This window comes from Antechinus flavipes, chromosome 2, assembly GCF_016432865.1.
Source record: "Antechinus flavipes isolate AdamAnt ecotype Samford, QLD, Australia chromosome 2, AdamAnt_v2, whole genome shotgun sequence".
NCBI lineage: Eukaryota > Metazoa > Chordata > Mammalia > Dasyuromorphia > Dasyuridae > Antechinus > Antechinus flavipes.
Window position 1 is genome coordinate 275123089 of NC_067399.1, and position 53322 is coordinate 275176410.

Below are 53322 nucleotides of genomic sequence, written 5' to 3' on the forward strand. Positions count from 1 at the left end.
GGAATATTTAAAAGATTTTTTGAATCAGGAACCTCTGTACTCAATGTAGGACTTATTCTATTTTTATAATTATTCTTCTGTGGAAATCATCTACTTAAATTTGAGTCCTGAAAACATTGTTTTCCAAGGAAACATTGTTTGTCTCTATGTATAATTAAAGGTAAGTGGAGGGAACTGGGAAATAGTCCCTAGTTGGTCAATTCTAGAGAGGTATCACTGATAAAGATATGCCCCCAGACCATCTTTGCCTCTTGCTGGAGAGTATAACTCTAAGGTATTTGCTGTCTCCCCTCAAACTGTATAAATATCCAAAGAAATGAGTATATAAGTATATGAAGATATACTATATAATGTAAGTCATTTGTGTCTAGGTTTGTGATCAGAGTAGAGAGCTCCTAGTGAGGAAACTCCCCCATCAGTGTCGATCTCCAATTGCTAGTACTAGAGAATTACCTAGAGCACTGTGATACTAAGAAATTTGCCCAAAGTCCTGAAATCCATCTATATCTAAGATGGTCCTAGAGTCCAGGTCTTCTTGATTTAGAGGCTGGTTCTCAAGTCATTATTCCATGCTGCCTCCTATTATAAGCTATAGCTAGATAATAGTGCAACTGGATAATAGTGAACAAGGAATGATCAAAGAAACCATTTCTAATTCTAGAAAACCATATTCACAGTTCTTTGGCATTTGGGTATTTGGGGAATAACCATCGCTTCTTGTATTACTCAGCATGAAAGGATTAAGCTTTGAAGTGAAAAAGCAACCAAAAGGATAAACTCCTTGCCCTCAATTGTGGTTATTATTGTTAGAAATGGGGAACTTTTCTGATATTTGAGGGAGGAACTGATTCCCATCAATCTTGGCTTCCTTTGGGAGCCCCACAGGTATTTAAGGCACAACTGAATTTTTTTTTCTTTCCTTTTGAAGTAAATCTGCTTATATTATCATCATATGACTTCAGAACTTCCATTCAACTTATCCTATGCATCGGCAGAGATCCCTATGATTGTGGAAGATTTGGGTGTCCTATGTTCTGTAGGGACCCCTGGAGACATGTTGTCTGAACATCTATCTGCATGGCACTTTGTATTGGCAGGGATCCACTAGGGAAATCTTTGGTTTGTCTTGTGTGCTGAAAGGACCCAGGAGCATTTGCATCCAACCTATTTCAGTTCCTCCCCTGAGCATGAACAGGTAAACTCCAGTCAATCCCAAGGCCCTATATAGGGGAGACTCCTTAATATTCTGGGAGCTCAATGGAGATTAGAGTTTCATTTTGAGAGGGGAAGCTCAGTTGTTCCTTTTTCTTCTCTCTCTTTTTTTTTTTTAACTTTCATTAAGTTTATTTTATTCTAATTTTATGTATTTTTTTTCTTTTTCTCTGTTTTCTTGGGTTAGCACAGGCCCTCTATAAATACTAAACAGGTAATTGTTTCTGATAATCTTTGAAAAGTGTTGTTTGTTCGATTTGCATAACTTTGTATTTGGGGATGATTGAGATCTTCACACTCTCCTTACAGATTGTCAAGTTTGAGATTGATTAGGGACTTAACTAAATGGGCTGTAGAGACCCTTTACCTGATCCTTAAGTAAGAGGCAATTATAAATTGTACCACACGATCTCACGGAAACTCTTTAACACAAGGAACTGTAAAGTTAATCTAGATTTAGAATTTGCATTCAACAGGCACAGACTTAAAGAGGATGGGTACAAGTTTATTACAGCTCAGAACCTTGATTTAAACAAGACATAAGGGAAGAGGAAATTTATAGCATCAAAGTAAATACACAGTCAACAAACACAGTGATCAATAAAGACGTAAGAAATAAACAAACAAACAAGATACACCATACAGCATCACCATTCTAAGAAAGTACCAACCCCTGAGTTGCTTGTCTGGGAGAATCCCAAGGCACAGCCATTCAGGTCTCAGAATGGGAGGGTCCCAAGCAAGGTATACGTTCTCTCCTGGTTGAGATTCTCAAAACCCCTTTCCCACTAACGGGTTTTTAATAGGCTGAGAACAAAGAAGACACTACGATAAGCATTCTCATTTGATATGTGATTCTTGAAGCAGCTTTCCAAGTGCTTCATTTCAAAGGATCCACCAAGGAGAATATTTGTCCATTCCTTTGGGATGATTGCATTTACTCAGGGAACTGGCCAGGTTTCCAAGGCAAACATAGGTTACCAATAAAGGAAACTTAATAATTGATGCATAGAGAGGATGGTCTTCCCTTCCTGTGCTTCCTGGCATCCCATTAGACAACTACAATCTTCTCAGCAAAAAGTTAAAACATGGGACATGGCCAAGATTCCCTACTCACTCGGATTCTTTACAGGGAACTGCGAGAAAGCTTTTGGAAGAACAATGATACAGCCTTCCTGTGATCCCAGATAACTTTCCAGAATTGGGGATGTGAACCACTGCCAAATCACCCTGATTCATTGGCTAAGGCAGCAAATAGCTAATAGTGAGAAACGGTGTAAATGGGAACTGAATAGGAAATGTGCTGTTACCCTTCCTGGCTAACCAGCAATGCATTAGCTCAGCATTTGAAAACCTTGGAAAATATTCCAAACCAAAAATGATTTTAAGCAAGGCTTGAAAGTTGAAATGACAAGTCCTTTACTGGCTGCTGTGGACAAAGAGTCAAAGATTCAGAAGTGAATGACTCTGCCTTGGCTAATTTTCCTTCAAGACCTTGAATTAAGGAGCTCTATTAATAACTGATTAATTCATTAAGAAGCTCTATTTTTTTTTACTAGACTTCCCTTTTTTGGGGGGAGAAGAGTGAAACACTCCCCTCTCTCCCTCTGCTCAACCCTGGGCATCGTTGCACTGTTCCCATATGCTAGCTAGAATTGGGGAGATGTAAGTAGATGAGCTTGTACGAGGCCCTGAGCTGCACAGTGTTTCAGAGTGTTACTGAGCATCCTGGGGCAGAATTCCCTTTTAGACACCTTTTAGCCTTCCTTCTACCTTAACCCATCATATATCCTATGGTCTGGCCACTTATAACTTTTTTATTTAACCAGATATTAAGGCTACTTTGACTTTTGCTGTCAATAAAGATTTTGAGAGTCAAAACAATTCTCTGTCTCCTTTTCTGAAAAAATGACTGAACATCATACTTGTGATAGTTGTGTCCAGATTTGGAGGTGACCTTGTGAATTTAAGAAGTCCAGAGATCTCAAATCAATCTGGTGGAGTTGACTGGTGGTAAAGGAAGTTTCTGCTTCAGAGAAGTTGACCACTGGTAAGGGAAAGAGGCTAAGCCCTACTGTCAATTTAGCCATCTCACAAGCTATTTTATGTTCCAATGTTTATAACAGCTATAGAGGAAAAGTTATTGATAATGTACATTATGAGGCTCTTGTGTCTTTTAGCATTTCTTTTATGTGTAGGAAATAAATACCTGTCCCATAATTGATTCATATTGTACATTGAGTACCTTTCCACTTCCTCTTTTTGGGAGATAAAACCCAAGCTTTGAGCAATTCCTCTATCTCTTCTTGGTACCAAAGTTAGGGATAACCAAAGATTGTGAGGAAAAGTCTGTTCTTCCTTCCAAGTGGTTAACTCCTCACAAGGACTCCATTCAGATGGTGTGTGAGATAGAGGGAAAGTGATGGGAGAGGTCCAGAGTAGAGGAGTCCTTTAGTGGAGGAAGGAAAGGGAGTGAATGCTCTAGATAGCCCCTCAAGATTCTTCTTATTGCTAGGATAGTCTAGTGCCCAACTTCTTAAACTGTGGTTCACACTCCCATATAGGGTCTCATAACTGAATGTGAAGTTGATTTATTGTCAGTAAATGTTTGATTTGTAAATAGGTATATATACCTATACTTAGGGTCACATAAAAATTTCTCAGGCAAAAAGGGACATGAGTGGGAAAAGTTGAAGAAGTGCTGGCTGGTGTGCTTACTCAAAAAGGAAATGAAGTAAATTTGGAATGACTTATTCTAGTGAATCCATGCTAGGTCCCAGTGGTCATTGCCTACATGCCTAAGTGTTCAAAAAGCATATAACTTAATAATCTGTTACACGATTTTATAAGGAACCAACACTGTTTTCATGATGTCACTTTTTCCTTATTTTTTTAAAGAAAAGAAAGACATTTGTTTATTTTCTGTTCATGGTAAGCCTTTTATTCCACAAATTTCCTGAAAGATTACAAATAGCTCTGAAGTAACACCTGTAATTTTTGCAAAATATAGCAAGAGTATCTTTCATTTAGGACAAAACTATTTATTAGGGGCTGCTTAGTGTATAAGTAAAACACTGAAATTCAGCATGTCTAAAAATGAACTTGCCTGCTGATCCCATGTTGGCATTCTTTCCCAACTGTTCGATTCTTATGAAATGGGTACTTACCATTTTCCCATTCTCCTAGGCTAACAATCTAAGAGTCTTCCCTAGTGCCTAACACAGTCTTCTGTACACAATAGTCACTTGCAGATGTTTTAGCCTATTGAATAGATCCCTGATTCTTTCCTGTTCTTTTTCCCTTCAATTCAAACTGTCCCCAACTCTTTCAATTTTTCCCCTTCAAAATGTCTTTCAGATTTACCTTTTCCTCTTTCAACTTTCACAGCAGACAGCGAAGCTGGTGACTTTGCACAGCTCTTCTTCACTTAAATTCACTTGCATCACATCCTTAATGCCATTGTCCTCTTCAAGAATGAAGGACAAACAACAATAACACCAGTTTAGTTAAGGCTGTCACCACATTATTGCTGAATTAAAGGATAATGGTCTCTTGCTCCAGCAAAGATCTCATAATTTTGCTATCATCCTCAAGAACTCACAATGGCTCCCTTTTGCTTCACACAAATCCAAGATGCTCTACCTGGCTTTTTCCTCCCATAATCTGGCACTAATATTCTTATCTTGTCTCATGACCCACTACTTCCCAGCACCCAGTTTTCTTTACTCATATCAAGTCCTTTATGCAGATTATGCTCATCTCCACCTTTGGGCCTTTACTTATGCTGTTCCATCTGCCTGATATGCCCTCTTTTCTCTCCTACCTATACATATATAAATCCAAACTAATTTTTAAACTCAGTTTCCACTACCTCCATGAAGCTTTTTCTGATCATTTGAACCTACACTGATCTCCTTTCTCTGAATTCCTAATAGCTTTAAAGTTTCTCTACATGAAATAATGTGGGATAGTGAAGAGAGCACTGCATTTAGAATTTAGAGACGCCGTGAAGGGTTTCAGAGGGAAGAGGGTCAGATGGTCATAAGACATGGTCCAAGACATTACTGAACTTTTATTCTAGCTGGGATAGAATAAAAATTTCTGAAACAATTAGAAGTAAGTACTAAACTGTGTGATAATCCTTTAAAGATGTTAGGAATTCAGAAAAAAGAGATTAGTGTAGATTCAACTGCTACTTGTTTCTATGATCTTGGGCAAGTCACTTTCCCTATTGGAACCTCAGTTTCCTCATCTGTAAAACAGGGAGGCTACACTAGCTGATCTGTAAAATTCCTTCCAGCTCCAAAATCCTATAATAACCAATTAATCAATAATCAATCAAAAAATTATTAAGTACCTATCATGTGCCAGAACATAATAGTGCTCAATAAATCCTTGATGGATTGATGGTCTATTTGAGCTGGCACAGCAGGGTCAACCAGAAAACACAGCACCTGTTCACCCAGAGGTGGTGGTAGAGGTACTGCTCATCCATCTATCCACACCAGGAAGTAATGTGGGCAAGAGGCTGAGAGCCAGATCAGCCTGCCACGAAGGGTTGACCAACCTGTTGGGGCCCCTTCTGTCTCTGCCATAATTATAACTGTTCTAGTTAACTCTGGGCCCCACAGCTGCAGGAAGTATCTTATGTAATCATCTTCAATTCCCCTTAGGGGAGGGCAGGCTCAGCTTGGGACACAGAATAGCAGTCTTCACACTGAACAGAGTAAGGTTTGCAACATTTCACACCCTTCAGTGTAGTTGGGTGGATCTAGGGTGTTTCAGTCAATAGGCTGAAGAAAGAGCCAAGAAACAGAAGTTGGGGGAGTTGGGAAGTGAAGAGAAAGCCCAGAAAAAAAAAAAAGACCAAGGATCTTTAGTGGATACCGAAAGACAAAAGACAACGCACCAGATTCGGCCCAGAAACTTTCTCTAGAAAGATCTCTCCAATAACACACCCTCTCTGGAAGTCACTCACCTTTAATGTCAGTCTTGACTCACCTGCCCAGAGCCAGCTTTGTTTAGGAGAGGCCTTTAGCCTCAGGCATTGTTCTAAGGGCCCAACCCAAGACTGGGGGCAGTCAAGAACTCCCCCTCCCTGACATAACTATAAACACTAGAGATTAGAGATTTTTTTTCTTCATACTTCTTTGATCTCTTACCTTCAGCTTACGAAACTCATAATATGGGGCAAATAAGAAACCTATACCTACAGAAAGAGAAGTTTAAGATGGGAGGAGAACAGGATATTAAAAAACAGAAACCAAAGGCAAAGGAAAGAAAGACCAAATTTAAAAGAAACCTAGACCCCAACTAACTCTGTTGAAGATGAAAAAAATGCTAATGGACAGCTAAATGGTGCAGCAGATAGAGCACCAGCAAAACAAATTCCTGTATTAACCATGTCAAAAAATATATATATATATGCTTCAATTTGCACTCTGACCTCATCATCCGGATATCTGGAAATGAGTAACATGGTTCATCATGAGTTTTCTGGAATTGTGGTTGATCAATGCATAGATAGATCCTGCTTGCTTTAATATGCAAATATTTTGTTATTTCTGATTTATGTATGTTACACACACACACAACACTATACAACACATACACACAAATGTATGCTTCTTGAGGACAAGGATTATTTAATTCTTCTCTTTTCTTTTCTTTCTTTTTTCTTTTCTTTTCTTTTTTTTGGTTGTTTTTGTCTTTGTATCTCTAATCCTTAAAACAATGTCTGGCATATAGTAGGCACTTAATAAATGCTTGCTACTTGCTTGGCCACAATAATTAAGAAGTTTTTCTTTGAGTTAAATTGAAATATGCTTCTTTTCTCTATGTATTTGTCCCTCCCCTATTAAAATGTAAGCTCATTAGGATTGTTTTATTTCTTACACATATATTGCCAGCACCTATCCCTAAAACTAGTACATAGTAGATGATTAACAAATGATTTTTATTTGATTGATTAATAGGATCTTCAGGAAAGCCCTGGTGCCTGTCCAACTAGTGTCTCTGACTCAGAGCCATAATAAGGAATTTTTGCAGCTGGGGCTAGTATGAACAATGAATAATCACAAAATATACCCTATGGACAAGAAGAACAAAATGTATTCATGAATGAGAACCAGTATATTGTTCCACTGTGGGGAGAAAAAGTCCAGAGGTAAAAAAGGAAGAAGGGTTCCTATCAGTATACCTCCAGGTAGCTTCCTATTTTAATTAATTAGTCTAAGTAGTTCTTAAACTCTAGTTTTCACACAGCGGTGGAGAGCCTCTAAATTTAGCACCTTCTAAATTTGTTGCCCTGGAGCAAAGCGCTGATCTCCTTTCCCTACTTATACGTCTTCTCCAACCAATACTCCAATTTTATAGCCCCACACTCATACCAGGTCCAGCTTCTGTCTGTCTGTATATAAAATTCATTCCGCACATGGATGGAAATGGCCAGATAGAAACCTGTGAGGACAACAAACTATATTTTTGTCAGCTGCCTCCCATGCCAGGTCTGGCTAAGAAAGACTGGTTTGGATCCAAGTAGAGATGTCTTTCTGTTCAATGGACCAGCTGCAGAGCTGACGATGACTCCCTGGACATAGGAGCCTCCTGGCAAGGCGAGATGGAGGATTTGAGTGTATCCAGCCTGTTGGAACTGGAGGGGATGAGATGGAGTCTGAAGGCCTTGGGTGCTTTCTGACCTCCTGGGAATGTCCCCGTCAGGGGCGGCGCTGTCTGCGATGCGTCAGGGAAGCCTTCAGGGCCCTTAGGATCTCCCCGTGGTTGTTCTGAACATTGTAAGCATTGAGGTAAAGCAGCCGGTCAAAATCATCCCCACTGTAAGTCATGTTGGCCAGGGAATACGGAGACAGGAAACTCGTGAGGTCGACTTGGCCTCCTGTAAGCTCCTCCGGTGTGCGCTTGACACCTGTGCACAGGAGAGAGATGGGTAGGGAGATTTCCCAAAGCCTGACGATGCTGGGAAGCTGGTTAGGATAAGACCCCTGAGAATCCAATTAGGGAAATCCAATTAGAACTAATTAGGATAAGAGCTCTGGGAATTCAATTAGGGAACCCCTAAGGAGCAGAGAGAGAAATAAGATTTCTAGGCACCGGGACTAATACGGTGGCCATGCACAATAAACCCCTTGCATTCTTTCCAGTTTTCTTTGTCCATGAAAATAATGATTCCATATGCTGCTAATAGATCACTAGGTGACACAGCGCATAGAGCACCGGTTAGGGGGACTTGAATTTAAATCCAGACTCAGACACTTGAGACTTATTAACTGTGTGAGCCTTGCCTCCCCCTCCCTCCAAAAAAAAAAAAAAATAGATCACTATCTCATCAATTTCCTTCTATTTGCAGATGGAATCCATCCTTCACATAAATGCCAAAATGATTTTCCTAAAGGACACATCTGACCGTCTCATTTTATTCCTCAGTTAAATCTCAGTGGTACCCTGTTATTTCTAGATTCAAATACAACCTCTTCTGTTTGCCACTGACAATTCTGAAAAATGAGAGAGTTAGGCTCCATGGCCTTCAAGGTCCTTTCTAGCTCTAAATTTCTCCTATGCTCTAGTGCTCTACCTCCCCAAATCCCAAATGATCTCATACTGATTTTGTGAATATTTCATTTGTTTATGTGTATGTAAACATACATACATGTATATAAATATATATATATATATATGCATGGCATATTATAGGTGCTTAATAAATGCTAATTGATTGATCCACTGCACTCAAACTGCTTACCTAACCACCCAGGAAAAACCAGCATCTTCCAGAAGGGACAGCCCCTCTGCCCAGAGTAGGATATTATAGTTCTAACCCTTGTTTCCGAACCAAAATTTTCTGTTCAGCTCAGAAAATCCTAGATTTAGAGTTAGCAGTAATTGATCCAATCCTTTCATTTCAGTTGAGGAAAGGGAAACCTAGAAAGCTCATTCCACTGCTAGTATCAAAGGCGATGTTCAAATCCAGGGCTTCCTGACCCCAGGCCAGTATTCTCTCTATTAGGGCAGGCTGCCTCCTCTGCTTCTTATGGAAGAATAGCTTACTCAGGGACAGGGACAGAGGCCTTCCTGGTCAAGGGGAAGGCAAGGCTGGGGTCGACGGACGGGAGAGAGGTTGGGGTTTCCTTACCGGGGGCCGAGTGTTCTCTGAAGGAAAGGTTGACCAAGGGGAAATGCAGCACCGTGGGGGCTTCGGGGCAGTCAGGGTCGGAGAAGATGTGGCACTCCTTAGGCTGCAGGCGTTCCTCCGGGCTCAACTCCACTCTAGGGAAAGGGATGCCCTGCCCTCGGCAATAAATCTCCATCTGCTCCAGCGTCTGGGGAGAGAGGGGTGTTGGGGCAGGGACCGGCTCAGGATTGTAGCACTAGAGCTAACAGGGACCGCAGAGACCATCCGGTCCAAACTTCTCATTTTACAAATAAAGGAACAGTAGGCCCAGAGAGATGGGGTCATTTGCCCAAAGTAACACAGAGTATAAGGTAGGACTCGAACCCAGTTCCTCTGACTTCAGAGTCAGTACTCTTTCCATTATACCACAGAAAATCTAGCCTAATTTCTTTATTGTACCAATAAGGAAACTGAGGTCCAAGAGGAACAGTGGCCTCTCCAAGGTTATAAAAATAGTTACGAATTATGATAATAAATTATTATATATCAATAACTATAACAATTATTATATATTACAATAAACTGTTATATGTTATATCTATATTACATGATACAAAATATATAATATAAATATGTATGTAATAATATATAATTGTATTATACTAAATCAATATATTACATAGTATAATCATATATTATAATTCCAACATATAATACTATATATGATCATATATTATCTTTTTATATATTACATATATTACAATATAAGTTATATTTATTTTTATATAATTTTATACATTTTATATTATATATAATTTATATAATAAATTTATATCTATGACTATAGATAATATATAATTTATATAATAAATAATAATTTATTACATAATAATTGTAATATTTAACTATAATTCATTACATCAATAGATTATTCTATATAATAATTAGAACATAACTTATATTATAATAATAAAGTATATAATAATTACAGTATATAATTACTATTATATATCATAATAATAAATAAATAAAATTAGGAAATAAAAGACAGAGCCAGAGTTCCTGATTCACATCAGAACTATGAGCCCCATTTTAGATTGGATTTAGCTACTACTTTAAGAAGGACAAACAATTAGTTCAACAATTTTAGAAAATGCCTAGTTTACATTTCAGCTCAAATTGGTTCTCTTGGTTTACAAACAAAAATTATTTCGGTTTGATCCAAGAGTTGCAGTGGGAAAGGAGTGTGAGATTTGCACTCAGAAGACCTCAAATTCTGTCTCATTTACTAGTTCTTTAGGACCCCAAGTATATAGGTATATTAAATAGATATACAAACATTTACCAATATTAAATCATAATTTCTTAACTCCCATAATCAGTTATAGGGTCAAGTTTAGGAAGCTTTGCTTTAGCAGAGAGTGTGTCATTTGCTCTCTCTGAAGCCCTAAAGCCTCTGGATATGTAACAAGCATTACCATGTGCATTATCTAATTCCAGAGTTATGGTGAAGATTAAATGAGATGAAATTATAGTTAGCTTTATAAACCCTAAATCCCTCTGTATGTAAAAACAGATACTGTCATCAAACAGGGCCCAATTTAAAACAGTGTTGGGGTCTGATCCATTACTCACTCTGATGGATTACTTCAGCTTGATTGATTAGTGTAATCCATTTCCTGCTTTGGTTAATCTAGCAGTAGTTAATAATAACTCACATTTTTTTTTTAATAGACTTGAAGTTTTGTAAAGAGCTTTCTTCATAGCATACTTCCCTGGGAGGGAAGTATTGTGACTACTATTATCTCTGTTTTATGGATAAGACCTGGAGTGGTTTAAAAACCTGCCCAGTGACAAGTTGCAACCATTCCCAATAAGATCAGGAGTGAAACAAGGTTGCCCACTATCATTGTTACTATTTAATATTGTATTAGAAATGCTAGCTTTGGCAATAAGAATTGAGAAAGAGATTAAAGGAATAAGAATAGGCAATTAGGACACCAAATTATCACTCTTTGCTGATGATATGATGGTATACTTAGAGAACCCCAGAGATTCTACTAAAAAGTTATCAGAAACAATCCACACCTTTAGCAAAGTTGCAGGATACAAAATAAACCCACAAAAGTCATCAGCATTCTTATATATCACTAACAAAACCCAACAGAATACAAAGAGAAATTCCATTTAAAGTAACTACTGATTGTATAAATATTTAGAAATTTATCTGCCAAGGGAAAATCAGAAACTTTATGAGCAAAATTACAAAACACTTTCTACACAAATTAAGTCTGATCTAACCAATTGGAAAAATATTAAATGCTCTTGGATTGGGCAAGCAAATATAATAAACATGACAATACTACCTAAACTAATCTATTTATTTAGCGCTATACCAATCTGACTCCCAAAAAACTATTTTAATGACCTAGAAAAAATAACAACAAAGTTCATATGGAAAAAGAAAAGGTCAAGAATTTCAAGGGAATTAATGAAAAAAAATCAAATGAAGGTGGCCTAGCTGTACCAGATCTAAAATTATATTATAAAGCAGTGGTTACCAAAACCATCTGGTATTGGCTAAGAAATAGACTAGTTGATCAATGGAATAGGTTAGGTTCAAAGGACAAAACAGCCAATAACTTGAATAATCTAGTGTTTGACAAACCCAAAGACCCTAGTTTTGGGGATAAGAATGCATTATTTGACAAAAATTGCTGGGAAAATCGGAAATTACTATGGCAGAAACTAGGCATTGACTCACACTTAACACCGTATGCCAAGATAAGGTCAAAATGGGTTCATGACCTAGGCATAAAGAATGAGATTATAAATAAATTGAAAGCATAGGATAGTTTACCTCTCAGACCTGTGGAAGGGGAAGGAATTTATGATCAAAGAAGAACTAGAGATCACTATTGACTACAAAATAGAAAATTTTGATTATATCAAATTGAAAAGTTTTTGTACAAACAAAACTAATGCAGACAAGATTAGAAGGGAAACAATAAACTGGGAAAACGTTTTTATATTCAAAGGTTCTGATAAAGGCCTCATTTCCAAAATATACAGAGAATTGACTCTAATTTATAAGAAATCAAGCCATTCTTCAATTGATAAGTAGTCAAAGGATACGAACAGACAATTCTCAGATAAAGAAATTGAAACTATTTCTAGCCATATGAAAATATGCTCCGAGTCATTATTAATCAAAGAAATGCAAATTAAGACAACTCTGAGATACCACTATACACCTGTCAGATTGGCTAGAATGACAGGGAAAGATAATGCAGAATGTTGGAGGGGATGTGGGAAAACAGGGACACTGATACATTGTTGGTGGAATTGTGAATACATCCAACCATTCTGGAGAGCAATCTGGAATTATGCTCAAAAAGTTATCAAACTGTGCATACCCTTTGATCCAACAGTGTTTCTACTGGGCTTATACCCCAAAGAGATACTAAAGAAGGGAAAGGGACCTGTATGTGCCAAAATGTTTGTGGTAGCCCTGTTTGTAGTGGCTAGAAGCTGGAAAATGAATGGATGCCCATCAATTGAGAATGGTTGGGTAAATTGTGGTATATGAACATTATGGAATATTATTGTTCTGTAAGAAATGACCAGCAGAATGAATACAGAGAGGACTGGCGAGACTTACATGACCTGATGCTAAGTGAAATGAGCAGAACCAGGAGATCATTATATACCTCAACAACGATACTGTATGAGGATATATTCTGATGGAAGTGCATTTCTTTGACAAAGAGAAGGTCTAACTCAGTTTCAATTGATCAAGGATGGACAGAAGCAGCTACACCCAAAGAAAGAACACTAGGAAATGAATGCAAACTGTTTGCATTTTTGTCTTTCTTCCCAAGTTATTTTTACTTTCTAAATCCAATTCTCCCTGTGCAACAAGAGAACTGTTCGTTTCTACACACATATATTGTATCTAGGATACACTGCGACATATTTAACTTGTATAGAACTGCTTGCCATCTGGGAGAGGGGGTAGAGGGAGGGAGGGGAAAAGTCGGAACAGAAGTGAGTGCAAGGGATAATGTTGTAAAAAAAAAAAATACCCAGGCATGGGCTCTGCCAATAAAAAGTTATAAAAAAAATAATAAAAATAAAAAAAAAAAAACCTGCCCAGCATTACAAAGCTAGTAAATATGAGAGCCAGGAATCATTCCCAGCCAGATTTTTAGACCAGGGTTGCCACTTTGCCACCTTCACACCCACCATTTTCCTCAGGGGGAAAGGGAAGACGCATTTATAAGTTTCTACTATGTGCCAGGCACTGAGCTGAGCACTTTTTACAAGTATTTGATCCTCACAATACCCCTGGGGGATAGATGCGATTATTATGCCCATTTGGAGTGAGGGAGACTGAGACAGACAGCGGTGAAGTGATTGACTCAGAGTCATACAACTATTAAATGTCTGAGTCTGGATTTTAATAAGAATAATAAACTTAGTCAACATTATAAAGCACTTAAGTGCTTTACAAATATTATCTCATTTGGTTTTCACAACAACCCTGAGATGTAAGCGCTATTATTATCCCCATTTTACAGTGGAGGAAACTGAGACAGAACCCAGTCTTCTCTGAGAACTGAACCCAGTCTTCCTAACCTTAGAGGCCCAGCACTCTAGCTACTGTCCTCCCTAGTTCTTGCACCTACTCGGATAACAAACAGAATGGGAAGTTAAGCGATTTGCCTCCCCACCATCTCCAGCCTTAAGACTGACATCAAGACATAATGATCCCTGACTTCTTTTCCTAGCTCTGCCCTTGTTCACCTTATGACTCTTGGAAAAATTACACTGTCAGAATCATAACAGAATTGATTTAGTATTAGAGGAGACTTTAGATGCCAGATCCATTCCCTTTATTTCACAGATGAGAAAAATGAGGGACACAGAAGTTCAGTCGCACGGCTAGTGTCTGAGGTAGGATTGGAACTCTGATCTTCCAGCCCAGCACCATTTTCTACACCAAAGGTATCAAACTCATGACCAGATGGTGGGAAGAGGCTGATACAATTCACAAGTGTTGGCCCAACCAGATTAAAATGAAATTGGAAAGTGTTTTAACAAAATAAATTCTAAAATATAATACAACCTAGATAAGGTTAATTCATTGTTTTCTAAGTCAATATGCAATGAGAGCAAGGAACAGTTTCTGATGTAAAATGTGTATCTTGTTGCCTCTCTGGACCATATCCATTCCTATAGGTTTGACCACTCACTTTCCCCTCACCCCCAAATTCTTAGCCTGGAGACCTGACAAAAGACCTCATGTCAGAGGGTCTAAATGGACCCTCACCCTTCTTGGGGTATCAGGGGTAGTTTCTTAGTCAATAGCACAGCTTCACCTCAGAAGCCTAATGTAAGCTGGGAGTCCCAAGAGGAAAATGGGGGTGGTGGTCTCCACCTGGTTCATAGAGACTGAGAGAAAGTACCTCAAAGGGAGAGTTGAGGGAATAGCCAAATGAGAGGATGAGGTCTGGGCTCCGACCTGCCCTCAATAAGAGCGGACAGCTTGTGTTGATGAAGTAGGCAGCATCTACCAGGCAGAGCTGGGGTTGCAGAGGGGTCAGCTGGCTGGGGTCAGCATCTAGGTGGCAATCTAGGTGGGGGAAGACATGAAAATTAGGGATAAAGAAACATGACCCAAACTTGCCTCAAAGACCCATCCCCTGCCTATTTCATACTAATTTTGCCCCAACCTCCTCATTTTGCTTTGGTCTAATGTAGGTTCTTATTAATTTGAGCATTACTCCAACACTCAAAAACCCACAAGCAGGAGGCCAGATGCCCTCAGAGCTTTCATGACTTGGAAATCTCCAGCCCAGAACAGGAGCTCAGACTTTGGCCTCCTCCAGCCTATTCTGGCAGCTTTTCTTAGGTGGCAGGAGAACAGCTGGGCCCTCACCACCCCAGGTGCAGAAGTTTCTCTGGCCAGAGTAGTCCTGGTGCAGATGAAGGCCTCTCAGGAAATTATGACATTGGTGATGAAGAGGCCGCCCAGTCAAGAGGCCCTGAAGAGCCTGGGTGAGAGCAGTTCTAGGTGACAGCCATGACATCTCAATCCAGGAGGTCTTCCGAGAGCCAGGTGGTTCCTTTTCTGTATCCAGAGACACCCAGAAAAAAAGAAATTCCTAATGTTTCTGGGGCTCTTGGGAGTCCTGAACCCTAGTTGGTTTTTGTTTGTTTGTTTTGCTTTGCTTTTTTTCAATAATATTTTATTTTTCCAAATGTAAGTAAAGATAGTTTTCAACATTCATTTTTTAGCTTTTTTTAATTTTTGGCAACACATTTGGGATTAAGTGACTTGCCCAAGATTACATAGCCAGTAAATATTAAGTCTTGAGGCTGAATTTGAATTCATATCCTCCTGACTTTAGGACCAGTACTCTATCTAGTGCATCATCTAGCTGCCCCCAATATTCTTTTTTTTAAGATTTTGCATTTCAAATTTTTTCTCTCTCCCTCTTTTACTTTCCCCTGCCCAAGACAGCAAGCAATTTGATATTAGTTATTCATGCACAATACTTTTAAACATATCACTATATTTGTCATGTTGTACAAGAAAAAAATCAGACCAAAAGGGAAAAAACCACCAGAAAAAAAAAAGCAAACAAACAAACAAAAGGTGAAAATAATATGCTCTGATCCACATTCAGTCTCCATAATTCTCTCTCTGGATGCAGATGGCATTTTCCATCCCAACTCTATTGGAGTTCCTAGTTTTGCTTCATTGAGCCTGGCAAATTCCACCTCTCTCCTTGCCCTGTCTCTTCAGTCCTTTCAGCCATAACATCCAATGTTTATCAGAAACATGTCCCAACAAGCCATTTATCACATCATCACCTATCCAAAGCCCCAGCCTTTCCCTCAATGTCTCTGGTTCTTACCAATGTTTCTGGTCTTATCCCGGATATGCTGCTTCCAGGTTTCTTCCGAGCTGGTGAGGTCATACCAGGCATCCATCAAATTCACAGAGAAAATGTTACTCCATATGCCTGAGGAGAGCCCCAGACCGACCCACCCGCAGGGGAAAACAAGGTCAGTTCCAAGCTCTAAGCTTTTCTATCCAGAGCAAGGAAATGGCACCCCTCTCCCCTAACCTCAGGCCATTAAGAGTAAACTCTTAGTGGTCTAATAGGAAACAAGTCCACCATTTTGCTTTGGGCTTTCCTTCTCCCAGAAAATAAAAGACCTCCTGGATGTTAAATACTCCCTTTCTGCTTTTGCTGATCTGATCCAAAACAGTCATAGGACTGGGTCATAGATGTAGGTTCTGGAAGAGCTACTCAGAGACTAATCCAAACTTCTCCTTTTACAGGTAAGAAAACTGAGGTTCAGAGAAGAAAAATTGGTTGCTTGGGGTTATATGTCAGAGTTGAGATTAGAAACAAGACCATAGGATTTGAAAGGGACTTCAGAAGGCATGTAGTCATATACACACCCTCATTTTACAGCTGAGGAAACTGAGGCTCTAGGGGCTTGTGACCAGACCTAGGTGATCCAAATAATAAATATCAAAGGCAGGATTGAACCCAGACTCTCTGATTCCAGAACTATAGAATCTCAGAGTTAAAAAGAAGAAGACATCTAATCCAACCTAGATTTGCCCAAGAAAGCTACTCAATTTGCCTCCTTGCTCTTGGTTTCTGTGGAACCTTTTTTTTTTTTTTTTTTTTTTTGGTCTTATGTCTGATTGTGGATTCCTGTTGCACAAGGTTTGGGGTACTTCCTGGAATCAGGAAGAATCATGTGGACAAGTTACCTAACCCTTTTTGCCTTAGTTTCCTCATCTGTAAAATGAACTGAAGAAAGAATTGGCTAATCACCCCAGCATATTTGTCAAGAAATCCCCAAATGGAGTCATGAAGAATCATTCATGTTTCAAAAAAAAAAGAAAGAAAAAGAAAGAAAGAGAGAAAAAGAAAAACTGAACAAAACAAAACATAGCTACTTGGCTATGCTATATATTTCTGACCACAAGTTGCCCATAGATCTCATCTCCCCCTATCCTCCCTTCTACTCCACCATCTGGGACTGAAAAAGACAAACATCCCGCAGGGCAGAAAAATATAAGTGATGTAAAAACAAAATAAATCAATAAAACTTAAAGATTCTCCTGAGCTATAAGATCCTGTGATTGGTTCTTTCACCCTTTATGAAGGTCTTTATTATGCTATATTCTCAGAAGTTCTTTTTCCTCCTCCTAGCTCCTCTTTTTTTCCCTGTCATTTGCTTTGTTTGAAGCATATTTCTTAGCTCATTATAAAGCTTGGCTCCATCTTTTGATGAAGCTCCATTCTCTCCCATTATATGCTAAAATCCTAGCTTAGTTGTCATTAACTGTTTTGTAGCCATCTCTTGAGTTTTATTGCCTCAGCCAATTAGAAACAAGGTTCCTCATCTTTTCCTGTATTAAAATCTATGCTTCTGATAAATATGGAAATATGTTACCTATATTGGATTACTTGCTGTCTAGGGAAGGGGGGAGGGAGAGAAAGGATGAAAAACTTGGAACACAAGGTTTTGCAATGATGAATGTTGAAAACTATCTTTGTATGTATTTTGGAAAATAAAAAGCTATTATTGCATTAAAAATTAAAGTTTATGCTTCTTTTTGGTCCATTCAGTGGAATAGAACCTATTTGTTGTTCAGTTATTTCAGTTGCAACTAATTCTTGTGATCATATTTTGGGGTTTTCTTGGCAAAGATATTGGAATGATTTGATATTTCCTTCTCTAGTTCATTTTATAGATGGAGGCATATAAAGCTAAGTGACTAGTATAAAGTCACACAGATAGTAAGTGTCTGAAATTGGAACTGAACTCAGAAAGATGAGTCATCCAGATTCTAAGTCCAGTATTCTATTCACTGTGCCATCTAGCTGTCCCAGAATAGAACTTAGCACAGTACTTTATCCCTCCCAGAGGTATGCTAGAGCCAATGATTAAATTTTCAGTCTTAAAATTAATGTATCTCAGAAATCATAAATTAAGACTTAATTTATTGTTTGATTAATTGACGTAAGAAAGTAATGGAAAAAATATTGATAATACAGATTAAACTTTAAAGTATGCCATGGACACATTTGAGGAAAGGAATCGAGTTAATGGTTAAACATTTACTAGCATTACCCTTATAAGGACTTAACAAACATTTATTGAATGAAGGAAATAAGTAATTGATTGATTAATGAAAGGACTTTCTCTCTCTCTCTCTCTCTCTCTTTCTTTCTCTCTTTCTCTCTCTCTTTCTTTCTGTCTCTCTCTGTCTGTGTGTGTGTGTGTGTGTGTGTGTGTGTGTGTGTGTGTGTGTGTGTGAAAAGAAGTGTCTTGCATGCCCTGGACTTAATGAATAGCCAAACCTTTCCTGGCTCAAGATCATCAGCTCTACTCACTTTTCTAAGTTCTTTCTGATGACGACTCATCACTAACGTAGTCCCAGAAGAGAAGTAAAATTCGTCCTTTCTTACAATATGTGGTCACTTAAATTCACTGTCAATCTTCATACACATACTTCCCACCAAGATTCAGAGGAAGGTGATGTCTTCCTAGGGCTCCCTATTGCTATAGGATAAAGTCTGTACTCTTTTAAATTGGCATTAAAAGAACTTCATAATTTGACCCCTTATACCCAACATTATCTTCCACTACTCCCCTTCATGTTCAAACTAGTATTTTATAGGAACCCAGAGTAATCTAGTCTGTTGACCATTCCTTGAGCATGTCATACAAATTCCCACCTCCATCCCTTTGCTCACAAGACCCCTCTGTCTAGAATGTCTTCCCCATTATTATCTACTTGTGCAAGTCTATTCATGATCTAATAGACGTCCCCTCTCCTTGGGACTTTGCCTAAAAATTCTAGCCTGTAATGATCTTTTTCTCCTTTGAGCTTCTATAACAAATACTTGCAAAATATTATTCATAGATATTTTGGATATTTCCTGTTTATTTACTTTTTCTGCACATTTGTTCAGTCATTCAACAAAGAGTTTAAAACACTGTCCCTTCTCTCAAGTGTTTTGTGCATAGCAAGTACTTAAAAAAGGACAGTCTCTTATATTTTTTATGTCTCTAGTATCTAATATCTTTTGTATTTTGGTCCTCAGTGTCTAGGATCTGAGATTTAGAGTTGGAAGGGACATCAGGAACCATCTATGACGCTGGAGCCTCTTTCAATATAGAGACAACCAATAAATGTTAGTCACTAGGCCATCTCTCTTAGGAAGCTTTTACGCCCTGATCTTTCCATTTTGACTTCATATGTCATTTTGTTTTGTTCATCTTTAATACACTTAACATGTAATATTGGGTATTGTTATGTATCTGTATTGATGTCTTATTGCCCTACTAGATGGGAAGCTTGTGGCTTCTTAGCACACAAAGGTTTAATAAATGTTCATTGTGTAGATAATAGCAGGGTCTTGCATGACTTGAGAGCCAGGATTGGCTCCATTCTCCTTCCATTCTCTGTGTTTAGAAATCTAGCAAGGGCTAATGGCAAATGAGCCCAGATTTAGCCTTTTCCTTGGAAAACCCCCTTCCCTGATCTGCCCCTTCTATCCCAGCCAATAGCCTTCCTCTCTAGAAGCAGTCTCAAAGGTTGGGTTCTGGTTCAAAATCAGTAGCCACCTTTTCACCTTATACCTGGAATGAAGACCCTCATTGAATTCAACTTCCAAGACCCCTTACCTTCTAGGAAGCAGATCCTGGACTCTGGGAGCTTCTTCATCAATCGTCCCATGAAGAACTCAGAACCAAAAAGCTCAGAAGGGATGAAAGCCCCATATTTCAGGAAACCAATCTCATAAGGGGAGAACTCCACCCATTCTGCACAAGGAGGAAGAGACAGATATAGAAGCTGAAGAGGAGAAGAGAAAGGAAAGAAAAGGGAGGTGCTGCCCAGAACTGGGCAATGACAAAGGCTATTAACTCTGTAGGACCTACCCTCCAGAGTCTTCTTCCTGCCTCACAGGGGTCAGGTAACTGGCGCTTAAGGATTTAGGACCCCAGAGTTGATCACTTTATCCATTCCCCACATGCATCCCCATGCTCATAGAAAGCCTTATAATCTATTGGCCTACCTTACAAAATATATGTGTGTCTTTGTGTGTGGATGGATTATGAGGGAAGAGGAATGGTCAAGAAGGGAAAGGATATGGATATGAGTATGGGTGGATATGGCCATCACTATGTTCAACCACTTATCACTTCTCCCCTGAACTCTTGCAATAGCCTCCCAATTGGTATCTTTCTTAAGTTTCCCTTCTAATCTATCCTCCACAAATCTGGCAAAATTTCTAAAGCACAGGTCTGACTATGTTACTCCCCCGCTTAACAAACTTCAACAACTTCCTATTGCCTCTAAGATCAAATGTAAACTTCTCTATTTGGTATCTAAAGTTCTTCACAGCCAGGCCCCAATCTACCTTTATGGACTGATTATAAATTATTCTATTTCATATATTCTTATAGTTCATCCAAATTGGCCTTCAGTATATTTCTCACCCCCAGAACTCCTTCCCGTCTATTTATACATACATACTGTTCTCCATGGCTAGAATGCACTCCCTCCTCACCTCCAACTCTTAAGAATTCCTTGTTTCCTTCTCAAGCTTTGGTTTAGGTGCCTCTTCCTACATGAAACCTTTCCTGATCCCTATTTTCCCTGTCCCTTCCCCTCAATGCTAATGCTCTCCTTCCAAAATTAATTTGCATTTATTGTATATCTCTCTATTCTGTATAATTTATATGCATATTATCTCTTCCAATAGAATTTCTAGCATTTCCCTAAGGGCAGACTATTTCATTTTTTGTCTCCCCAGCACCTGCAACAATATGTGACATATAATAAACTCTTGATAGATGATGGATGATTGAAGGTTTGATTGTGTATTTGTGGAAGTAGAGCTTATACGTGAATCTGAAGAGATCTCAAACTCCTTGGACCAAGGGGAGGACAAGATTTTGATTGGTGGTATTTTACCTTTGAAATCCAGAGTCCCCAAATTGTTCTCTTTGACATTTAGACCAAGATATAGTGGAAGTGGATTCTGGCCCTGCTCCAGTGAGGCCCTCTGCTCTGACAACTTGTGTTCAGTTACCTGGGGAGGGAAGAATAGCAGAGATGAAAAAAAATGGCTGGGGAGTCAGTCCTATAAGGGAATGAACTCATATCTATGATAGAGAACTTGGTTGGATCTCCTTTCAAATATTGAGAGAATAAGACTAGAGAGTAGGATCTGGATGTCCCCTCTATTCTATTAATCCTTCCTCTTCCCTAGTCTAAATATCAGAATCCCTAGGGTAGAATGGAAATGATAGATACCTATAATCCTTCATCCCAAAATGGACTCTCTTTCCCATCCCCTGGTGTTTGGAGAAATGCCTCTAATTTAGAATACAAACTCTGTGGAGTAACAGGATAGCACTTTTTGATCTAAATATATACCATTTTCCCCATCAAATTCTCTTCATGCTTCAAATTTTACCTCCTCCAGGAAGCCCTAGGATCCTGAAGTAAGAAGGTGTTTCTCAGCTCCTACTAATTGCCTGCTTTCTCATTTCCAAAGCAATTTATAGCAGGATAACAATACTTAGATACCATCAAAATTTAGACCTAGAAGGGGCTTTGATGGTTTAATATAGCTCCGTCATTTTTCAGATAAGGAACCTGATGCCCAAAATAGGAAAGGGATTTGCCCAATCAAATATGTCAAAGAACCAGAGAATCTTATCATTGTAAGGGACCTCAGAGGCCAATTCATTCAATCCGTTTTTAGACAAGAGTCCACATTCCATTGTCCTTAACAAGTGGCTATACAGCCTATGCTTGAAGACCTCTAAAGGGGAGAAACATAACAAGATAAGCTTCCACATTTTCAATAGCTGCAATTGTTAGGAATCTTTTTCCTGACATCAGTTCTGAATTCCTTTCTTTCTTTCTTTTTTCTTATAGCTTTTTATTTACAAAATATATGCATGGGTAATTTTTCAACACTGACCCTTGCAAAACCTGCTCCAAATTTTCCCCTCCTTTCTCCCACCTCCTCCCATAGATGGGAGGTATTCCAATATATGTTAAAATATATGTTAAATCCAATATATGTATACATATCTATACAGTTATCTTGCTGCACAAGAAAAATCAAATCTAAAAAGAAAAAAAACTGAGAAGAAAAATAAAAATGCAAGCAAACAACAACAGAAAGAGTGAGAATGCTATGTTGTGGTCTACACTTAACTCCCACAGTCCTCTCCCTGGGTGTAGATGGCTCTTTTCATTACTGAACAAATGGAACTGGTCTGAATCAATTCATTGTTGAAGAGAGCCAAGTTCATCAGAATTGATCATCATAGTCTTGTTGCTGCCATGTATATTGTTCTATGTTCTATTACTTTGGTGCAAATTCTTTTTTCAGATTCTTCTCATGCCTTTCTAAGGAATTATCTTGTTGTCGTTCAAAAGAAACAATAGACATGCTAATTTAGAGATGTCTCCACTCTAAATATTCATATATTTGTTCCTGGCTCATAGTATAGTGTTCTGAGCTCATATTGATCTGATCAGTCACAGTCAGATACATTGTAAGCTGACATCATTTTAGTCCTCTTTAGGAACAAAGGACAATCACCACTATCATCAAGGGATTATCCAGCATCACCATATTCCTATTCTTCATCACTATCAAATTTTGTTTTCTTTACTTGGAATGGCATTTTTCATTTCTCAAGTGTACTCTTGGGAGTTCTACATTCTCATCATTCCTTTAAATTTACAATTTTTAAACTTTTTTTTCAAAGCTTCTTTCTCTGTTTCTCCTCCTAATACTTCCCATCCTGTATCTATTTTTAAATGTTAATTTCAATTATTTACTTCATTCACTTTATCCAAAGCTTTGTCTTTTCTTTTTAAAAAAAAATTCACATTAATTTTTTTCATTTTTAGTTCCAAATTTTCTCCTTCCCTTCCATCTAAATCATAGTTCCATATTAGCCATGTTGGGGTGGGGGTGGGGGAAGAAGCCAAGAAAAATAAAATCAAAAAAACCCTGCTTCAATCTGAACTTAAAGTTCATCTATTTTTTCTCTGGAGGTGGATGGCATTTTTCATCATGAGACCTTTGGAACTGATGTGGATTGTATTTAACAAAGTAACTAAATTTTTCACAATTGATTATCTTTACAAAATTACTGTTACTGTGTACAATGTTCTACTGATTTTTTCTCAATTCACTTTGTATCAATTCATGGAAATCTTTTTTGAATTTATCCTCTTAATCATTTCTTGTATTCCATCACAATCATATAATACAAGTTGTTCAGTCATTCCGATTGATGGGCATCCCCTTCATTTCCAGTTCTTTGCCACTACAAAAAGAACTATTCTAAACATTTTCGTACTTGCAGATTCTTTTCTTTTTCCTTTGATCTCTTTGGGATATAGAGCTAGTAATAGTTTCACTGGGCCAAAGGACATACACAGTTTTATAGCCCTTTGGGTATTTATCTTTCCTTAAACAGGATTATTTTTTCTTTTACTACTCTTAGGAAATCTATACACTTTATTTCTCCATGATTAGAGAAAGGGGGATCGATATCTTCTCTACAATTTTGATCATTTAAATCGCCCAATCGCTCTTTTCATTCAGGGATTTCAACTTATCATTTTAAAACATGCTCCTGTTTTTCCTTCTTCCACCTTTAGTTTTTTCTTTGTTTTACTTCCTTTCTTCATTCTCTAGTGTCTTCCTTCCATAAATCATTTCCTATTTATCCTGTATATAGCTTGCTTTCATGTGGTCTCTCCCATTAGATTGCCATCTGGCTAGTTCATAAGCCAATTTGAGTGTATACATGGTGCTTCTCCTGATAGATCATAAGTGCTATGAGCAAGGCTTCTGTTTTCACTCCTGTTTTTGTATCTCCTCCAATACCGAGCATAGTATGTAACATGTAGTACAAGCTTAATAAACATTTATTAATTGATAGCCTGGGTATTTCATTAAAACATGCAATTATGCACCTATGAATATGCACATCCCAGTGTATGCATGCATATATATAGTCCATAGCTAGACCTCACCTTGCCATGTAACAGGAATTCCAGAACTAGGGCCCACAGATCGACAAAGGAAGGAGGACGGCCCTCCTCAGCCCGCCTCCTTAGCTCCTGATGGAACCCTTTCATGCTCCCTGGAGAGAAGGCACCCAGCTTGCTCTTGGCCATGTTCTCTCGGGCATGGAGGATGGGCTTCTCTAGGTCTTGTTGTGACCATTCAGGATCTCCATACAAGCTAGCTAAAGTCCTGATGGATGGGGGGAGAGGGACATCTTCAAGCAGAGAGATTGATTTCACTGAACTCCTCCTCTTCCCAGAGCTTTCATTGAGGCTCCCAGCCTGGGGGGAGCAGCAAAGTGCCCCCAACTGATGGCTCTCCTGCATCATAACTGGACTGTTAGTTTCCTCTTTGTTTTCCTATCTCTCTCCTCACATTGCATCTGACTTACCCTGTATTCTATTCTCCCAGAATCATGCTCTTAGCTAACTGTCAGTTAATCTCCATTTAGATACTAACTGTAATTTTAAGATAGACCCTTTAATATTAGTATTTTTAAAAGGTACTTAAAGTGCTGTAAGAATCCATTAGGGATTTCCTTTCAAAGGAATGAATCTCTAAACAAAATTTCAGAACCTATGACAGCAAAGAGAGAAAACTATAAGGGTAAGGATCTGGGGAGTAGTTTTCTCCCAGTGCCCTTCAAATCATGCTATTTGTACCCATTCCTTCTTATGACATCCCCCTAGATCTGCCATTAATTTCTACATACTCCATGCTACCCTTCTACCTGTGTCTTCCCAGTTTCCCTGCAGGGACCTCACCAAGTAGATCCTGAAGTTCCACTTATGTAGGTTACACAGTCCAGGAGATCCAGTTGCTTGAGGGCAGAAAGATGGCCATACAGAGATGTCATTGCCCGAGCTCCTCCACCAATGGCCATGACCCCAATGACTGGAACCTGTCATTAAGAACAGAAACAATACAGTCAGAAACTGAGGTTCACAGAAAACAGGTGATTTGCTCATAGTTGCACAGGTGGTTAGGTATCAGAGATGGCAATTAAGACCTGTTCATGGAATCATTTTGCATATGAGGAAATTGAGGCAGAAGAAAGTTTAAGTGATTTTGCCCAAGGCCACACAAGTATTAAAACATCAGGTAGGATTTGAACCCAGGTCCTTTAATTCCAAATCAGTGATCTTTCCACAATACCACACAAATGAAAGTCAGAGATTCAAGAGAATCTCAAAGAGTCACCTGAGAAAAAGGAAAATCTTTTAGGTTGCTCAATTATTCCCTTGGATTTGGATTCCTCACCCTGCTTTGGAGGTGCTCTAGTACTCAAGGGAATGGAAAACAAAGTAAGGATCTAATAGAATTTGGAATAGAATCCAGGCATCTAGGGTCCTAATCTTGAGAGCTTTCTTTCAATTACTCCTTAGCCCTCCACTTAAAGAAATCACAGAAAAATTTAAAAATAAACAGCCCAAGAGGCATCTCTGGCAATGATCATCAGATTTTTAGAGATGATCATGTCATTTCTCACATTGCCAATGAAACTAAGACCCAAAAGTATTTGCCCACAGTTATAGAATAAGTAAATGAGGCCCATAAGAAAGTCTATTAGAACCAGAATCAAAGGATGTGAGTTCCAATCCCAGGTCTGCTGCCTATCCCATGTGACCTTTAAGTTCTCTGGGTCTGTGTCAGTTCATATATATGTTCCCAGGTTCTTCTGAAAGGATTCCTTTTTCCGTTGGAGAATGCTGAATAAGTTATGATAGATGAATGTCATGGAATATTATTGTTCTATAAAAAACGATCAGCAGGATGATTTTAGAGAGACCTGGAGAGATTTACATGAACTGATGCTAAGTAAAGTGAGAAGAACCAGATCATCATTGTACATGACAACAACAAGATTATACCACAATCAATTCTAATGGATGTGGCTCTTTCCAACACTGAGATTATTGAGGCCAGTTTCTGTGATCTTGTGATGAAGAGAGCTCTCTATACCTAGGGAGAGGACTGTAGGAACTGAGTGTGGATCACAATATAACATTCTCACTCTTTGTTGTTGTTCACTTGCATTTTATTTTCTTATTCATTTTCTTTCCTTTTTGATCTGATTTTTCTTGTGTAGCAAGATAATTGTATAAATATGTTTACATATATTGGATTTAACATATATTTTAACATGTATAACATATATTAGATTGCTTGCCATCTAGGGGAAGGGGGAAGGGAAAGAGGGGAAAATTTGGAACACAAGTTTATGCAAGGGTCAATGTTGAAAAATTATCCATGCATATATTTTGAAAATTAAAAGCTTTAATTGAAAAAAAATAATGGCACAAGGGAAAAAAAGAAATTCCTTTTTATCATATTTTATGTCACAACAATATTATATTCATATACTAGATGCAGAATGAGACATACATTTTTGAACATGGTCCATGTGGAAATTTGTTTTGTTTGACTATGCATATCTATTCCAACAATAGTGATTGTGTGTGTGTGTGTGTGTGTGTGTGTGTGTGTGTGTGTGTGTTTCTCCCTCTCAGTGTTGGGGGAAAGTGAAAGGGAGAAAAAATGCTCATTGATTTTTAAAAATTTAATACAAAAATAAATTCTCTGAATTTCAGTTTTTTCATTGGGTCTCCCACCTTCACCTCCAGCTGCTGGTACTTCATCTGCCAAATTATTTCACATACATTTCAGTTTACTCATAACTATACAATGTTGTTTCCCTTGGTTTTTTCATCTGTTTTGTTTTTTACACATACATCCCTAGGGAATGAGAGGGAAGTTAGCCTAGAAATTAAGAAATAAGCATTCATGAAGTTCACCTTTTACTTTGTAGGAAAGAAATCATGGAGTGGAAAAAGCAAGATCTGGAGTTAAAACATGGCTCTAACATTTATTGGCTATGTCAAATCAATAAACATTTCTAAGTCAGTTAACTTTTCTGTGCCTCAATTTCCCTATCTGAAGTGAAAATAATATTACTTGATATATGTGTACGTATATTATATATAACATACGTACATATAATACACATCTCACCATGTATATATATTATGCATGTGTTTGTATATATCACAGGCATGTGGTAAGAATGAAGTGAGAAAATGAGATAGTGTAAAAAGCTGATAGAATGTAAATTTCTGGAGAACAGAGACTTTAATTTTTGCCTTCATATTTCTAGCAGCTAGGACAATGCCTGAAAGCATTTAATGAATGCCTTTTGACTAATAGATTAATTGATTCATCTTTAGGATGAAGGGTTTGATTTAGATGACCTCATAAAGTTCTTTCCAATTTTAAATCCATAATAATATGAAGCAGGGCCAAAATTTGAACCCAGGACTTCTGTCCCCTAATGAGTATCTTCTACAGAGCTTGGGATACTGGGAAAAAAGCAGAAGCCCCCTCCCAAACCCATCCCATTTCATCCCTCAAACCTCATCTTCCTGCAACTCATGCTCCAGCTGCAGAACCCGTTTCAGGGCCTTGGCTACCACCTGCTTCCTCTTCTTCAGGAATGCTTGTTCCTCATCACACAGCCCAAAGCCCAGGCGAACAGCCAGCTTCTCAGAGCTGCTACAGGGATAAAAAGGATAAAGTGGATCATGAGGTCCCTTAGAAATCCAAGGTCCCTCTGAGCCCCTAGTGAGGGGAGTCCATGTGTCCATCCTCCTACTAACCATTCTCTCCCACACCAATTCTCCCAGTCCTCATCCTTTGCTTTCCAAAACCCTTTCCCCACCTCCTCCATTGGCCTCTACACACTCCAAAGTTGGTTTCTTACCAAGAATTGGCCCTGAGCTTCAACCTCAGTGCTGTGGCCTATAAACAAAGGGAAGAATAGCATTCATACATAAACATCATCCCGCTGGACCATCATCAGTACTGTAAATCTACTCCAGCAATTCTACTTTTCTTGGAGCTAAAAACCAAGGATCCATCCTCTTTCCCTCCACATTCTCATAATACCAGTCTTTCCATGGCCACCCCAGGACTAGGCAGCCAGCAAGAGAATCACATCCAGAAAGCTGCTTACATCTGGGGCAGGAACGTTGACTGCCACTTCTTCCATAGGAAGGGACTTCAGGGGCACAATGAGGTTCTCGTCAGGGATGCCATTGCTCCCTTCAACATCACGGCTCTGTAAAGAAAAGGGACCTTTGAGCAGCTGCCAAGAAGAGACAAGACCCTATCTATTTCATATTGCTAAGGAGGTCTCCTTAACCATAATTACCATTCAAGCAGAGCTACAAGGTACCACTATCACCTTGGTCACTTTTAGTGTGTTTTTAATTTTTTTATTATCCATTTCTTTTTTTGCATTTTTTTTTTTTTGCTAAGGCAATTCAGGTTAAGTGACTTTCCTGGCTTCACATAGCTAGGAAGTATTAAGAATCTGAGATCATATTTGAACTCAGGTACCCCTGCGATGTGAGTAAAAGAGAGAATGGAGAATCATAGATTTAGAGCTGGAAAGTAAGTACTTTGGTACTGAAACACTACAAGACTTAAAAACAGTTTAAATCCTACCTCAGGAACTATGTGAACATGAGCAAGCCACAATCTCTCTATATCTCAATTTCTTCATCTATAAAATGGGGACAATACTAGAACCCATCTTTCACGGTTATGATCAGAATCAAATGAGATAATATATTTAAAGGATTTTGTGAATCTTAAGCACGATATACATTTTAGTTATCATTTACAGATGTGGTCAGGAAAATCTGAGTTTGAATCCTTCCTCAGTCATATTCTAACTACATGGCCATATGGCCATGACTGAGGGAGGATTCAAACTCATTTTTTCCTGACCACATCTGTAAATGATAACTAAAATGTATATCGTGCTTAAGATTTACAAGATGTTCTCTCCTAAAAAATTAGGTGCTGGAGGCAGAGGAGACATTCCAAGCCACTAAGACCTACCTTCAGGCAACCTTTCATCTCTGTCTCTTGAGTGGTTATATAGTGGAAAAGGAAGGAGTCATCCATGTCAGAGCCCAGAGCAGAGATCTGTGTATCCTCATAGGATCCCTTCACTGCCAGTTCCAGCTTATCCTCCTCTGGGGAAGGAAAGTGAGGAAGTTCAGGTATTGGATCTGTAATACTTCTTATCTTAAATAAGGTACCAGAGTCTCATCCCAGTCTTGCCCAGCTATTTGGGACCCTTTTCTCAATCCCAGCTCCCCTATGATATACAAAGACACAGCATGTCTCAGATATTAACTGTGTGACTCTAGGCAGGTCATTTAACCCCTATTTGTCTCTGTTCCTCATCTGTAAAATGGGGACACACTGGAGAAGGTAATGGTGAGCCAGTCTAGTATTTTTGCCAAGAAAAGCCAATGAGGTCATGAAAAGTTGGATGCAACTGAATGAACAATAACAGTATTGTATCAAGGACCATGTTCTCTCCTTCAGTGCCTAGAAAAGTTGTGTTACTATCTGCTTTAATGCTGTGGAGGGTGAGTAAAATTAGGAGCAGAAAATCTATCCCAACACAGAATTCAGAGAGATCCTTCAGCAATATCTTTATCTCCAGGCCAGGCTAGCCCTGTTTCTCCAGGATGACAGATTCACAGAATCTCAGATTTAAAAGAAGGAATGCCCCACCAATAATACTCCTAAAGTATAGATCCAAACATCTTACTCTCCTACTAGAAGTAGAGTGGCTCCCTATATTGCCTGAAGGGAAAAATACACACTCCTTTGGCTACACCTTTACTACACTGTTCTCTAGTCTTAAAATGTATTCCTCTCTCACCTCTACCTCTAACTTCCTTCCGAATTCAGCTCAACTGCCACTTCCCCATCCACCTTTTCTAATGCCCTTCCCCAAGAAATTACTATGTATTTATCTCATATGCAATATATTTATTGAATTATCATATATTGTATACAGAGTATATATACATATATATGTATATATATGCATATGTATATGTATATATATATATAATATATACACAAGTAACATGATATTGTGTATGACAATACACAATAGTATTACATATATACAAGTAATATTTACTATATACTATCGAGACATCCATATACTATAAATACAACGTACTATATATACACATATAGAGAGACTATGGATACAATGTATCTTGTATATACTTTGTACCTACAATATGTAAAAATTACATATGTACAAAGTATATACAAGGTATATTATATCCATAGTACATATGTGTGTATATACATGTGTGTTATGTATATGTAATGTAGCATACATAGTAACATGTTGTATATATACAAAGTATATATGGTACATTATATACATAGTACATATATGTGTGTTGTATATACATAATATAGCATATATAGTAACATGTTGTATGTGTACAAAGTATATACAAAGTACATTGTATACATACTACATATGTGTGTGACATGGGTAACATATGTTTGCAGTGTGTTGTGTATGGGCAAAGGATGTATAAAGTATATTGTATCCATAGTACATATATGTATGTACATATGTGTACGTGATTATATATACACAAATGTAGCATTGTGTAACATATTCTGTATATACAAAGTACAGTGTAGCCATAGTACATATATATTGTATGGTTATATATACATAAATGTAGAATATATATGTAACATGTTGTATATGTACAAAGTATATGCACGTTACATTGTATCCATACTACATATATGTGTATTACACATAATTATTACAATAAGTGATACATTTAGGTATATGTATTATATATGAGTGTGTATTATATATACATAAATATGTAACACATGTAGGTAAATATGTTGTGTATAAACAAAGTATATACAAAGTACATTGTATACATAGTAACATATATACGTATACACATATATGTGGGTAGTATATATGCATGTAGCATGTGTGCGTAACATATTATATATGTATAAAAGTATATATAGGGTACCTTGAATCTATAGTATATATACAAAGTATATTATATATACTTTTATTCTATTATTATGTATATAATTTATGTATTGTATTGTTGTTATTGTTGTTCAGTCTTTTCAGTCATATTCAACTCTTCATGACCCTATGGACTTGTCCATGGGTTTTTCTGGACAAACATATTGGAGTGGTTAACCATTTGCTTCTCTAGTGTCTCCCCACACTGAGGGAATTAGATTAAATTACTTCTGTGATCCCCTCCAGCTCTAAACCTACAACTACCAATAAATATTGGATGAATGGATAGATGGATGGATGGATGGGTAGATGGACAAATGAACAAATGAACCATCTGGTTCAACATAGATCTGATCTCTCTTCAATATCCCCGAATAGTGGTTATCCAAGCTTTCCTTTAAGATTGCTGAGAAGCAAACTGCTATCAAGGTAACCATTCCATTTGGGGGCAGCTATAATCGTTAGAGAGCTTTTAATTATAGCAAGCCAAGAATTTCTCTCTCTACCTTCTGCTCTTAGTTTGTGCCCTCTGGAGCCAAGCAGAAAAAAATCACATCCTTCTTTGACAAGACAACCTTCCACATATATGAAGATATCTATTGTGCACCTCAAATAACTTTCTTCTCCAGGGAAAACATTTCAACCAAATTTTATGCAATAATTGTTATTGTCCTGGACTCTTCCCCATCCCCTCCCCCTTTCAGTCTTATATATCTTATCATACCTTATACCTCACACACAAATTTTTTGACCCAGTGACATCCACTTCCTTAGTGTTATTTGAACAAAATAATCTATCGCCCAACTATCATTTTCATTGACTGCCCCTCATGCCCAGAATGCTCTCCCTCCTCACCTCCACCTTCTGGTTTCTCTGGCTTGCTTCAAGTCCCAGATAAAACCCCACTTTCTAAAGGAAGCCTTTTCTAATTTCTCCTAATTCTAGGACCTTCCCTCTATTGATTGATTGTACATAATAGTTGGCATGTTGCCTCTCCCCTCAAACTGTGAGTTCCTTGAAATAGGGACTGTTTCTTATTTTACTTTGTGTACCCAGCCCTTACCACAATTCCTGGCACATTAATAAATGTTTGTTAACTAACTGATTACAGATCACTCTCCTTTGAGCACAATTGAGTTTATCAATGGCCGCCCTAAAAGGCGTTGCCCTAGCTCCAAATAAGGTGGATGATGGCAGGACTATTCCTTGCCATGTTCTGGGGTTGGTTCTGATTGTGACTTGGGGTTACCTGTGACCTTTGCTGTGCTCCCCATTTTGTCCACCTGCACAGTCAGGCAGGATAGCTCCCGAGCCTAGAACAGATAGTTTAAAAGGAGAAAGGGATGGTGAGGTACAGGGCCTGATTATCACTATTACCCAACTCTAAGGACTATATACTTCCTCTCCCTTTCTCAAATTCAAGTTATGAAAATGAGAATGGATGCAAGCCTTACTGAATATTCTTCACATTTTTCCTTGAGGTTTGAGGGGAAAAAATATGCAAAAGCTGCCTTTAGATTCCTGCCTTCATTATTCTGGACACCAAAATAATGGTCTTGTTGATTCAAGAAGTCTTTAAGAACATCTACCCTGTCCCCAGCTCTCAAGCAATCAGCTCCCAAAGCACTTGTAGATGGAATCATACTCCCACCTGGTGGCCAAGACTAGAAATGAATCTTCCAGAAGTCTGTCCTGCTTCCTGACCTAAATCCAAATCCAGTGTGGACAGGAGTTAGGTTACCCACCCCAGTCCCCAAGTTCTTGGAATGGAAGAACAATAGAATTTAAAATTCAAAATTTAAAAAAAGTTTTAAAATTGTTTTAACATGTAATTGGAGGGAAATATGTTAAGTCAAAATCTTTCTAACAATAAAGAAAAAAAGAATGGAAGTATAATGGATTAATAAGTCAATGAAACTTCTCTGGGCCTCAATTGGCTCAAATGAAAGATGGGGATAAAATATCCTGTGATTCCATGATGTCATGTTCCTGAGAGATGAGGATCAAGGGCAAATTATCTCTTGAAGTCCTTTATTGTTCTAATTTTTTAAGCCTAAGCTTATTCAGGAAGTGTAGAGACTTATAAACCACTTGGAATTCCCAGTTCCATTTCCTACTGCTCTCAAAGGAATATGCCTAAGCGTCACAACCTCCTCCCTCTATCCCTGCCCCAGGGACTAGTGCCAAGCAGCTTGGATAAATAACTGACACATTTTCATTGTGAGCATTTACACCTCAGAAATTGGCAAACACAACACATTAAGACTCGGTGTGTTGTTTTGCTGATTGTCTAAACCTAAGAAAGTTTTAATAATTCAGATTTAACTTAAAATTTTATAAAAGGCACATCCCCCCACCCTCCCAGCTCCCAGGATAAATATTTACTAGCATGTCCCTGGTGTCAAATGAACAGTTCTGTTTAAGCCCTGACATTCTGAAGCCCTGTCTGGGCCTCAGGAATGGATGGCATAGAGAATATTTTAGGCACCAGTTTCACTCTCCTGCCTTAAGTACCTGTCCTGACCCTCTAGCCCCCTTATTCTGACATCTCAACTCCCCCCTCCCCCTCCCCGGTTCTGATTCCTGCTCTTCCTAGAGAGAGCTCCCACAATCTTGTTACCACGAGAACATTGTTGGTGATCAGGTTTTCTGGAGAATTCGATCTGTAGAAATCAAAGCATTTAGAATCAGAAAAGGAAATGGGAATGGGAAGCAAAGTAAACCCTCTGGTCCTGGCCTGAGTCATAAATTTTCCAAAGGTTGAGAAAGCTCAGAGCTCCATCCCTATCTACACACACACACACACACACACACACATTCATACATGAACATATATACACATACATACACATACACATGCATACATACACACACATACATACACATGCCCTTCCCATTGTCAAGAATACTTGGAAGAGTCTCTGTCCCTTTGAGACTTCCCAGCTAGATTACATTTATATAGTACTTTTTACATGTTATTTTATTATGTCCTAACAGCATTACGAATGCTGTTATTATGCCCATTTTAGAGATGAGGAAATGAAGGCTGAGAGAAGCCCAAGACAAACAACCTGTGAGTGTCTTAGGAAGGATTTAAAACTTGGTTTTCCTGACAGCAAATTCAATGCTCCAAGCACTACACCATCTAATCTTCTCATTCCCTCCCATCCCCACTCCCACTCCCTCAAAAAAAAAAAAATACAAAACAAAAACAAAACACTTTTTGGTATAGTCAGGGATTCCAAGGGAATAAGATTTTTGGAAAATTCCAAATCTACTGGACAGATGCCCTTCAGTGTCCAAAAGGAAGCTGAAGACCTGAGGCAGGAACTGGGTGATCCCCAATCAGAAATAGGCTCTGTCTCTGTTCCATTACACACAGTGACTTTCCACCCAATTTGCTTTCCACATGTACTCACATTTCCTCTACCTGGAACTCCACATCCAGCTCCTCCTGTCCCTGAAATTCCAAGAGAAAAAGAATAGATGAAAGAATCCTCCTTCTCTCTCCCTGGAAGCTCCACCCTTATCTTGCAATCAATAAACATTTATTAGGTGTCAACTATGTGCTAGGTACTGAGTGGTATCCCCTAGTGTTAAGAAAAGGACAATGAGAAGGACACACAGGTAAGGACCTTAGGGTATGCACTTAGAGAATTTAAATTTTTTAAATTAAGATGAATATTTATTAACTGTTTAGTAATAGAACAGAAGTTAGACCTGTGATTTTATTGATATAGGGAACTCTCAGATAAGGAAATTCATACTATAAAGGTAGGTCAACATCTTCTCTGAAACTTCTAATCTTGGAGAGTTTTCTAGAACACTGAGATATTAATTATTAATTAAATTATATAATAATTAAATAATTTATTATATTGAAAGGAATATTATTAAATAATAATATAAAATGATTATATTAAATATAGTGTATATAAATTAAATATTAATCAATTGCCCAGATAACATTGGGCAATAATTAATTGCCCAGGGTGTCACACAGAGTATGTGTCAGATTTAAAGCACAGTTCTGTACCACAACTGCCTCTTAATTCAAACATAAAATAATGTTTATTTGCCAAACTTTAAAAAAATTATTTGAAACATTAGAAGGGTCTTTGCACATTAGATACACCCTCTATAAACATGTCCTTGGAAAGATGCTGCATGATTCCATGGAGCTCCCCTTTCCCCAGGGAAGATTCTTCTACCTTATGGTACATGGGGAAAAGCCTAATTTGCCCTCCCCTCCTAGAAATTTTTTCCCTTTACCTGTGGATTCAGAGTGAAAGTCTTTCGGATAGGCTTGCCAGGGTTGATTTCAATGGTATCAAAAAAGACAGTGAAGAGGATATCATCTTCTGTCACTAAATCTGCATCATAGATTTTCAGCTCCAGAATATTCTGGACACCCAGGAACAAATACATGGAAAGTATAGATGATAGAAATAGATACACAGATACATAGATAGATGAATGGATAGATGGAGATGGATAGATAGATGGATAGAAGGATGGATGGATGAATGGATAGATGGATAGATAGATAGATAATTATGCATGGTGATATACATATGTATACAGATACACACAACACAAGTAGCTGGATGATCTTAGCCAAATATAGGGGCAAGGAACAAGGACAGGGACAGGGATAGGGACAGGATTTCCCTTACAGAATCATTGGTTCAGCCATGTGCAATGGTAGTAACATTTACTTTGAATCCCAAGTGTCTCAACTTAACTGACCAGCGTTATAATGTTGATATTCTACTTGTCCATTTGAGGCTAAATCCCTAAACTCAGCCTTTTGGGTTAACAGAGCTCATCTCCTGGCTGTCTAATTGGAATCTAAAGGGAGAAAGTCTGAATGGGAACTGAGGTAAATTGGTTGGGAAGAACATTACAATAACCAATGGGAATTAGCATAATGAAGAGGAATGAGCCCTGGCTCTTAAGTCAGAAGGTTAGAACCTTCAGCAGTCATATCACTGTGCCTCAGTTTCCTTATCTGTAAAAAGAGGGTGATGGACTAGATAGTCTCTCAAGTTTCTTCTAGTTCTTACATCCATCCCATAAGACATTGTAACTCTTAGGAACATAGGTTTACATCCAGAAGGGATTTTAGAGGACATCAAATCCCACTCTTTATATTCTATAGATGAGGAAATTGAGGCACAGAAAGTTAAATTATTTAACCAATCACAATCTAACAATAAATGTATGAGGCAGGATCTTAAATCCTGATTTCCCTGACACTAAGTCTAGCAGTCTATAAAAATGAAAGGGTCGAACTAAATGATCCTTTATATAAAGCCTATAATTCTAAGTGCAAAAATGAATCCATGAATATAAACATGGGCATACAGATGCAGACATACATATGTAGCTTCTCACCCCTCTCACTTTCAGTTTCCTCATCTGGAAAATGGGACAATAATAATATATCTCTTATCTCATTGGGTTTTTATAAGAATCAAAAGAGGAAATATACATAAAACTCTCAAAAAACATAAAGTATTTTTTGACATTATTACAGATACAAATGGCAACTACATTCTCCTTTTAAAAAAGAGTCTCATTTTCTGGCAGATTTCTACAGGGAGGTTCTCTCCATCCCTGAGAAGCATCCTTCTCAGAAAACAAAAAAGCCTTATTTTCACCCCGAGTAATGTCTACCTGCCCCCACCCCCTGGCAGTGGGATGTTGAAGGAGTATGCCCACTTTTTGGAAAAGGCTACAGGCCAATTCCCTCTTTTGGGGTCTGGTCTTTACCTTGACTTGCCTCTGAATCTGGAAGTTGAAGGTCTCATTCCAAATGGGGTGATTTGAATTGGAGATAATTTTGGTCTTAAATGTGGTACTTGATGCTGTTGGCAGCTGTAGGACCACATAGGGATCAGCTTCACTTACTGCCACAAAGGGAGAGAGAAGGATGTCAAGTTTTTTTAGTCATGTCAAAGACTCTATGACCCCATTTGGATACTTTCCCAGCAAAGATACTAGAGTAGTTTGCCATTTCTTTCTCCAGCTAATTTTATATATGAGGAAACTGAGGCAAACAGAATTAAGGGTCACACAACTGGAACATGTTTAAGGCTGATTTGAACTCAGGAATAGGAGTTTTCCTGATTCTAAGCCCATAACTCTAACCACTGTTCCACCTTGATGCCCCCACCATGCTCGTATCCTACTGTCTTGAGGGTAGTCCCTTTGCAGGTTTCATTTTAAGATCCCATTAATTTATTATTCAGTGACTATTATCTCACTAGACAGGAAGCTTCCTTCAATCAAGGACCTCAACTTTGTATCTTCTTTTTTCCTAGCAAAAGGGAGGCAACCTAGTAGAATGGAAAAGTATGATGGATTTGGGTTCAAATCACTTCAAGTCTTTGAGTCTTACTTTCCTTATCTATAAAATGAGGGAGTGGACCAGGATGATCCTAAATTCCCTTCTGGCTTTAATCCTATACTTTATCCTTAATCCTTGGCTTTAATCCAAATACTTAATAAAATGTTTGTTGAATGAATAATTTATGATCTTATTGGGATGCCAGTTGTTATTTGGATAGTCTGATCTTACGGTGAAGCTTCACTGTGGCACAGAAATGAGACTGGCTTCCCAAAGTCTGTCTCAGAAGAGAGAAAGTGCTGTCAGCCATTTGGGAAGGCTTGGAGCACATGCCCCACAATAGATTGTGCCTGCTGTCTGACCCCCAGCTTGGGAAAGATTAGAGAACCGCATTGCCAGACAAGCTCAGGAAGAGAATTTTTTTTTTAAATTCTATTTTTAACATGTTATTTATTTTTAATAACATTTCTTTATGAATCATATTGAGCAAGAAAAATCAGAACAAAGGAAAAGCTAAGGGGAAAAAAAAACACAGAAAAAGAAGTGAACATAGCATATGTTGATTTACATTCAATCTCCATAGTTCTTTTTCTGGATGCAGATGGCATATTCTATCCAAAATCTATTGGGATTATCTTGGAAGGAAAATAACTTTCTTCACTGGCAGTGCCCCACAAAGCTGTCTGCTGAGACAAAGAAGGATCACGACTGAATCTATGGAGGGAGCATTTATACTGGTAAAACTACAAATCCCTGAAGTAGTCTAGTGCAAATTTCTCTAGATTTGCTAGATGGCACAGTAAACAAAGGACTGGCCTTGAAATCAAAAGGTCCTCAGATTCAGCCTCAGATATATAACACTAGCTATGTGACCCTAAATAAGTCATTTAACCCCAATTGCCTTGAAAAGAAAAAAGAAAAAAAAATTCACTTCTCCCCCTTCATGGAAGAAGTGGTAGACTATGGATATGGAAAGCTGTGTAGATTGTCCAATTTACTTGTGTGTTGGTTAATTTTGCTGAACCAATTTTTCCCCTTCTCTTGTTCTTAATTAAGGGAGGGTCCTTAAGGGCAGGGTACATGTTTTTTACTTTCTTTGTAATCTCCATTTCTACCCTTGTATTTAGCACAGGGACAGAAATATGCTGTTCTTTTTGTTGTTTAATCATGTCTGATTCTTCTTGACTCCATTTTGGGTTGTCTTGGCAAAGATATTGGAGTGATTTGTCATTTTCTTCTTCAGCTCATTTTACAGATGATGAAACTGAAGCAATAGGGGTTAAGTGACTTGCTCAGGAGTCTGAGACCAGAACTGAACTCAGGTTCTCCTGATTCCAAGTCCAGAGCTCTATCTATCTGTGGCACCACCTCACTCTCCCTAAGCCTGACATATAATAAGCTCTTAATAAATGCTTGTTGACTGACAACAGATGGCTTGCAAGATAGAGGAGGAAAAAGACATATAGTCGGACATGAAAGTGATGGACAAAAGTTAACAATAAGAATTAAGGAAAATGAATTATCTCTGAAGGGGAAAAAATAGCACAGGGTCAACCCAGAGATATCCTGCTCTAGATCCTTTCCATGAATTGTGAGTGAGCTACTCACATAGGTCAGTCTTGGACAAGTTCCTCGCTTCCAGGATCTTCACAGAGAGCCGGCAACAGGTAGAGGCTTGACTCTGAAGGGAAAACAATGTGAATAAGTGTCCCAATTAAACAAAATGTCCCAAAGCCAAGCTAAGAAAGCAGTAAAGTTTCCGGGAGACATTCTGCTCTCTGTAGAATTCTCATGGAAAGAGAATTGTTGCAGCGTCTCCAGGTTGGAGAAATCTCCTGAGATTTCTATTCTAAGGCCTCTTTGGTGGCTTGATATGTAGTGTTGAGCCTACTTCTAATTGACTTCACATACTTACCAACTCAGTTTCCTCAAATGTACAAGGGGAGTACCAAAAACTAAAAAATTCAAAATTAGAAACTAGGGTAGAAATTTCTACTCTATGGGATAGTATATATATACTGGGTTCCTTGCCACCACAAAAAAGTTACTACAAATATTTTTGCACATGTGGGTCCCTTTTCTTTCTTTTATGATCTCTGGTATACTGACCCAGTACAGAGACTGCTGGATCAAAAAGCATGCACAGTTTTCTAGCCCTTTGGCCATAGTTCCAAATTGCTCTCCAGAATGGTTTTGATCCTGTCTGGGCTCCCATCTGGGAATTAACCTAGAATGCTGCTTCTATTCAACTCTACTACTGACTTCCCTGGGTCCTTTTAAAGTCCAGCTGAAATTCTCTTTTATAGAAAGTCTTTCACCACTTTCTCTTGATTCCAGTGCTTTCCTTCTGCTAATAATTCCCTATTTATCCTTTATATAGCTTGCTCTCTATTCATTTGTTTGTATGTTGTATCTCCATCCCCCATTAGATTGTAAACTCCTTTAGGGCAGGAACTGTCTTTTGCCTATTTTTGTATCCCTACCACTTAGCACAGAGCCTGATGCATAGTAGGCACTTATTAAATGTTTTGGGCAAATAGGTGATACAGTGGGTAGAACAAGAGGCCTGGAATCAGAAAGATCTGAATTTAAATCTGGTCTCAAACAATTACTAGCTGTCACTTAATCCTGTTTACCTCAGTTTCTAATCTGTGAAATGATCTGGGGAAGGAAGCAGCAAACCACTCCAGTATCTTTGCCAAGAAAACCCCAATAGAGTCATAAAAAGTTGGACATGACTGAAAAATGACTGAAAGGAACAATATAATGCTTTAAGGTTTGCAAAAGCATTCACGTTACCAAATCTGATTCTCACAACCACCTTACCTTGTGAGGTAAGTGCGATTATCATCCCCAATTTAGCAATGAGGAAACAGGCTGAAAAATGCCCAAGATCATACAGCTAGGAAATATCTGTGACAAGATTTACATTCATGTCTGGCAATCTATCCACCACACCATCTAACTACCTCATATATGCTCTTATCACTGGTGAAGAGGTCCCACTTCCCATCCACCTTTGCTGGTCTCTTAGTATACTCAGACACTCAGATCTGATTATGTCACCTCCTTGTGTGCTGTGTCCTCATTAACCTGAATTTCAAACGTGTCAGCCTTTCTCCTCACCTACCTGTCAGAAAATCATGCCCAGACAAGACTGTCATTGTCCCAACACAAGATATATACTGCTGCTGCTGCGGTAACCACCCTCCTTTGGGCACGTTGCATCCTCCCCTTTGCAAATACGACAGAAAAGACTCCCATTGTGGTTCATGGATCAATATGCAGGAGAGCCTCTGGCTAGTGAGACCCAAATCAGGTGCACTTGGGAGTGTCGCTGCTAGCTTCCTGGTCCATTAGGGTGGACATGTGAACACCCTAATGAGTAGGTTTCTTCCTCAATTTGTGGTGATTAATGATGCAGAAAGACACTTAGCAACATTTCCTGTTAATGAGCCCTTACCCAAAGGTGGTAACTGGTCCAGCCTTCTTGGTTTCAAAAAATACTTAATTTGATCCCCTCCCAGTGTTATAGATTCTCAAGACCAGACTCATCAGGAAGAAGTTGGTTCCAAGAGTTCATGAGAGCTCATGGGAATAAAAACTCATTAAGGATAATGAGGTAGAAACCCTATCCCTGTGTAGAACTTGGTCAGAGGTGCTGACCACACTTAGAGGAGCCTGCCTTAGAAGGACAGGATCACAACCATTCTGAAGAGCAATTTGGAACTATGGCCAAAGGACTAGAAAACTGTGAATGCTTTTTGATCCAGCAGTCTCGGTACTTGGTCAGTATACCAAAGAGATCATAAAAGAGGGAAAAGGGACCCACATGTGCAGTATTGTTATCAGCTTTTTGTGGTGGCAAGGAACTGGAAATTGAGTGGATGCCCATCATTTGGGGAATGGCTGGATAAATTATAGTATATGAAGATGATGGAATATTAATGTAGAAGAAATGACAAGCAGACTGATTTCAGAAAAGCCTGGAAAGGCTTACGTGAACTAATGCTAAGTGAAGTAAGCAGAATCAAGAGAACATTATACACAGAAACAACAAAATTATATGATGACCAACTGTGATGGACTTAGCTTTTTTCAACAATGAGGTGATTCTTGTGTTGAAAAGTGCGAGAGAACTATGGAGACTGAATATGGATCAAAGCATAGCATTTTCACCTTTTTTGTTGCTGTCTGTTTGCTTGTTTTTTTTCTTTCTCATGTTTTTTTTTTTCCCTTTTGATCATATTTTTCTTGTGCAGCATGACAAATATGGATAAATGTTTAGAATTGCATATGTTTAATCTACATTAGATTGCTTGCTGTCTTGAAAAATTTGGAACATAAAGTTTTGCAAAGGTGAATATTGAAAACTATCTTTGCATGAATTTGGAAAAAATAAAATACTGTTTAAAAAAAAAGGACAAGATCAAAAAATCCTGATTCCTTTTAGAGAAGAAACAAGAATACAAGAAAATGGATAAGATCAGGTTCATTTGGAGAGAAGGAACATAGAAAAGTCCAGCTCCATTCAGAGAATAGTTCTTCAGTCAGAGAAAGTCCAATCTGATAGCCCAGTACTCTTACTATATAGGGTACACAGTTCCCTTTCCTGCTGGGTGGCCAATTGCCCCTCTAGGAATGCTGAACAATATAGAGTCAATTCCTGGTGCCGCTTACTAACACGTCCATTTATGCATCGCAGTTTGGGGCTGCTTAGCTCTGATAGTCTCTCTTGACTCTTCATTTCTGCTCTGTCTCAGCAGCCTGTCATTTCCTTGGAAAGATTTTTTTTTTTCTGAAGTGAAACCCCAGCTGTCCTAAATCAATCACTTGTTCTCCCCAACATTCTCCCAGTCCTAGGGATTTAACAATCAGATCAGAACTTTGCCTCTGTAACAATTTCTTCTTCCATTTTTGTTATTGTTCAGTCCTTTCTGACTCTTTGGGCTTTTCTTGGCAGAGATACTGGAATGGTTTACCATTTTCTTTTCCAGCTCATTTTACAGATGAGGAAACTGAGACAAACAGGATTAAGCTCAGAATCACATAGCCAGTAAGTATTTGAAGTCACATTTGAATTCAGGTCTTCCTGACTGCAAGTCTGTCACTCTAACCATTGCTCCACCTAGCTGCCCAGCTATGAATTTCTCTCCTCCAGGATTCTAATAAATGGCTAAGGACCAAACTGTTTTCTTCTTCTTCTTCTTTTTTTTTTTTTTTAAGGTTAATCTTTCTTTCTTTCTTTCTTTTATTTTTATTTTATTTTAATAGCTTTTTATTTAAAGATATATGTATGGGTAATTTTACAGCATTGACAATTGCGAAACCTCTTGTTCCAATTTTTCCCCTCCTTTTCCCCACCCCCTTCCCCAGATGGCAGGATGACCAGTAGATATTAAATATATTAAAATATAAATTAGATACACAATAAGTATACATGACCAAACCGTTATTTTGTTGTACAAAAAAAAAAATCGGACTCTGAAATATTGTACAATTAGCCTGTGAAGGAAATAAAAAATGCAGGTGGGCAAAAATATAGGGATTGGGAATTCTGTGTAATGGTTCTTAGTCATCTCTCAGAGTTCTTTCCCTGGGCGTAGCTGGTTCAGTTCATTACTGCTCCATTGGAACTGATTTGGTATTGCTGAGGATGGCCAGGTCCATCAGAATTGGACCACACTGTTTTCTTTCCATACCCTGAGGGAGGTACCTGATCTTCTCAGAATGATTCCCACCAAATTAAATTGATGGGCCAATCAATGGTAGATCATTGCTGCTGACTTTGAGATGGAAAGTTCACTGACTTACCTTTCTCCCTTAGTAATAAGAGCTAACATTTATATAGACCTTGAAGATTTGCAAAGCACTTTAATATCTTTTCTCATTAGATCTTTTATCCCCATTTTATAAATGGGTTTGAAAAAGTTTAAGTGCCTTGGGTGGCACAGTGGATAGAGAGCTAAGGTCTGGAGTCAAGAAGACTCCTCATTCCTGAGTGCAAATACAGTCTCAGACACTGAGTAGCTGTGTGACCCTGGGCAAATCACTTTACTCTTTTTGCCTCAGTTTCCTCATTTGCAAAATGAGCAGGAGGAGGAAGTGGTGAATCACTCCAGTCTCTTTGCCAAAAAAGTCCCAAAATGAAGTCATAAAGAATCGGAAATGACTGGATCAACTGAAGAACAACAAATGGTTTGCCCCAAGATATACAGATAATCATCTCTGAGACAAGATAAGGCTGCTCCATATAAAAGGCTAGCACTCTATCCACTGTGCCAACTATAACTGAGAGAGAAAGAGAAAGATAACAGAGAGAGAAAGGTGAGAAAGAGAGACAAGAGAGACAGAGAGACAGAGAGACAGAGAGGAGAGACAGAAAGACAGAGAAACAGACAGATACTCATCAGAATCCTAGTACCCTGACTATTTCACAGTCTTGGCTCTACACAAAACTGGGGCTTTATCATATACAACTCAAAGGCTAACCCTTTTGTTTTCAGAGGCAGGGAAAGCAAGGGGTCCAAACACAGAGAGAAGCCTGAAAGCCAGTAGGGTGGGAATCCTGGAATCTGTGATAATAACAATAACTGACATTTACTTTATGTTAAATTTCACAAAAGGTTTCCTTCCAAAATACTAAGCTAAAGTGACATCTCCTACATAAAGTCTTTTCTCACTGATGTCCCTCCTCTTCATCCCTCCCTCCATGATATTTGTAGAGCCCTTAGCACAGGGTTTGCCCCATGGTGAACACTTAATAAATGCCCCCATTTCCCATTCTGCCCCCAATTTTGTATTTATTTATACATGCACATTATTTCCTCTCTTTTTATCTTTAAATCCCCAGAGCCTCGTATAATACCTGGCACAAATAATAGGTGTTTAATAAATGCCTGTTGATTTATTGATCGCATCCATTATTTAGGATCCTACAATCATAGATCTAGGGCTAGAATACCTCTGACCATAGAGGCAGTGAGGACTCTCCATTATATCAGGATGCTTCTCCTTCATTAAGTCCTTATAACAGCCTGATGAAGTAGGGGCTACTGATATTATAATACCCATTTCACAGATAAGGAAACTGAGACTTAGAGAGACCAACTAGTCAGCCAGCTAATAAGTGTTATTAGTAAGTTTTGAACTCTGATTTTCATGACTACAAGTCCAACATTCTGTCCACACTACCCATTCTATCCATTCTACCATACTGCCTCTTCCCAGCAAGGGGCTGAGACCCAGCAATATATCTGCCTGGACCTATCATGACTACTATTCTACCTGCCTAGTCTTTTTAGGAATATTAGAATATTTGGAGAAGCAAGACCACGGATAAAGCATGAACTGGGAAAGAAGTAATTGAAGTTGGGCAGAGCAGATATCCTGTATAAAAATCCACTGCAGAGCCATCTCTGTGTTTCCTCCCTGATTCTCCAGCTATTCTTCTGACTCCTCAAGGACAAGATCCCATCACCCTTCTCCAGCAGGAAGGAGTTGGATGAAACCATCAAGACACCTCAGCTCATAGCAGAAACCAGTCTAGGGGCTAGGAAATGTCTAAATGAATTGATTGTGTAATTTCCCATAAATGCAATATTATATGACAATCAGGTTAGCTCATTTAGCTAAAAATATACCTTAGTGATAATAACACTATAGAACCCAACCGAAACCTTCAAGATGTCTTACAAGTCTAAAAATGTTTCCCCTGGTAACCACTGGAATGTCAGTGGATCTGGGTTTTCTGGCTCTGCAACCACCCTTTCATCTCTGTTCTTAAGTCTTGCTCAATATACAAGCTTTCCTTCAGACTCCAGGTGCTATAGAGTCTAATCACAAGACCTGTGATGGAATCACAAAACCTGTGTTCAAATCCTGCTTCAGATACATAATAACCATGCGTCCTGGGCAAATCACTTCACCTCGATCTGCCTAATTTTCTTCAACTCTAAAATGGGGATAATTACCTACCAGAGGTGTTGCAAGGAACAAATGAGATAACATTTGTAAAGTACTCAGACCAGTGTCTGGCACACAGTAGGTACAATATAAATGCTTGTTTCATTTCCCTTATCATGTAGAAAATATTTGGAAACCTTAAGATATTATAGAAATGGAAATAGTTGTCCTTGTTTTTGACTAGATCTGGGATTTTATTGGGAAGTCTAAGGGAAAAAAAATCTCTTTACCATTGCAGACAGCACTACTCTGCAATTTATAGTCTGATCAAGTTTCCTTAAATGTAGTTCATGACCCCATATGGAGTCTCACAACTTAATGTGGAGGTTGTGAAAATATGATTGCCAGGAAATGTTTGATTTGTAGATTTTTTTTATATACCTATATATCCAGGTCACATAAAAATTTCTTGAGCAAAAAGGGTCGTGAGTAGGAAAAGTTAAAGAAGCCCTGCCCTAGAGCACTGAGTAGGACAGGTAGGTAGCACAATGGACAACACATTGGATCTGGGATCAGGAAGACTCATCTTCCTAAATTCAAATCCAGCCTCAGGCACTTACTACCTGTGTGACTCTGAGTAAGTTATTTAACATTATTTGCCTCTGTTTCCTCATCTGTAAACTGAGTTGAATAGCAAACCACTCCAGTATCTCTGCCAAGAAAACCTAAATGGGGTTTTGAAGAGTCAGACATGACTGAACAACTGAACAATCAGAATAAAGAAGACTGAGTGATTACACAACTTGTCCAGGATCTTGCCCACCGATATGCATCAGGGGTGGGACTTGAACCAAGTTGTCCTGGTTCCAAGACCAGCTTTCTACTTTGCTAGTACAGCTGTTATTAATCATAGGGCTGGTATAATTGGAGAGCAACATGGCACACCACAGAGGAAGGCTGAATTCCATTCTCCAACTGATAAATGACCAAAAGTTATGAACAGTTTTCAAATGAAGTAATAAAAGTCATCTATAGCCATATAAAAGGATACTCTTAACTCACTATTGATTGGAGAAATACAAATTAAAACAATTCTGAAGTACTACCTGTTAAATTGCCTAATGGTTCAGAAATGGTAAATGACAAAGACTGGAGGGAATATGGGGAAAATGAGACATGAATGCACTATTGGTGGAAATGTGAATTGATTCAATCATTCCGAAGAGCAATTTGGAACTATGCCCAAAGGGCTACAAAACCATACATGCCCTTTTACCTAGTAATATCCCTACAAAGTATGTATCCCCCCAAAAGAAGATAAAAAATAAAAAGGAAAAGGATGCATATGGACAAAAATATTTATGGCATCTCTTTTCTGGGGGCAAAGAACTGGACATTGAGGAAATGCTCATTAATTGGGGAATGACTGAACAAATTATGGTGTGTGATTATGATGGAATACTATTGTGCTATAAGAAATGATGAGCAGATTCTCAGAAAAATTTGTTAAAACTTCCATGAGCTTGTGTAAAGTGAAACATATTGTATACAAAGTAATAGCAATCTTGTAAGATGATCAACTATGAGTGAGTGACTTGGTTATTTCAGCAATACAATATTCCAAGACAAATATGAAGAATTTAACATGAAAAATGCTATCCATCATTGAAGCCTACTTTTTTTTAACTTTATTTTTCTTGAGGGTGTTTTTGGGGGGTAATCTATGTTTTCTTTTACCACATGGCTTTTATGGAAATGTTTTACAAGACTTCACATTGCTTTCTCAATGAGCAGAGATAGGGAGGGAGAAAGAGAATCTGGAACTCAAAAAGTTTTGAAAACAAATGTTAAAATTTGTTTTACATGTAACTGGGGAAAAATTTAAAAAACTAAATTGTTAAAAGAAAATGCTATCCATCCCCCGAGAAAGAATTGATAGTGTCTGGAAACAGATTGAAACATACATTTTTTTACTTTCTTCAATTTTCTTGAGGATTTTTTTTGGGGGGGGGGGAAGAATAGGATTCCTGTTTTCATCCACAACGTGGCTTTTATGGAAATGTTTCGCATGGCTACAAATGTATAATCTACATCAAGCTGCTTGCCTTCTCAGTGGAGGAAGAGGTGGGAATGGAGGAAGGGAGAGAATCTAGAATTCAAGATTTAAAAAACATATATTAAAAATTGTTTTACACGTAACTGGCGGAATATAAAATACTAATTTTTTTAATGATGTAGAATAAGGAGGAGGAGGCTGAATTTATGGGCCCAGCTTCTGGGATTCCAAGATTGTTCTAAGTACCAAATAAGATAATATTTGTAAAGCATTTTCCAAACCTTAAAACACTTTATAAATGCTGGGAATGGAGTGAGATCAGAAACATTCAATGAAAGAAGGTGGGTCAAACTGGTTGTTCTGGGGCAGAGGTAGGACATAGAGGGAGCCATTGTGGTAAGAAGTTATTTCAGTCATATCTGGGGGAGGCCACAACCCCCTCCTTTCTTTGATATTTTTTCTGGAGTCTTAATTGGGAAGGGGTGGACTCAGGGCTCAAGTTCAGCACAGATGCAATGTTTAAAATTCTAATACTGATGAACAGTGCTACCTCATATCTGCTTAATAGAAGGACAGGATGAATCCTAGGGGGAATCTTATTATAGTAGAATAATAATAGAATAATAGAAGCCCTGGTTTTAAAGTCATAAATCTTGAGTTCAAATCCTTTCTCTGACGTTTATTTGCTTCTGGGATGATAGACAAACCACTTAATTTCTGCAGGTCTCAGTTTCCTTTCCTATAAAATGAGTCAGATGAAATGTCTGAAGTTTTTCCCAGCTCTAAATCTATGATTTCTCTTGAGAAAGACCACACATCACAGAAAGAAATCTTCACCCATCATCCTTTATGGAATGTCCCTATGGCTCCTACTAGAATAAAGAAATGTATCTGTAGTCAGTTCATTTCCAGTCCAGTGAAATACAACCTCCATGGTTCCAAAGGCACAGAATTAAAGAATGAGACAGAATTCACCATGATCATCGATTTCACATGGATCTTGGGCTCTGAGTCAATCTAATCCAACACCCGCATTTTACAGATAAGGAAACAGACTCAGTATACTCAGTGGCTTATCTAAGATCATATTAGTAATAAGTAATCATCAGAAACAAGATTTGGACCCGGGTTCTCTGATTCCAGAGTTGATCCTAGTTTCCCCATACTATACCGTTTCACCTACCACTGGATTTTGATTGGCCACCAGCCTAGTCAGGGTTTGGGACAAACAGGGATATGGCAGGGTCTTCTCATGAGGGAGTTAGACCTGGAGCGTCATGGAGAGTTAGGGAGTCTTCTCCCTCCCTGACTCTTCAGCTTCAGTTCTATTAATTATAGTGATAACTGACATTTATAGCATGTTTTAAAGTTTGCAAAAAGCTTCTATACACATTTTCCTATTGAAGTTTCACAATGCCCAGTATTTCAGTTATTATTATTATATTTATGTTCCATAAATAAGGAAAAAAATCTCAGATTGGTTGAGTGACTTGTCTATAATTACCTTCCTGTTAAGTATGAGAGGTGGAATTTGAACCCATTTCTCTCTGACTCCAACTCCAGCAGTCTGTCCACCGCTCAAAAGTAGGAAGATTAATATGGAATGTCACACCGGATTCTAGGGCTCCTTGGGAAGGACTGAGGGACCCATGGGCTACTGGCCTGTTCCCTGCTCTACTCCACTGGGAGAGGCTAATCTCCCATCCTAAGGGAAATCCTCCTGATTTTCTCTCATAGGGAGGAGATATCTCAAATAAGTGTGATTATCAGACAAACTATAATGAAGAAGAATTGTGATAGCTAATAATTAATATTGCTCCATCTCTGATTCTCTTGCTTCAATTTCTTTGGACATAGTCTCTCCAATAACTGTGACTGTATCCAAACCAGGTCAGAGTCCAGTTGATCCTACATCCCATATCTCTCCTCAGCCCAAAGACACATGTTCTACTTTCTCCAGACAATTGAAAATTCTACCCAGTCTAAGCTGAGCCTAAACTTCCAGAACCTACACTGGATCTGTCCATTAGCTCAGTGGGCACTATTACCTGGTGAGGATGGAAGGATGGTCCCTCAGACACCAGGTTCTCCATGACATAATAATCCCTCTGGCTGAAAACACTCTTCAATCAGCTTCTGACATGGACAGCTGCTCCCCAGGTAGGTGGCTTGCTATGACAGCCCTGGTAGAGATGGTGCCTTAAATCTGGCGGTCTCAGCGGATCAAGAGTCCTATAAACAAGTTTGGGGCTCCACCCTCTGGGTGACTCCCACATTTGAGAGCCTTTCCCCTTGCTTCACTACATGGTACTATTCATTTACCTGCACTTCAAGGTACCACCCTAGGGCACCAGGGTGGAGCACCACTTCCAAAGCCAAGCTGACAAGCGAAATATATACAGCCAGAAAACTGATCACTTTCGGCACCTTAGAAGGAGATAAATAAAGACCATATGCTGGGATGAGCTGGAGAGCAAAGATCACTCTATTACCAGCCTCTGAAGCAATCTACTAAACGGAGACTCTTAATGTGAGACATTCTGGGCAGTTCTATACCATGGATCTCACTGTGACACCAAAATCATAATTGCCCTCAGACCAGTTGAGAAGATAGACACTGTTTTATCCAACTGTGACCAAATGGCTAGTTAGCCCTTGTCCTGAGTTTGATAAACTAAAGATAGAGTAGTTCTTTATCATTCTAACTGCACTATTCTCTTGGGTTTGGTCCCATCAGGACCAATCTACCTTGGAATTCACCAGGGGGACTGTTTCCATCAGCTGTGGTCCAGAGGGTCTATCCTAAATGAATCCAGAGTTCTCGGGAGTCTTAAATAGGGACCCAAATATAAGGAGCCCAAAACGATACTTTTTCTCCATGGTTTTAAGGAACTGTTGTCAATCTGGCACTGCCAATGGAAGTAACTATTTGGAAAAAAATGTTCTAAATCACTATTGATTGAAAAATATACATTAAAACAACTCTGAGGTACCATTCCACACCTAGCAGATTGGCTAAGATAACAGAAGATCAAAATGACAAATGTTGGAGGGGATGTGGAAAAATTAGGATACTAGTACACTGTTAATAGAATTGTGAACTCAAATTCTGGAGAACAACTTGGAACTGTGCTCAAAGGAACTATAAGACTATGCATATTTTGACCTAATGATGTCACTACTAGTTCCATATCCTAAGGAGATTTAATAAAGAAAAAAGGAGGACAGCTAGTTGGCATAGTGGATAGAGCGCCAGCCCTGAAATTAGAAGGACCTGAGTTCAAGTCTGGCCTCTGGCATTTAACACTTCCTAATTGTGTGACCCTGGGCAAGTCACTTAACCCCAATTGTGGAAGGAAGGGAAGGAGGGAGGGAGGGAAAGAGGGAGGAAGGATACATACAAAAATATTTATGGCAGTATTTTTTGTGATATCAAAGAATTGGAAATTGAGAGGATGTTCATCAATTGGGGAATAGATGAACAAATTGTGATACTTAAATGTAATGGAATATTATTTGTGCTATAAGAAATTACAAGGATGCTTTCAGAAAAACCTGGAAACACTTATATAACCTGATGCAAAGTGAAATGAACAAAACCAGAACAGTGTACATAGAAACAGTAACATACTATGATCAACTGTGAATAACTTATTAATACAATGATCCAAGACAATTCTGAAGGACTTAAGATAAAAATGTTGTGGATAATTTAGCAATACAACAGTCAAAATAATTCTAAAGGACTTGGGATAAAAATGCTATCTACCTCCAGAGAAAGAATTGATGGATTCTCAATGCAGATCAAAGCATACTTAAAAAAACAACTTTATTTTTCTTGATCTTTTTTCTGGTCTGTGTTTTCTTTCACAACATGACTAATATGGAAATATATTTTGCATGACTGCACATGTATAACCTATATCAAATTGTTTGCCTTAAGAAGGGAAGAGAGGGAAAGAAAGAAAGTTTGAAATTAAAATTTTTTAAAGAAATGTTAAAAATTGTTTTAAAATGTAATTGAGAAATAAAATATTTAAATTGAGAAAATAAAAATAAACAGGTAAAAATTGCTTTTAAAAGGAAGTAACTATCTCTTTCTCTCCAAAATTTCTTTATGAAGAAATGACTTTCTAAGACTTTTTCTTACTGTGTCTTATACTAATGGTCAGTTAATAATCATTTATTAAGCATGGACTATGTACAGAGCACTGTGCTAAGTGCTGGGGAAACAGAGAAAGGCAAAATATATTCCTTACTCTAAAGAAGTTCACAGTGTAATAATGGTGGGGGGAGCAACTTGCAAATACCTATATATAGATAAGCTATATTTAGGATAAATTGGAGATAACCTGAAATGGAAAGCACTAAAATTAAGGAACATTAGGAAAAGCTTGCAAAAGGCAAGACTTGATCTGAGATTTAACAAAAAAAAGCCAGGGAAGCTGAGAAGCAGAGATAAAGAAGGAGAGAATTCCAGGGTTGGGGGATAGCCAGTGAAAGTACTGCATCAGGACATGTTTGAAAAATGACAAAGAAGCCCATGTTATAAAATCACAGACTTCGGGTAAGGTGTGAGAAGACTGGAAAGGAGCAAGGAACCACATTATGAAGGACTTAAAGAGCCAAACAAACAACCCCAAACAAATATTTGGAACTGAATATAGTAGAAGCCATAATTTGTATTCTTACCCTAGACTGAGAAACTGGTCCCATTAATATGAAAAAATAAGGAGATCAAAACTTAATAACCTGTGCCTACTCTCCCATATAGAAAAGTGTTCTAATCTGTTGACATTAAGTCTTGTGGTAATTGTCTTGGGACTTCCACTTTTGTTGAATGAAAAAATTTAGCTTGGAAAAGATGTCTTTCATTGATACATTGTTGGTGGAATTGTGAACACATCCAGCCATTCTGGAGAGCAATTTGGAACTATGCCCAAAAAGTTATCAAACTGTGCATACCCTTTGATCCAGCAGTATTTCTACCGGGCTTATACCCCAAAGAGATACTAAAGAAGGGAAAGGGGCCTGTATGTGCCAAAATGTTTGTGGCAGCCCTGTTTGTAGTGGCTAGAAGCTGGAAAATGAATGGATGCCCATCAATTGGAGAATGGTTGAGTAAATTGTGATATATGAATGTTATGGAATATTATTGTTCTGTAAGAAATGACCAGCAGGATGAATACAGAGAGGCTTGGAGAGACTTACATGAACTGATGCTAAGTGAAATGAGCAGAACCAGGAGATCATTATATACCTCAACAACGATACTTTATGAGGATGTATTCTGATGGAAATGGTTCTCTTCGATAAAGAGAGCTAATTCAGTTTCAATTGATCAAGGATGGACAGAAGCAGCTACACCCAAAGAAAGAACACTGGGAAATGAATATAAACTACTTGCATTTTTGTTTTTCTTCCCGGGTTATTTATACCTTCTTAATCCAATTCTCCCTGTGCAACAAGAGAACTGTTCGGTTCTGCACACACATATTGTATCTAGGATATACTGCAACCTATTTAACATGTAAAGGATTGCTTGCCATCTGGGGGAGGGGGTGGAGGGAGGGAGGGGAAAAATCGGAACAGAAGTGAGTGCAAGGGATAATGTAAAA

General features: G+C 38.3%; 1 protein-coding gene across 1 annotated transcript; it reads right to left on the reverse strand.

Annotated features, from left to right (window-relative positions):
• Positions 1 to 4139: 4139 nt before the first annotated feature.
• On the reverse strand, positions 4140 to 39909 carry PLA2G4D (phospholipase A2 group IVD). The gene is made up of 20 exons (XM_051973654.1): positions 39853 to 39909; positions 39352 to 39424; positions 37167 to 37303; positions 35664 to 35795; positions 34811 to 34851; positions 34012 to 34054; positions 32641 to 32704; positions 29398 to 29534; positions 28505 to 28609; positions 28253 to 28290; positions 27906 to 28041; positions 25260 to 25396; positions 24462 to 24684; positions 21363 to 21480; positions 20069 to 20206; positions 16264 to 16371; positions 15282 to 15473; positions 14809 to 14975; positions 9362 to 9548; positions 4140 to 8137 (listed from the first exon to the last, which is right to left on the reverse strand). The coding sequence occupies exons 1-20, from the start codon at positions 39907 to 39909 to the stop codon at positions 7929 to 7931; spliced, it is 2442 nt and encodes an 813-aa protein (XP_051829614.1). The 3' UTR covers positions 4140 to 7928.
• Positions 39910 to 53322: the final 13413 nt, after the last annotated feature.

Excerpts from the sequence above, each read along its gene's own strand:
- PLA2G4D (XM_051973654.1), bottom strand. The coding sequence starts at position 39,909 with ATGGCCAAAGGGCTAGAAAACTGTGCATGCTTTTTGATCCAGCAGTCT. Across the intron at positions 25,397-27,905 it reads ATGAGTTGCAGGAAGATGAG|GTTCCAGTCATTGGGGTCAT; the intron begins GTTTGAGGGATG and ends TCTTAATGACAG. Across the intron at positions 8,138-9,361 it reads CAGAGAACACTCGGCCCCCG|GTGTCAAGCGCACACCGGAG; the intron begins GTAAGGAAACCC and ends TCCTGTGCACAG.